Raw genomic sequence first — 72,089 nt, 5'->3', positions numbered from 1 at the left:
CCAACATACCTCTTCTCAACCAAAATTCAACAAAAAATCCGAACACACCGCACTTAATTCACAAAATTCTCCATGATGCTGCATATTTGTCTGTGAATATCTGAATAGGAATATAACGGGCCGGAAACTTTTTGACGAAGAGAGCCACAAACAATTCATGTTATTCCTTGTGAGCCATACTACGAATTTAAAAGTCCAAATACATACATGTAAACAAGTGTCTTTTCAATTTTTTTTGTAATTTCACCACTTTTAAGGTGGAAAAATATGTTTTTTTTTAATATTCTTATGCTGTTGCCAATCAATGAGGATGCATTCCAGAAGAGTCTAATACAAACAAAACATGACGATTAATGCAGTTCTAGATCTAATATCTCAGTTCTGTCACCAACGGTTTCCATATTTTAGCTCACAGGTTAGCAAAGAGCCAGATGCACTCATCAAAAGAGCCACGTGTGGCTCCCGAGCCATAGGTTCCCTACCCCTGGAATATAACATATACACCATTTGCTATGCCCATATAAATATTTACAGATAACTATTACTAATTGTTAGATTTTTACAGTACATGGTATATTCATGGACATTCATACCTATATAAACACACTAGGAAAGTCAAACCCCTTCTGCATTTTGTAAGAAAACAATAATTATCCACACACCACATGAATTCATATCCCTATGACAGCTCCAATCAATTATGCACTATTAAAGACTATCTGCCACAGAGACTTCCTGATGTCTTCTCCTCTTCTGTATGGTGCTAACAATATCCTTCTTTTTCTTCATCCAAGACTAATAACAGGTAGAATTCTGCATATGAAAAGCAAAGAGACATTTTAATGGATGGTGTGTAGTGACTGTAAAACAAAGCAAACAGGTAATTACCATGACAATGGAGATGAGGCCAGAGTCTCAAACAAAGGCATGCTGTAAGTGTATCTGGGACTGCAGAAGTGGAGGTTTAGTTTGGGGAGGTTTGGGGGGGTGGGGTGCTTTGCTGGCAGTTTGGCTGCTCCAGGGTTAAAGCCCGGGTGATCATGGGGAAGGGCTATGTGAATACAAAACAAAGTATTTTGTTTCTCTGGCCTGATTTCCGATATGTTGTCACACATAGGTAAAAATCATTTACTATATATAATATTTTGTTTCTCTTTTAGGCATCAAAGCACAGTGTAAATTGCATATATGATTAATTTCTGGGTTTTTTAAATGTATCAAGAGACAGTGTGAACTCCATCCAAAATTTGGATTGATTTATAATGTAAGATTCGGCTGGTCACTGATTCAGGGTGTCCTCTGCCTCTGGCGCAGAGACAGCTGGGATTGGCTCCAGCACCCCCGGCGACCCTAATGAGGATAAAGCAATTCATAAAATGAGATGAGATGAGATAATGTTATATAATTCATTCATTTAACAATAAGGTTGTTTTTTAAAGATTATTTTACTTGAAGCCTATTTGGATGTCTGTAGACCTAAAATTGTGTACATTTTGTTTCTAATTATTGCAATAAAAATGTGTTTTCAGAAATGTTGTTTCTTTTAGGGGACTGATGTACATAAGAAATGATAATTTCAATTGAAATCCATGCAAATATTGCCATCGATTTTATATCCGAGTGCCGCAACTCATCCAAACTGTTACATAATTAAACCTAAAGAGTTTAACATGTGATGAATGGAAAAAAAATATTAAAAAAAATCAATTAAAGCAGGATTTCTGGTTTGTAACATGAATTATACACTATGGTTCTCAAATTTAGTGTCATCATTTACACAAGGAACCAGCAGACTAAGATATATTCAACGTGTTCCTCTGCAAAGTGCTTTCTATTAAATTCTATTAAAACATTTTTTAAACCTATTTACCTATTTTTTTAATGTATTGCTCATGTCGTAGAGCGTGGTTAGTGCATGGGCCTCACAGTTCTGGGATCATGGGTTCAATCCCAGGTTGGTCCTTACTGTGTGGAGTTTGCATGTTCTTCCCAGGCTTGCGTGGGTTTTCTCTAGGTACTCAAGTTTTCTTCGCATCCCCAAAACATGCACGGTAGGCTGGTTGAATTCCCCCTAGGTATGAGTGTGAGCGTGAAGGGTTTGTCCATCCCCTTGTGCCCTGTGATTGGCTGGCTATGGATTCAGGATGTCCCCTGCTTGGTACCCATAGTTAGGCGGGACAGATTCCAGCACCCCCCATTACCCATGTATGAGTAAGTAGTTTGAAAAATAATTGAATTAATGCATATGTCTCATGTTGACAATGTGTATTTGAGATTCAGAATAAACATGTACCACCATGCCTGTTAGCCTATCACATGGTTCAAATAAACAGTAATTCCCAGTCAGTGGGAGAAATGTTACTATGTGATTAGTGTTTTAGACAAGAGTCTTTTGTTATGGCTTTCAGTCTAACAGCTTCACTGCTCTGAAATCACTTTCCAACCACAGAACTCCTTTCTTACCAGAAACACTGAATGTGATCAGCCACATTACAATGCAACAATTCCCCCCACTGAAACAGCTAACCCCATTCTTTAAGAAACAAATTGAGAAAACAAAGAGACACACATGTCACTGTTTCTTCATTAGGAATACAATTCATTTAAAAATTAAGGGTGCTGGCAAGTTAAGCAATTACAAATCTTCACCAAGATGTATGTCTACGTAGTTAAATAGAACAAATTCATACAATTTTAATAAATAGCAACAAAAATGTATAATATTGCCCTTGAATTGTTGAATAAGGTAAGATGATTGTAAAATATGTGCCCGCTATCACTTAATATTGAATTGGTACTATTTTATTATAATCAAATCTTTCAAAATAAGTTTTAAAAATACAATAGTCAAAACACTGGATTTGTATTCATTTAGTGAGATTTGGAAAGCTTTTTTCATAAAGTACATTTTAAATTTCATAATGCCTTTTGAATTTCATGTGGATTTTTAGCACAATTACTTGGTTTCTGTCAATCGAGTACATAAAATGAAGTAAGGTGAGTGATTGGCTGATCATATACCCTTATTTATTTATATATAAAGTATACTTTTATTTTAAAATTTAAAGTCCATGTTCCATATTGGTCTGCTATTCATGAAAATGTTATTTATTTCAGATTTAAGTTGTAATTATTTCATTATGATGTTTTTGGATTGAGTTAGTTGATGATTTTCTTTTCAACTAGTCGACATTTGGCATTCTTTGAGTGATTGGTACTCTCTCATCTTAACTAGCCAGCCATTTGACAAATAGGGGAATAATAATAATAATAAAATATAAATTTAAACAAACAGCGGGAGAAAAACGGGGGACGGTCAAACCCAAACCCCTCTCTATGCAGGCAGGAATTATAAAGCCTTGCCAATCAATCTATTGGTGCTTCACGAAAAATACTTAGTTTAAAATTGCAATAACAAGCCCAATATCTGCATATATAGACACAACACATGTAATGAAACTTTAATTTTGTTACTTGTGATTTACCATTGTTATAGTTGCCATAGTTTGTCTGGTTAAAGTTGCTGACATTATTTTTTCTTGAGGCAACAGGTTTCCTACGTGAGCTGGATGTGAGGAGTTAAGGACTCACAATTGCAACCACATTTGGTAGGTCTATTTGAAAAGACTCATTTTAACGTCAGCTGTTTTGAACATGCTTTCTTTATTTGGGCTATTGTTGATGTTCAATGTATGTGTGTGAAAAAAATGGTTGGGGGTGGGTAGACTGATTATGTTGGTAGTGCTGTTTGCCCCCATTGGTTAGGACAGATTGACTAATTACAGAGTGTGTTTGAGCGCTTAGGGTTTTACAAACAACAGCTGTCTTTGGCATGAGTATATGAAAGTCAAACACACACACACAGACAGACACACACGTTCACACACACACACCTTGGTTGTAACATATGCAATACGTTTCGTGTTTAATGTTCATTGTAAACTAGGAAACACATTTTAATGTTTTTTGCAACTTGAAAAACTTAAAAGAAGAGATTTTTTTTTTAAAGCGTTGGTGAACCAGGCCAACGTATAATATTAGCTACAAGCCAGAGAATTGAGACAAGTCTTAAAGTAGCTCCATAACCTTAGAACTACTTTACTGAATTTGATGGATTGGACTTCACTGAGCCAAAGCCTGTAGTTCTTTTGTATGATGGCCGAAAAGTGTCAGGCGGACTGCATAGTTAAAATTCTTTGCAAGAAGAAAAAATAATGAAGGCACTAGACGAACGCCAAATAAAGATGCTTTGTAAAAGAAAAGTAAACATTTCTTCAGAGTTAGAATCAGAAGAAAGAACATATTTGAGGTTTTCAAAATGTAACACAATCAGGAATTTAAAAAAATAATTTGTTCATTTTCCGTATCTAACTTTAGTTGAGAAAAATGGCACACTATAGGTCTGTTGCCATTCAATTCCATTTCATGCAAAGAACACTGCAACAGATAGACCTTTTCAGACTTATATACACAGTGAGAATGCAAGTATGAATTATGGGTGAATTTCAAACACTGGACAATTTAGAGCAGTGATTCTCAAAGAGTTGTCTCTGAAATTTTCAACCACGTTGTATACCAGAAGGTTTTTGGTGTCCATTTTAAGAATGAAGGATATTTGCTGAGTTGTAAAAACCTTAAAGAATACATTTTATAAGTCACAAAATAGAGTGGGAGGCTGGATATATATGGTAGACTTATTTGTGAGCAGCTGTATGGCTTCCTCTCACAGATGTATTATTTGCCCTAAGGGAATTCATGGTGAAATAAGGGAGAAGGTCAGAAGGGACTTCTTGTTGTCTTTCTATCCCTAGAGACTGTCTATATAAGGGCTTACCGTGAGCAGAACTTTAATGCTGCAATAGGAATTGTGGAGTTTAGAGATTTTAGACTTGCACAGAATGTGTACGTCAGCAGTAGAATTGTGGTAAAGTATGTGTTCCAGGTGTGCACGAGAAGTTTAAAGTGACGGTGGGAATGTATCATGGATATGTTCTGCGATCCTTCCTTTTTTCAAGAGGGATTCCTAGGCTTTTTAAAATGAGGTTAATGAGATTAAGAATCCTGACATGACATTGTTTAAAGAAAATATTCGTGACCAAGGAAGTTGGAGGATTGTGCTGGAAAGGATAGAAATGAAGATTAGCAGTAAGGGAGAATATGTGCAGTTCCTTCATATGCTCTCAAAATACATTAAATAAGAGCGGCCCGGTGGGTCAGTGGTTAGCGTGTCAGCCTCACAGCTCTGGGATCCTGGGTTCAAATCCAGATCGGACAAGCTGTGTGGAGTTTGCATGTTCTGTGTGGGTTTTCTCTGGGTACTCCAGTTTCCTCCCACATTCCCAAGACATCCATGGTAGGCTTATTGAACACTCTAAATTTCCCCGAGGTATGAGTGTGAGCATGAATAGTTGTTTGTCTCCTTGTGCCCTGTGATTGGCTGGCTACCAATTCAGGGTGTAACCTGCCTTTGGCCCAAAGTCACCTGGGATAGGCTCCACCGTGAGCCTAGTGAGGATAAAGTGGTTTTGTACTGTATTGTACTTAAAGTGTAGAATGGAATGCTCTTTTCAAATAAGGAAGAGGGTGATCTTTACCAGAGTTTGCCAGTATCACGAGATTGACACATGATTAAGGAGGGGAAAAAAGTTATGTGGAAAAATGACTTCGACCCTTGTTTAAGGAAGGTGACTGAATTTAATTATGACCTAGACTTTAGCGCAGTAGTCCAGAGTGTTAGTGTTTCTTTTACTACATTACTCCTGATGTGAATCTATTTATGAAATTTTAAATGCAAGCTATAAAGGATCATTATAATTTTGGCCATGAAACTCATTGTGAAAGACTCATCTTTGTTTTAGTAAAGCTCATTCAGTTTTAAATACTTGTTGTATAGCTAAAGTGGATGTCTTTGTGTGTTAGAAATTTGCACCATGTGATATAATCAAAAGGAAATGTTTTGCAGTCTTGCTTCATTATAATTAGGATTAGCAATTTGGAGTAAGAGGGCTTCATTCTGGACAATAATGTGAGTTAAGTCCTTCAGGGCAAGGAGTTGCAGCAATAGGCAAACAAAAGATAATCAATATCATATGGTACATGGCCTGGAGTCTAGACCAGCTTCCCCAGTATGCTCATCACATGCCTCTGAGCAGTCGTCTATCAGCACATTCAATGTCAGACACAATGTCAGACAGGCAACATAGTTTTAATTAAGACACCATCATAATAGAAAACTATTTGTAATTCTTTTAAATTATTTTTTCATAAATATATAAATGAGGGCTATACTAGAGAAAGACAAGCATACTGAATTCATTTTTTTCTTAAGCAAAGTTCAGTATTTATATTTAAAAAAAAAAAAATTTTAGGTTTCCAAAGCCTGTGAATTTGGCCTTATGTTTTAGCCAGTCAGTGTTTACAATTTGACAATAGCTGATGGTGCTTTTTTCTGCCCTCCATCATATGCACACATTCTTTGAAATGTGAGGACAGAGTCTTTCCTGTGTTTAATAAACCAGTCCTCAGCCAAGGTGGATATTTTGCTTGCCTTGCGACAGCTGCATGGGAGAGAGTCATTGCCACTCGTGAAATAAACCATGCGTAACAAGGTGAGAGATAATTTCCTCTTATTTTTTGTTAAAATTGTATAAAGATTTTTTTTTAGCTGAATGGTTGCATCATACCCTCAGAATGGCATGATTTGATAGTGTGATATACCCCGTATGTTACAATTGGTTGTTTCTGCCTTCTTCATACAACCTGTTTTTTTTCCACAGCTATGGTAGGTTTCTAAAGAAATCTGAAAGTCCATCTTTTCTTTTTATGTGTGCCTCTATGTTTGTGTGTGTGTGTGTTTTTTTAAACAAGTCAATCTTTAATTTTCTTAAATAACTATGTGAGCTTTTTTTTCTACATCATCTGTATTGAATGTGATTGTAGTAACACATTTAATCACCTTTACTTCTGCATCTCTGGTTAGAGGGTGTCTGCGAGTGCGTGTATGTGTGCGGTGGTGCATGTGTGTGGTGATAATTCTGCTGAGATGCAGACAGAGAGCAGGGGAGGGTGAAGGAGGAAGCGGAGGACTGAAGACAATGTCAGTGCTGCAGTATATTTCTGAATCTGCCTTTTGCAACCACCACTATTTAAAATGCACTGCCACCGATGGACACAAACTCACTCTCGTTCAAACACGCATGCACGTCCATGTGCACAGACACACACACACACACACACACACACACACACACACACACACACACACACACACACACACACACACACACACACACACAACATACACGCACACAGGAAATGGCCTCAATCATGGTAGAACACAGCCCCAGTTTCTCATTCCAGATGGGATTATGATGTTATTATTGCACGATTACGCCACATAACTACATTAACGGCAGAGCACAACCTGGGACATTTCAATCATTCACCTTCCCATTATACTTCAAAGACTTTTCATCAACTGCATCCTGTTCACAAACTGTATGCACCTTGGTATATTAAACAGAACAGAACAATTTCCCTTTGTGGTCTATGCTTCTGGCAGATTTGCTATTATAAGCACCAGGTAGTTAGGTTTGCACAGTTATGGATTGCTGTTATGTATAAATTTAACTTGATGAATATTGAGTGTAGCAACTTTTCATCAAATTTGACTTTTTTTTTTGCTGGTGGAGGCCATGCACATCTGAGAGGTTGGGATTGCTAAAACAGCAAGAATAGAATGATGAACGCTGATGTGGGTGGTTAAAACAAAAACCCAAACCCACACCCACCCTATGGAATTTGATAAGATGGGAAAGGAAAGGTGGACAAAGACTGGAGATGGAAGAGGCTAAAAATAAAAAGGATGTAAGCATTTCAAAAGCCCGGAAATTGATGAAATCCTAAAACTCTCTGAGAAAAAGAAGTCAACATGATGGACTAATAGAGAAACAGTAGAGCAAAGAACAATTTTAAGACATTTTGGAGTTACTCATTGGAAAAGCACAGCACAAATAAATTCATCTAATGTTAAGTCTGCAGTTCGACTGCATTTACACTGGTTATAAATGTAGTTGTTTATCGATTTAAAATGTTACATGTAAAATACACCCAGATACTTGATAACAGACCCCAAGCCAGGGGTAGGCAAACTTTTCGGCCCAGGAGCCACATTGACTTTAGAAATTTGACAGGTGGGCCGGGACTTTTCGGCCCAGGGGCCACATTGACTTTAGAAATTTGACAGGTGGGCCGGGTCAGCAAAAGATACGATACATATAAAAAAGTGCATCCGTTAACATTACATATGAAATATAAACAGAAAAAAAAGGACTAAAGTATTAACATACTCATCACTCATCATTAAAGTAAAAAGTATAAAGTAAAAAGGAACGTATTAAGAAATATTAAAGTGTTATTTAAAAAAAGATAGAGGGGATGTAAAACACGAAAAATAGGCCGTGGTTTGCCCATGTCTGGCCTAAAGGGAGGTGATATGATTTGCAATGTGTAAAGGTAACGTTCATTCATTCATTCATTCATTTTCAACACTGCCTATATTAGTCAGGGTCATGGGATGCTACAGCCTATCCCTGAGGACTTCTGGCAAAAGCTGGACTAAACTCTAAACTGGTAATGTGATATCCATAAATATTGAATGCAGTATACCAAGATCAGATGTGAGCTGGCTCACGCACTATAAGCAGTGTGCATGTTGCATGGATGCTCTTATAGTCTAGGTTAGCAGCAAGGTTAACCAGCACACACATTTTCCACAAACTAATCCTTTCCCTGGGGTATCAACATGAGGGCTTGTCTTGCACTCCTTTGCCAGATGACAATTAGCTTGCAATTTTTCTAATGCACTACAAGCTAATTGAACACAGGGGGCTGAAGGTGTCAGTCACCGTAAAATGCTAGCCACAGCAACATACCCCATAACTGAACACTCGAGTAGTAAAGATGACATTGGCGTAATCACTTGGAAACATATTGGCATGATTTGAAAGAGAAAATATGTATGATGTGAGTTTAACTTCTTCAGTATTTCTTTGTTATTGCAACATTTGCAAGAGCAGTACACACTTGCACAGATACATTTTCAAAGATTTGCCCTGGGGTGTATATTTGCAAAGCACAAGCACCTTTGATTATCAAGTACAAATGCATGGACTCTATAAATGTGCCACCATAGAGAAGTAATGGGGAAACATTTTCAAATATCCTTTTCATGAAGATAATGGTTCACCAGAATATGTTTTCTCGAACGCTATGGGTGAAAGTATAGCAGCAAAATAACAGGGCATGTGGTAACAATAGAGAAGCTTCTTCTCTGATTGATTTCAAAGCAAGCTGAGCAAGGACACCTTGGTGTATATGTTGTGCCTGACATTCACACAGACTGGCGAGGAGGGAAATATAGATACTTTGAGAGGGGGGGGGGGGGGGAAGAGAGAGAGAGAGAGGCAGAGAGAGAGAGAGAGAGAGAGATAAAGGAGTGAGTTTATGCACAAACTATATTCAGGATGTATCTGAATAGTGATTCACACTTTACGCTTAAGGAGAGTAAAAAGAGCTGCGGAACATTCGTTGCTATGATGCAATGATGTAACAAATATGTTTTATCTTGTTCACAGAAGTTGTTTCCTGCTGTCACTTAATATGATTTGTAACTAATGCAAATATATTTTAATTGGTAAACAATAATGTAGGATGTGTGGTGTAGATTTGTATTACCATATCATGATTCATTTCTCTCTATCTCTCACTCACACCTTCTCTCTCTCTCTCTCTCTCTCTCTCTCTCGCTCTCTCTCTCTCTCTCTCTCTCTCTCTCTCTCTCTCTCTCTCTCTCTCTCTCTCTCTCTCTCTCTCTCTCTCTCTCTCTCTCTCTCTCTCTCTCTCTCTCTCTCTCTCTCTCTCTCTCTCTCTCTCTCTCTCTCTCTCTCCTCTCCCCCCCCCCCCTCTCTCTCTCTTCCTCTCTCTCTTCCTCTCTCTCCCAACCCCCCCTTCTCTCTCAGGCTCTCGCTCTCATTGCACACATGCTGAGTAAACAAACCCTTTTGCAAAACACCCTTTACACTGTGGAGTGGCAGTTACTTCATATGACCACAGTACATCACACACTAAAGAACATAACAATACTTTTTTGAATGCCTAGGAATGTAGACGCCCATATTTCTTTTTTTAATCAGATGAGTTCATGTTTCCACATCATACTTTATCACAGTCATCTTCCTTGTTTCTCCAGAAATTCCAGTCTACTAAGAGAGCCAGTTTAACCCATTTCTGGCTGTTACCAATGAAACCTCAGGCAAACAGACATATTAATGGTCCCAGTTAGGTTATTTTAGGTCGATTTTTGCCTTTATCAGAATATATTTTCCAAGTTTAACCCCGGAGCAAAGTGCAGAAGACCTGCAACAAGAAAAACTCATACTTTAATTAGGTAAGGGATTATCTGTGTTATGAGGAGTGCCTTTTATATAAAACTGCATTCTTAAGCAAAGGGATTACAAAGTATTTGGAATATATTTAGATTTGGCATTTATTTATACCTTGTAGTTAATATATAAGGCAAATTTCATTTTCTACTCTATAGTTTCTCATTATATATCATTACAGTTTCTGTGGATCCTCTGGTTTCTTTCCACATCCCAAAATCATGCAGCATAGGTTCCTTGGTAAATTGCCCCTAGGTATGAGTGTGAGCATGAATGGTTGTCCATCTGCGATTGGCTGGCCCCCAATTCAAAATATCCCCTGCCTAATACCTGTAGTCAGCTGGGATAGGCTGAGAATAAGCGGTACAGAAAATGAATGCATAATCATTAATGGATAAAATATATATTTTCTTTTCTTTTATAGAATAATACTTATCATTATTATTGGCGACTGATTCAGGGTGCCTACTGCCCGCAGCCCAGAACCCCCTTGATCCTCATGAGGATAAGTGCCCCAGAAAAAAGAATGAATAAATGAACGAATGAATGAATATTGAAAAATGCAGAAAAAAATGAAAATGTCCAGCGATAGCAAATGCAAACAAAAAAAAAACACAATCAAGATAGCTAAAATGAACTTATTGATATATTTTTAAATGTTTTTTTTAAATGCAAAACATTAAACTATACTGTGATAGATTGATTTGAACATCCTGTCAGGTTTTGTTCTCTGAAAAAATAGAGAAGTGCCATGACTTAGTGTAGGCTAAACTCAAGCTTCTTGTGCGAGCCTTAGTATTTTATATATATATATATATATATATATATATATATATATATATATATATATATATATATATATATATATATATATATATATATATATATATATATATATATATATATATATATATATATATATATATATATATATATATATATATATATATATATATATATATATATATATATATATATATATATATATATATATATATATATATATATATATATATATATATATATATATATATATATATAACTGCCATATGCGTAATAATAGTTATGTTTTGTTCATTGTTGAATTGTTGATTATCTTGTATATGGTCCAGCTAAACAATAATAAATGACTGCAGGTCAAATAGAATATACAATGGGGACAAACTTTTTGTTGTTGCTCTTCATTGTGGAGTCAATTCTCACTGGGACTCCTTTCAACTTGTGACACATTCAATGGCATACTTAAAGCTCCGACATTCCCAAGGTAGGTCGTATAAATACATATCTACGGATTTGATCATCTGGCTAATTTTAGTCTTGGTTTACTGTCACAAACAATAAAAACACAGTTTGATGGATATTCGGTTAATTATAATTAAGACCTAATTGTTTGCCAAGGGGGGGGGGCAGAGAGAAGTTGTACTAGCAAACGATTCATAAAATATAAACATGAACTATTATGGTAAGCAAATTATAATCAAAGGACTAATGTTCATTGACGTGGAGAAATACCGTTCAGATGCAATAGTACTAATCCCAATTTTACTACTACTAATGCATTTTCAGTAAAGAGATTGAACTCTCCGCAGTGTCGATGAAGGCAGCACCGGTGAAACGACAGAGAAAAGACACACGCACACACAGACAGTGAGAGAGGAACCTGTACTCTTCACTACAGAAGTAAACAGTAATCCGCAACAGATAATAATTTCTTTACTCGAATCTTCAAAGAGAGTGTCAATTGTTTTAAGGAAAGGCACATAATACTGCGATCCATTTTTTTCCTTGATGTGGACTCTTCACATTTGTTCTTCGGAGTGGTGCACCGGTCTTTTTGTGCTTGCGTGTGTTGGGGCTTCAACACTGTTTTTACTGGTAAGGAAACGACTGCTTAGTATGCACTTATTATTTTTATGGTGTATTTCTGCCCTTGTTGCCTTTAGAGTATCCTAATCTTTCGGAAAGATCGCATGCTTCCTTTTAATAAGTCATTTCCTATAAGTGTGAGAAACAAAAGTGCATTTACTACAATAGAAATAAGGGGAATTTTGAGAAATATTTGACAAACTGGACCCTCTAGAAACAAAAGCAAACAATCCCTAATGTAGTTTTTTTTTAAATATGAATTATTCTAGCGGATAAGATGACGTTATTTTATCCGGGCAGCAATAGAACATACAAACAGAAGGTCGTACAAACATCACAAAAGGGCAAGTTATAATAAATGTCTTAACAGTTGTGTAATGATGAAATATTTTACATAGTCATTCTTGCTCGGGGAAAAGGGGATTATCGTTATAGATATTATGTAAAACATAGTTTTTGAGGAAAGTGAGAGAGAGAGAGAGAGAGAGAATATGAGAGAGAGAGAGTATGAGAGAGAGAGAGAGAGAGTATGAGAGAGAGAGAGAGAGAGAGAGAGAGAGAGAGAGAGAGAGAGAGAGAGAGAGAGAGAGAGAGAGAGAGAGAGAGAGAGAGAGAGAGAGAGAGAGAGAGAGAAAGAGCGCTTGTGCATAATCGCGCCTGTGCGCGTGCACGCGTGCCAAAGCAGTCGCACTGGATGTTGTTTTACAGTTTATCTAACAAGAATGATCAAGAATCTAGGCGTGTCTAATTTTCCTGTTGTCGGAATTTGGTTGAACAGTAGCCTTTATGACACAAGCGCGTGCACATTTACACGCAATCAAAACCAAAACGGTTGTCACCTAAGTGAGTGAGTATGTCTTCACAATAGGCTGCTGTTTAACAATTCAAGTACAAGTCTTATGTTCATGAAATGGTTTGTTTGTGATCTCAATTCCCTGAACTTGATATTGCAAAAATGTCTTGTTTTCTTCACTTTAATTGACAGCCAGCTCTTCTTAGTGTGTAGTTGTTTAACAAGCAAATCCACACACTAATAATTTCTGATTCATTGTAACCAAGGTGACTGCGTCAGTGACACTCATCTATTCTTTAGTCACTAAAGCTTTATGGAAAATATGAAGGCCAAACTGAGGATATTTTTGGTCCAGAAATAAAATATACAGTGTCTGTATGACACAATGATTACGAAGCAATGTGGAAACTCGAGCATAGTGCATACAACAAAGAATATCACCCATATCTGACTATAGATTTGTAAAGGGAAAAGTTGATTATGACAAATCATCAACCCCGCAGTGACTGTGTATTTATATTTAACTTTCTAAAGCATCCAAATCCATCTTTTAAGATTTCAAGTAGCCTGAATGACACTCATTGTTATCTTCTGCTTTTGTCTCATAAACACATATTCCGGTTTTGTCAGTAGAACTGTTTGTCTTTTGTAAGCAGCTTGTGCTTTACATCTCCTACGCTTATCATGACCTTTTAACTCTACCATGACTATCTTTTCTAAAGACTTGACTTTTTACCCCTACCCCCACTCTCGCTTATGTATATACACTTGCTCAGACACTATGTTGCCTATATTTGGTGTAATATAATAATACTTATAATATAATAATATCCTGCTAATAATCTCTTAAGTGTTATACTGATGTGTCAAGAAACAAAGAGCACAAGGCTAGGCTTTGTAATGGTGGAAATGCATGTTTAACTCATGTGAATGAATGGAGCCTCACATTCCACAGCAGCAGCCCCTTTGCTGTATGTCAGCACTAACTGTTATTGTCAATACTCATTACTACCTTGTGTCTTTTATCAGCCTGAGGACTTTTATTTATTTTTTATGATCTTGACTATCAAGACATGAAAAAGTTCTATGGTAATATTCATGTTTTTTTACCCTTCCAAATCTTGTGATTCTCCAGGAAATATAGAATGTTTACTCAAATCTCACACACCCATTAACTGTCCATTACCTCCCCTATTGACATGCATTCAGTCTTGTTTATGTAACTGATAATACAAATGTTTTAGCAGAAAAGTATGTTAAGTTATTCACTTTTGTAATTCAGTAATAAGAATGTATTTAAAATTTGCATTACTTCAATTTGTTATATTCATTATATTCAAGCACTCAAGGACTGACTAAGTGATTTAAAAAGCGAGTGATTAGAAATCTGATTGTTATTTTTTTTGACAATTTACCTCAACTGGGCATAGTTTCTACGATCTATGTGAGTACTGCTGAGGTCTGATGATTTGACGGGGAGACTCAGAGACGCACTAATGGTCTGAAAATGTGATTATCGTACCCTAATTTTCATTACCCCTTCTTCCAGTACCCATGCCACGTATATATTCTTTGTTTTGACACTTTTAATATGATGAACCTATTGTTGCAGGTCAGGTAAACGTCTTCATGTTGTATATGGTTTGTAACTGACACTTACATTTCAAGAGGTCAAGGGGTATTAAAGTTTGGTTTATGATGCCATCCTGATCTAATGCCTATTCTCATCTTTCTGTATTGATAGTTCGATTTGATTAACTTAATGACACATAAGAAAATTAGCATCAAAGAAAATATATACAGTAATCCCTCGAATATCGAGGTTAATGACATGGCCGCGATAATCGAAACATCGGAAAGTAGCATCACCTCTATCATAGCTACCTGACTGAACCACACAACTCATTTAACTCAATGTTTTTAGAAGGGCTGCTGTTTGTTCTGATCTGATGGCAGTGCTTCTCTCCTGCGTGGTGGGGGTTTCCACTTTTAAAGGGCAATCCCACTGTGTTAGCCTCGATACAGCAAGACCTTGGATTAAATTATAAACGAGCCCTCCGTGGGAAAGACTGCTTAATGGCATGGCATAAAAATTTCATGTAGGTACCACCTTACAACTTGTGATATACGTACTACACTGTGCTGTTTTTTGTTACTCATCACTAGTTGGCCAAATTTTAGAAACTGTAGTAACAGGTGGCAAGTTAATCCCTTTATTTGGGTCACATCTGTGCCCTCCCCTTCTATAAAAATCAATCGATTCAATGCCAAGCAAAATAGGCGATACAGTCAATGGCCACATAGTTGTCTAAATTGGGGTCTAAATTGATGTTTCAATGATAGGATTAATATACCCTTGGAGAAGGTTTGGAATTTTTTGTGACTGGTGGGGGTGTGGTACTGTGCGGATTCAAGCATAGGATCAGTTTAGAATCTTCACCCTTGCTTGTAGTGAGGGGAGAGGGGAATGTGTTGTGTTTTTCTCAACTGTTAATAATACTACTATTGTTTCGTCATTGTGGCCAAAAGTTGAACATTTGCATAGGAATCATCTTAAACAGTGGCATAATGAATCCATTAAAATGAACGTGTCACAAACAATGAGCTGACTCAATCTAATCATGCCACTGGCATGTGGGAGAAGGAAAGTATAATATTATCAGTATAATTTCTTTAATGGGACACTTTATTGGGAGAAATTAGAGTAGCATTTACATACTAAAACAGGAGACTTCCGAAAGAAGTTAATAACATGAACAGTTTTAAACAAGAGATGAATTCTATTCACCATTCAAACTCAAAATTAGCAAATAAATGATGATGTCATTCTTTTGGGGAGTGAATAATATTTAAAATACAAGTGGACTACAGTCTCTTTGCTGCAAAGCTATTTAAAATGGGTAATGTGAACACTAAAAGGAATGAAAATGAGAATAACTTCTGTTGTAGACTGAATTTGGGAGAAACTGTGGTTTCGGGTTAGGGGTTAGGGTTGTAGGGTCCTCTATGGAGGACAGTACAATAGAATTAAAGATGTTTCCGCTGCGTTTATTTAACTGGTAAAAATATGTTACTGACATTTACTTCATTTATTTGAGGCCTGTTTTACACGAGTGACTCAAAAACTGGGTAGGGAGGGGTGGAGAACAATAGGACAACATGATTTATTGTCTACCCAGAGTGTTTTTGTTGTTACAGTTCTGTCAAACGGATAAAGACTACATTATCTTGGTATCTTAATACACAATTTTCCAACAGTACTAAATAAATGCAAAACAATTAATCACATCAATTAAAAAAATAGGCATGCATTGTGCAAATGTGATTGTGGTTGTCATCATTAATTAACTATTTGCGACCATAAAATATCACATGCAATGTTTGAAGCAGTTACTGACTGCTCATTGTTGTTGCCAGAGAGCACCATTTAAGAAGTGTGACACATTAGTAATGAATGCTATTGACTGAAGCTAACTGCAATGTTTCATTTTTACTTGTATTCTTTAAAAGATTATTATACTACAGAACAGGAGTTTGCTTTTATTATACTTAATGGTGGAATTTTATGTCTCTCTAATACCTCTGATAATAAAGAAAAAAAATAATTGAGTGATGTTTATTTGATTCATGTTGATGTTTTCCACAGTTCTCTGCAATTCCGTTTAGGTGTGAATATGATGTTCTTGCTGTTCTAACACTTCTCCACTCTACTAATAACCCCAGTGGAATAACTTGCTCAGCTAAGACAGAATTTCCACTTCAATGACTATATCTTTAGTCAAGGTATTGAAACATGTATTTTGCTCATAGAGTCAGAGTCCCTTTACAAACAATAGTTGGCTCTGATTAACAGGTTAATAATGAGATTATAATGGCTAAGTAACATCCTGATATATCAGTGTTGTTTTTTTTAAAGTTTTGTGATGCAAGCAAATTTACAACTCAGTGTCAGCTTGGAGAGTCATGCTTTGTAATTGGATAATATCAAATTCCATTTAAATTAGTAACGCCAGTCATTATCACCAACACTCTTTCATTTCCTATCATACACACTATAAATGATCCATTGAATTAGCAATTGTGACAAAGCAGCCAATTGAATGTAAAGGAATAATTAACTGTGCTAATCGGTTTTGGCTGTGATTGTGATCATAGATATCTGCCCGCATCTATGTCCAGCACATGGCATTGATGCGATGATTGCTGTAGGATTAAAGAAGAGAAATAAGATTAGTGGGGGAGAACCACGTGGCTGTGATCAGGGCTGAAAGAGAGAGAGAGAGAGAGAGAGAGAGAGAGAGAGAGAGAGAGAGAGAGAGAGAGAGAGAGAGAGACAGAAAGGGAGAGAAGCTTTGAGAAAGAGCAGCACATACTCTGTCCAGATGTCACTGTCTATCCAAATAATTGAATATATTTCTAATTCTATTATTTTACCCTTTTTACCTTGAAATGGAATCTGAAAGCATTACATTAAATTTCAGTTACACTTCTGATCACAAAATAATAGTTTAAAGTTTTTACTAGAATGTGCTCACATAGTGTTTTTCAAGACAAGCTTTCTCATTAAATATAATTAGACTTATATTTGATATCATTGGAATGATGGGCCACTCCATGAAAATTAAAAATATTCATATTTTTGTAGCATCAGATACATGACATTACAGTTTGATAAATGATGCAATGTTTTTAATGAGCAGGGCTTATAGTTTAGTATGTGAGGGCATTTGAGTCCATATATTTAGAAGGAGTGACGTTGAGGCTTCTTAGGGAAGCGACATGGCACCTAAACTTAATCCAAACTCACAGCAGCCCAGAGGGCATTAAGGGTGAATGGGGGTTGGGGGAACAGATTCTTAAGCAAAGAGGCTCCCTCTTTTTTAGCATCTGCTTGCTTTGTTTCCAGTTGAACAACACACTTCACATTTTCAACATGATCAATAAATTTGCTTATTAATATAATATGTTTCTGACTGTTTTCTGCTATATAGAAGTCATATTTGTTAGACTGTAGATGTAATTTTTATCAGTGAGGCTGCTATAGAAACAAAAGCCCTTTTCATTGCAGTTTTACTCACAGTTTTACACTGCTTTCATGCCTCACAGTTTCCCTAAACCTCCCAGACACAGTAAGTCACAGAAGAACAGTAGCCAGCTAAGGAGTTTGTAATACTGTGATACTATCAACCAATGTTGAAACTACCTTACATTAGCTCCATATAGTTACTTCATAAATATTTGAGACAGAACAGAGACCTTGGATTATAATCCATTCCTGCTAAAGTAAATAGCAAGGAAGGATTTAATAAGACGTTTCTTTCATTTAAGTATAGAAGGATTTAAGATTTATGGGTTCGTTATGAGTGGTCACAGTTTTGAGATTGAGGGGTCAATCCCAGATGGGTTCCAACCTGCCGGTGTTGAATTTGAATGTTGTCCCCGTTCCTGAGAATAAGACATCAAATTGTCTTCATTAAAATTGAATGACTTATATGTTATTTCTGCATCATTGCATATGGTGTATACGGCTGCTTGTAACGTTACGGCCATTCTGAGCATTCTATGTGTTTCTCCAACATGAATCTTAACACAAGCTTGAATTTCGCATAGCTGTCTGTAGTGTCTGTTAATATGACCACGTCTGACACCATCTAGAAAGATCCATTTCAGACGAATGTATCATTCAAACTCGTTTATTACCAGTACGCACAGACTGTATATCACCATGACATGTACAATTCTCGGTTTTAGCGGGCATTCGCAAAGTATGCTTGGAGTGCAGCTTGAAAGCCAGTGATATTGCCTGTCTGACTAACTTAGGGAAACAAACTGGAAATATCTCCAGGCTACTGCAGCTAATCATTCAGTCAACAGAAGAACTAATCGTTAGCCCCCGATGTCAGCCTAACCTTGTCATGATGTTTTTTAGCGAATGTATGTGTGTATGTGTGCATGAGCGGATGTGTACGTGGGAGAGAGGCGTGGCACATGGAAAATTATTTGCACCCTGTCCAAGGATCTCATTGTGAGGTCAAAAAATGATAACAACAACAATAATGGATAATGTTGACTATGAAATAATTTTCAAATACTTAACTGTCTCATTCTTTGAATAAGAAAACATGATTCCTTCAATAGATGGACTTTACATTTTACTGGCCGATTTGATATAGTGTGAACCGGACATGTTTGCTCATGTCTCGTATTTCACCTTTTTCTTGTCAATGATCTCTTCCAGTCAGCTCTCTTGTGTTTGTTGCAAGGTTCTCTCAATGATTCACTGTGTGCATTATTTACTTTTCATTATTTTTTTTGTGAAGAACCAACAGCTGCTGGTCTATCATTTTGGATAATGATTGATGATATAGAAAAATCTTTTGATTTGTTTCCAATTTTCCATAATCCTCTTCTAATTTCTTCATGCATTTATACACACTGTTATAAGTAATTGTCAAATCACTTTTTTTATTGTTAGCAAACATTTGCTCATACAGTGTATCTTGTGAGATATTCATTTTGTGTTCCCACATACTAAAGCTGTATTTTAGATCGTAGACTGTGTTTTGGGGCGGCTGTTTGCTGCTCACCGAAGTTCCCAGCTGCCTGTCTGTCTGTAGCTTGGGGGCCTTGCAGTCAACTACACAGGAAAGAAGAGACCAAAGACAGGGGGCCTTTTACTAGAACCCCTCCTTCCTACTGCCTTCTCAATACACACAACCCCACATCCACCATCAGCATCACAACCTTTTTCACTGACTCTTAAATCTTTTCTAAAGAATTCCCCAGCACACTTATACCCTCCCTTCAGCTATCCCCTTGGCCTCAATGCCCTGTTCCCACATTGCATCCAGATGTGAGGATGATCACTAGGGAAAGAAACCCCTATTGGCATGTTCCACTGGTAATGTCCAGCACTTTTTTTTAATGTCAATACTTTATGATATTTTCCCCGGAGCATTTTGCTGACCACTAACATCAAAATTAATTCATTTACAAAAAGTAAGTCCATTTTTTATCTAACTGTTGTAATCACTTTGCTCAACAGTATTGTCTTTGTTGATGCAGCATGGGCTACAGAAATTGAATTCTATCTACAGTTTGGACTTGGACTAAAAGGATATTTGAGGCATATATTTAGTGACAGATGCAATATTTGTAGGATTCACATTAAGAAGCACCATGATTTAGCTAAGGTAATAGAAATAAAAAAAGATTAAATAAATAAACTACAGAGGTAATTATGTAAAAATTCATCCAACCTCTCATTTATATCATACCATCTGACTTCAGGCAAATGGCAGACCATACTCTAAAACTGGTCACCCATATGTCAGAGGGCACAAAAAAAAAATATATATATATATTTATATATATGTATATATATATATATATATATATATATATATGTATATATATATATATATATATATATATATATATATATATATATATATATATATATATATATATATATATATATATATATATATATATATATATATATATATATATATATATATATATATATATATATATATATATGTATATGTATACATACATACATACATACACATTTATAGGTGACTTAATCTAAATTTAAAACAAAGTATTTTTTAGCATGCTGTAAATAACAAAACTGTCATTAAACTATTGTTAAACTAAAACCTGTAATGCAAATATATTACTGGCTGATCTTCTAATCCCTGCCCCTTGAATTCTATTTAAAAAGATAATCAAAAAATCCCATCAGATTATAATGGACAATCCCAACAAAATGATTCAATTAGTCATTTAGATAAGTACTATAAAAGATAATCATCCCCCAAACACCTCTTTTAAATGCAATATGATTCACTCAGCCATTTATACTGTCCAGATTGCAGATTTTCTTTTTCATGTATGATACATGAAAGCCTATATTTTAAAGCATATACTGATAGAAAACTATCAAATAAAATATAATAGAAAGTAGAACCCATCTTTATACAGTAGATGATATTGAATTAATATTTAAGTATGAATACAATCATTCATTCATCTTCCAAACAACGCATCCCTGTAAGGCCTGCGGGGGTTGCTGGAGCCTATCCCAGCTGACTTCTGATGAAAGGCAGACTACACTCTAGACTGGTCGCCAGTCAGTCGTAGGGCACACAAGAAAGACAGACGACCATATGCACACACTCATACCTCCACACCACAGGGAATGGTGAGAATAATGTGAATACTACATATATCAGAAAAAGACAATCAACTCATTAGGCACATCCTAGCTACATATTAACCTCAATATTGAAACTGAGACCGAAATCCCACAAACAGCTCGTTGGCCAGAATTTAAATATCTGGGCAATTTGTCCACAGGCATCATTGTCCCAGATACATTTTAGCTTGGCATTATTAGTATGCTGTATTTGCGACCAAGGTTTCAATCCCCAGTAATGAATAGGGTTTACTTGAGCCGAAAGTATTATTTTCTAATATGGCAAATTATTTTCTTTTCAAATTTAGAATGGTTGTCATCAGCCCACGTTTTAAGTTCAGCAACTGACTCCGATTGAATGATTTCTCCAGAGGTGAGTAGTTTCCATTTTTAGTAACTGTATCATACAGTCATTGAGTCTGTGTGTGTAAAGCTGCCCACCGGTGCGATTTGGAGAGAATGACAGTGTGCATAATTCCCAAGCACTTATATCTAGTGTGAAAGGGCCTGTCGTCTTTATGGCGGATGATTGGCTGCTTGAGTGAGTTAATGACTATTTTGCTGCTTGGATGTTGTACAGTAGGTAACTCCCATTGGAAGTATGTAATCTCCCCAGGGAAAGCTACATAAACATGACTGATGCAATGTTTGTCTAGTTAGATAGTCGAACCTTCTGAATTTTCCAGTAACTGAAAATGTTGGCGTTTTACAGAGGTTTACAATAGTCCTTCAAAAGATTGTTAAGACTACTAACTGCAAAATACCACTATAGCACACAATTGTTTCTCGTGTATTCTTTTAATAAAACAATAACATCTAATAATGGGCAACAGGCGCACGAAGGACACATTAAATCGGTGGCCAGCCAATCGCAGGGCACAAGGAGACGAACAACCATTAACGTGCACCCTCATGCCTAGGGGTAATTTTGTGTGTTCAACCAGCCTACCCTGCATGTTTTTGGGATGTGGGAGGGAACCAGAGTACCCCGAGAAACCCTACTCAAGCTCAGAGAGAACTTGCAAACTTTTCAGAATGGGGATTGACCTGGGATCGAACTCTAAACCCTCAGACCTGCGAGGGCGACATAATAACCACTCGGCCCCCAGGCCAACTTATATCTCATTTCACACTTTTATCGGTTAGTATTTTGTAAAATTCCATTTAATTTATGGCCATGTATAGAACATTAGAAAATGTGTAATATGTGTAGTCCAAAATGGTACTGTAGTTGCCTCATGTTTCAGACATTGTCCTCTTTATTATTCATCAAACTAGACACCACAATTAAACTAACAAATATTAGTTCACTGGAAAACTGAAGAGGTGTAATAGCCTCTATCCATTCTATCATGATGAAACTAGGACTAACGGAGTGCACACTCTTCCACTAAAAGACACTTAGGGGCAACCAAATTGTTTCCTGATGACGTGAAGGACATGGATATGTACGGGTGTGCGCGGGATTGAGGGTGTGTATGCGTGTGCATGTGATGGTATGTCCTCATTGATGGCTAGGATGTCCGCCTTAGTGTAATTACGAGCAAAATAAAATGGTTACATCAGTGTGAGAGTGTGAAAACTGGTGGGTAGAGTTGAGGTCACCGGTTTAATTACACTTCACAAAGACTGATTTAGGTCCTGCAGAGGTGGTTTGGGGCTGCAGAGGGATGGAGGACAGCAGAGCAAAGTAGGGACAGGAGAGACACTAACAAAAGCTCTGAGAGAAGAGGACATTCATTCATTGAGTTAAAGAAAGGAAGTTTAGATTTTAATTAGATGCCCATAGTTGGTTAGGATATGCTCCAGGACCTTCTGCGAACCTTGTGAGGATAAGTGGGTCAGAAATTGAATCAATGAATGAATAAATTGAACATTGTTATGTGAGGTACTCATCCAGTTTAATATACATTTCATTATTTATTTGCTCTCAATTTGCGTCCCAAATGCTTTTCGTTTAAAAGAAAGTCGGAGGTAAATAGAAATTAATCAGACGTTGGAGACAGTGTTTTCATCGTAGTACGTTAATTGATAACAGGTGGCCCGGCGGACGAGTGGTTTGCGTGCCCGCTGCACAGAACTACGGTCGTAGGTTCAAATCCACTGACCGAGTGTCCCCAAAAGTTGATTGATGTCTGCGGACCTTAAACAACTTCCTGTCCGAGGGATTCAATGATAAGTAATGTAATGTTTCTAATTGCATAGTTTTATTACTTTTCTCACAATATTACTTAAATCTTCTAATATTTAGAAAAAAAATGTTGTGCTCACACAGACTTTACGTCAGCAAATGTTAATGCCCTAGAAACCAAACAACTTCCGTTTCATGTGAGAGAATAATAAGCAACAAAATGACTGTTTCACAATTTGAATCTTGTAATAGTATAATCGATAATTTAACATTCACCATATTCAGATTTTAACCTTGAAATAGTTCAATTTTAATCTTGTTATATTCATATTATTTTTTCTCTCAGAATTTTACATTGTTAGACTGTATGTTGCAATTTTGCACGGCATATCTGCCCACTGCATGGCAATGTGCCGTAGTACAATGGTTGGCAAACACTGCTTTAATCTATGTCCATACCAGGAAATTACAAAATATGCACAGTCATGCTGATGAATGCAGAAAAGTTGCCAGATATAAGAGTATATTCAATTGTGGGGAAAAATGTTTTAATTTTAATTTAATTTTTATCATTATTTTTTTATCCGCATAAAATGGTGCTGGAACACATCCTTCCACAGCTGTGAAAGGTTCTGGGATATGTTTTCTCTACAGGGTTTGTGACTATAATACAGATTATCTGTAAAGGAATCTGAGAGGTGAGAATTTCCTTTAGATTTGAGGGACATATCTCTGAAAGGAGCGAATGAGGAAGGAGACCTTGCACTAAATGAGGGATCCAGAGCAACTGCAGGGATTTCAGGATGGTGGAGATATGATCATGCTTCCGCACCCTCATTAAGATCTTGGTGGTGCTGTTTAAATATACTGCAGTCTCTGAACGGTCTTGTCAGGAATCCCGAAGAAGAGTGCAATGCAGTAATCCGAAGGAGACAAAGGTGTGACAAGCTTCTTTGATTCTGTCAGAGTGAGGGTTGGATAGTGTTAACACCAACATCGGTGACAGTTATTCGAAAGTGGATTTTTCAGAGGGATGGTGGAATAAGACTGCATGAGCATATTCAAATGGTTTTGGTTTTTGAACTGTTTTCCTAAAGGAAATTTAGCTCTATCCACACCTTAACCTCATCTAGACAATTTGCAAACCAATAATGGCCTTAGTTTTTGTCTACAAGCCTATGTAATCTTCAGAGCTCACCCACTGTATAGTATTTAAATGTATGCCACTTCTTAATAATTGCAATCAAGAGGGAGTGCTGGTGGACTATCTGCCCACCTCTTATGTGTGCCTGTGAGAAAAAAGATGATTGTTTTCATGTAGCTCCTTGTGCTTCAGCACAGTGGTAACCTGTATCTGCTTTTGGATACATTTAAACATCAGTGGATGGACTACTTATTTGCAGAGCATTTCAGTCCTAAATCAATGCTGTTTGTATGTTTGTATAGTGGTGGTGCTGGTGCGGGGTGGGCTTAGTTAATTGTGACAAGTGAAACAAATTGATAGAAAACATGATGGGCACTAATTTTTTCATGCATGTACACACTGTTAAAAGCACAGTGGTTTGATGAGTCCAACACACAATACAATGAACATTACAACGTTTTCACCTGTAGAAAGAGCACTTCGACAATATTCCCTCTATACTTTAAATTAGTAGTTTGTAATTAATTAATCATTGAACATTCTTCTGTAAAATAACCCATAAAAAAATTGTATTGGTTTATATGTAACGCAATATTGTCTTTTCTATTTTAAATGACAAATAGTCAAAGTCATAAAAATGAATGACTGACTTTGGGTCAGTGTATTATTCCTGATTATAGAACAGAACACCCAGCCAGCCCCCCAAAAAACAACCACCCCTCCTTCCCAACTCATCTTTGCTCTAAAGAAGTTAAATATTGTATTTTCCAGACCAAGCAAATATAATCTTATCGTGGTCATCAGCCATTGTTTTTGTTACTGTTTGACAGTTTGCCCAACGCCAGACCTGTAAGTTCTCACTTTTGACTCATGTAACAAGCCAGAATTGAGTTGTTTTCATTCAATTCAACCCAACTGTCTAAAGCAGCTGTCAAATTATATTAAACATTTAGAAACCAGTATTATCAGTCTACTGCATATCCAGCCAGTCATAATGATCCATCATAAACTATATTTTCCGGATGACATCACACGTGCAGGGGTTATTTTAGAAAAAATGAATTAGCCATTTCAGATTTATTCAATATGAACATTCTTGATCATGTAGTACACATTAAAGATAGAGTTTGGACTTTGTTTTCCTGTTTTTGAAATGAGGAAATGAAGTGTACACATTGTTATTATTTGTGTGCAAGTGTGTGGGTGAGTGAGAGAGCATGAGAGAAGAGAGCGGTAGAGGGTGAGAGAGAGAGAAGCTTGGGGTGGAAGGGTAGGAGGAATGCTGCTATGTGTGTGTGTGTGTGTGTGTGGGGTGGAGGGGGTGCTTTACAGACTAGAACACCCAGGGGTTAACGAGTAGTGTGAGAAAAACAGGCATAATATAGTAGTTTGAGACAGATGGGGGGGGGGGGGGGGTCTTCCATATACAGTACACATTCAGAAAACATATAGATATATAGTACAAGTAGGAGCAGAAGATGGCCAGTAAAGCAACTGTACTGTATTCTAATCATTAGATTTAATGGAAATGAATTATTAATCAATTGAACATTACACAATTTGTTTTTCTTTTTTTGTGGACGCTCCATGTATCAATTGTGTATTGTTGACAAAATGACCTTATATTGAGAATCCATTCCTTTCCCATGAGGCCCGTTTAGTAATCCCAATAGCATGGAGCAGTCACCACAATGTAAAATGACAGTATTGACCTAAACACCTGCCACTTCCTGCACAAACATACATATGGACCCAGTGGACTTTATCTAATGGCCCTTCTCACACAAATAGGGGTGGGTGTTGAGAAGAGACAGGCAGAGCAAGCCCCCATTGTCCTGATCAGGGTACTGTGTGGGGGTTTACTGATAGAACTGGGGATACTATGGGAATTGGGGAGACCAACAATGCTACAAAACCCCCCACTGCTCTTCCTGCCTATGAGCATGGACTGCTGTAACAGTCTGAGGAAAGAAGCTGATTAAATTGCTCTAAATCACAAGTAATATAGCATCATACGCACAAACTTAGTACTGGAACATCCATATCCAATTAATAAATACATGACTTTGCGAATATTTTAACAGCACATTTAAATTTAAAGTTGTAATACTTACAAAGCAACAGGTGGAATTATACTGGCATTCCATTAGAAATACCTACGGTATTTTTTTGTAATCTAGACCCTGGTATGTAATTAAGTAAACAAAAAGTCAGAATATTTTGCAACTGTAAAATTGCAAACACAATAACAAGACTGTAAAATGACTATTTACCTGAATGTGTAAATTAATAATGAACATTCATTTCTTTGTAAAGTTTATTCATTTACAATATAGACTCACAGATGGAAAGCAAACAATCCTCCAACCTTAAACCACCATCATGTAAATCTCCTCGCCATCCTACATGTAACTTCCAATGTATTTCATAACATCCATGCAGTGACATGAATACAAGTCCTACATTTTACCAGAGTAAAGAAAGACTTTACTTTCAGCCATAAATAACTTCCCATGACCTTTTTTCTTTCTTCCTTCTTTTTTTTTTGCATTCCACAGCTGACCTGGAAACTGTCCATCTTCTGTGTGTACATTTTAGATGGACTGCTGGTGTGTGTGTGTGTGTGTGTGTGTGTGTGTGTGTGTGTGTGTGTGTGTGTAAGTGGGGGTGTGCATTTGTATGTGCTTGCATAAATCCAGCTTAGCTCTACCCATCTTGCTCTTCATAACAGAAGACCTACTTGTCCAGTAGTTTAGAGCTGGGCTGGGGCGGGGTTTGAGGTGCAATTTGTCCATAATGGATTATTGATTGGGTTGAGAATACACTCTGTGCATGTGTGTTTGTGTGTCACTGCGTTTTAGGCACAGCACCACGTTCTTTGTCCCACTCTGAGCAGCTAGTGTCTCCACTTCATGAGCCACTATGTGGAGGCTAACAAGATTTTTTTTCTCCCTTTTGCAAAGCCCCCAGTGTATGGAAAAGCAGTGTGTATGAGCATGTGAGCAACCCTCTGTACAAACTTTCAATGCTGGCTTTAGGGAACACTGTTAAAAACTCAGTGTGCTTATAGGCTTCCAAAAGATGTGTGGGTACATTTAAAAGCCCCTCTGTTTTGCTCCTTCATTTCACAGTTGCACTGCTTGTGTGCATAGTGTGTGTTTGTCAGAATTAAAACAGAAGGTTCACTCTTGATTCTCCGTGGCTTCAAAAAACAAGTCTTGTCATTGCTGCAGAACGTGTTGGTCAACTTCAATAATATTCAGCTCCAGTTTTAGAATAGAAGGTAAAAAGCATGGAGTACTTGTGTACTTAAGAACCATGTCATGTGAGTGGAGGCAGGTTTGTGAGGCCAGTATAGGGAGGGAATATGGTGGCGCTGCTGATCTTGCTGATGTGATCACGGAACCTCCTACTCCTCCCTCTTCCCCCACAATGATTGTGTAAAGTGTCAACTCAGCTGTTGTAGCTTCAGAGGTACCAAACCCTGCGCAAACCATTGCAGAATCAGGCAGATGGTTACAGAGAATAAATGCTTTTAAAGGGGATGGATACAGCCTCATGTAATTTCAGTGGCTGCAAAGTTCACTTGTACGATTTTTGAGATCTGACTTGTATTGTAGTTTGAAAATAAAGCATGTATGTTCACAGTCAGCACGGCTCCCTCATTGATGAGTGGTTTGGGTTAGAATCTTTGCCCTCTTGTGTGGAGTTTGGATGTCTGCCAAAAAGCTGTGACAATTAACTGATCAATGAATTGATTAGAAATTAAAATTTGTCCAAAACCTTTTTTTTACTGACCCTCTTATTATCAAATATTTTCTTCTATTTTTTAGGAAAAAAAATATATATATTGCCATTTTTATCTGTTAATCTTTTCTTATTATTCAATTAATTAAATAATAACTTAAAAGGAAAACAAGTAACTTTTTTATTTACATTAAAAAGTAAAAGGAGAAAACAGTAAACATGTCTGTTTATTCGTTATTTTTCTAAATGTTACATTTTAAATTATATATTTTTGGATTAAAAAATCTAAATATTGTTTGTTTTTTAGATTAAAACATGCTTATTTGAACTTTTTTTTCTTCAAAAGGGGAGACAATCTTTTTTCATTTAAAAAAGGTAGCAGTTATCAATGATCAACATTTTTGCTTCTGTTATGATTCATCAAAATGGGTCCTTCTGGAACCATTAATTTTATCAATAGTACCACATATTGAAACAACTCGTTATCCAATCCAATTGCACTTCTGTCCTTCCCTAGTATGCGAAAGTATTCCAATTGTACGTGAACCTAGTCAATCGGGCAAATGTGTCCATGCGACAAGTCATAGACAATGAATGAGCAGGCATACACTGATCTTTGTTGAATATAAATTTTTGCGATACTTCCAACTTGTTTTTAACCTCTACTCTCCCCTTTCTTTTTTTCATTCCCAGGTAGATGATGGTGATGCCTGCTGATAATGTGTTAAATATGAAGCTATGGAAATGATGCCAATGAAATGAAGAAAGGAAGTGTGGTCCAATAATTATATCCAACCAAGACTTTTTGAGATGCTTCCGGCAGACAGAAAGAACTAAAAATCCCCTTTTTTCCAAAATAGTCAATGACCTTTTTTATATATTAATGATGCGTTCATTTTAAGATAAACACCATGTCTTATGGTACTGATAGCTCATAGTAACTCAGTTAGATTAACTGAAATTTCTGACAGGGATTGATGAAGATGGTCAGATGGCATTGTTTCCCGTAACTGGGCAGTGTTAAGTGAGTTGCTGTGATAGTAGGTAGCTTCATCTCTGGAGGACTACAGGCAGATGGGATTTTGATTAACTAACAAAGGCCTACTTGACATCTCTAAATGTGTGACGACAGATAGCACTAGATTGATTTGATTTTTTGCTAGAAAGAGGCCAAGTAAATAGGGGAGATCAAATCCCCTGATGAATCCTAGTGTGGGGGAGATGGATGCCCAGACGAGAAGTCAGAGGGAAAAGTTGACACCCATCAAGGCCAAACATCATCTTGAGGGTGAGGATGACAAAGTACCTGAGTCTTTCGACTGCAACGTTTGTGGCCGCAGCTTCCCTTTTCTGAGCTCTCTGTCACAGCATATGAGACGCCATACTGGTGCACGCCCTTATAAATGCCCCTACTGTGACCACAGGGCCTCTCAGAAGGGTAACCTCAAAGTTCACATACGCAGTCACAAACTAGGCACACTTTCTAGCCACCATTCCAATGAGGATGAAGAAGGTGGTGCAGAGGAAGAAGAATTAAGTGTGTCGGAGGGACTTGATGGTGGCACAAGTCCAACCAAGAGCAGCTCAGCTTGTAATCGGATGATTGGTGGGGATCATGCAGATGATAGTCGCAGGAAAGTGCCTGTAAGGAACTTGAAAAGAGAGAAACCCCAAAGTGAACACCGGCCTTTCTGCTGCCGCCTTTGTGGCTATGAGGCACAGCGGGAGGATCAGCTCCTCAGTCATATTGAGAAGGTCCACATCACTGTAGACACAGGTGAGCAGACAAGTGTCAAGCAAGAAGCTGTAACTGAACCGGTTGAACCACCTCAGTGTGATGGGACCTTTCCCTGTGAAACCTGTGGACAAGTGTTTACGCAAGCCTGGTTCTTAAAGTCACATATGAAGAAACATGCGGGAATCCTGGACCACTGCTGTCGTATATGTGGCCGACGCTTCCGTGAAGCATGGTTTCTTAAATCTCACATGAAAACACACAACACCAGATCACGGTCTCGTGCAAAATCCGATTCTACTGAGCATCCTGCCACGATCAATGATGTTGCACAGGATCCTGAACTGATTGGCTCTGTAGTGTCTGTCTACCAAATGTGTTCTAAGTGTGGGAACCTATTTCATAGCAAAGAGAGCCTTAGAGATCATGACAAAATCCACAATGCTAGTTATGGAAAGAAATCTCAGAAACAATCACAACCCAGGAATGATGATGATTCTCCGGCTACAAAAAGACGTTTGCTCGACTATTTAGGTCTTCAGACAGTTGAGGCAAGGGCTAAGGAAGAAGAAAGTGATGAGATATTAGGACAAAGAATCCCAGAGCTTGATCCAGTCTGCAGCTACCAAGCATGGCATTTAGCAACAAAAGGAAAGGTTGTAGAACCCGTAGAAAACAACAAGGTATTCAGTGAAGGAGGAAGCATTGGCGAAGAAGACGTTCCGATTGCCGCGGAAGATTTTGAGAAAGAGAATAATACTTGCAACCTTCAAGGTCAAGAAAAACGCAGTGCAGGTCGTCGCAGCAGCTCCAGTTTAGGAAATCAACCTTCATCTGGAGATCAGACACCAGAGAGTCTCAGTGATTCTGAATACCGACCATCATCTCGCCAGGAACGGAAACGACCATCCCAGTCTCAGGGTCCCTCTAAATCCTTCGAATGTTTTGAATGTGGTAAAGTTTTCCGGAGTCGTCACCAGATGATTGTCCACCAGCGAGGGCATAGAAAGGATGGGGGAAGGACATCAGTGGGCGACAAGGAAAAAAGCGCAAATAAAGACCAGTGGAGCTCCACCAGTGACCCAGAATCAGGCTCCCCAAACCGACCGTTTACCCCAGGGTATGGAGATTCTCCGCCAGCTTCTACTTTCAGAGACCAGGCATCTGAGATGGGCACTGCTAACTCAGGAGAGATTCCAGGTTAGTTACTACTCATTTTGCCAAAATGCAAATGTTTTACATTTAATGTATATAAACTTTATTATGATAAAGGGAATTGTTTCTTTCCATTTTGATTTTAGTTCTTTTAGATTTAAGTGGTAGCCTTAAACATTCTTACTTAAATCGCGACACTTTTATATTGTGGGCATTGTCTGTGAAGCTGTCTAAGAATCAAATCATCTGTTCTGAGAGATAGAGGGAAGGATAGTAGGATCGATGGGTTGGTTACTAGAAATTGCATCCTAAGGGCAAAAACTACACACATAACAACAAGCTCTTCCAATATTTCCATTTATTCAGACATTATAATGAAGATTATTTTTCACCCTCCACACACTTCATGTTACAAGGAGTAGTACACCTGCAGGGGATCAGCTATGGAGGAAACTGTTGTCTATCAATTCAGAACAGCATTTATGAAGTCAGACTTCTGGTATACTTGACCGAGGGCCCGGCCACAACATTCAAGGCTTCAAACTCGTCTCCATAAAAATTCAGAGCAGAACAGGGTCCAGTTTTTTTGCAGTTGTTTTTAGGTGTGTTATGCTTAGTTTGACCATTGTTGCCTATATACGTGACAGGGTAAACAGCCCTTTTTTCTTACAAGATACTGACTAATTGAATTTTTGGCTTCATTAGAGTGCACTGCAATGAAATGGCTGTAATCTAATTCAATTTACCCACTTACTCTCATGACTCAACAACAGTAAATGTGTTTATAAAATGGGCCTGAGCTACTTAATCCCTGGCTCTATTGTTTGTGTCTAATAAAAACGGGGGAACAGATGCCGCCATGTGGCCGAAAAACAACAGTATACAAAGTATTGTCGTTAATGCATTTGTGTTAGATACTGCACTATAAAAAAAAAAACATAATTGCTGCAAATGATCTTTACAGTTAAATTGTATGGTTGGCAGTTAAAAAATGTTTATGATAACTCATTTAATTTTATTGGCATGGGAATCATGGAAAATATTGTTACATGGTTTTTGTCACATTAGTATTCAGTAAAGCATACAGTGGCTTCTGTGAAGGGGAGAACAGTTCTTATGCAATTTTGTCATTATCATTATGTCCTTGCAAGGGCAGACACTTGAAAATATCTGGATAAAATGTGACAAAGAAAAGATTTCAGTGTATGCTACGTACATTATTTGTGGGGTAAACTTATTAAAGTTTTGGGCACATCAGAGCTTATAGCTGGATGTATTTATTATGAAGAGGTATTAATGTTAGCAGTGGTTGTTCGTCCTCTTCCCTGCTCACAGTGCAGTACTGATCAAAAATAGAAGAAACATTTCTTGAGGCATGGTTAGGCTGTGAGCTATTTCAGGTCTTCCTGTCCCAGGAAACCCCCCCAACCCTCCTATGTGAGAGTAAAAATTTTATTCGGCCGTTTCTTTTTTATCTCAAGACTTGTCCTTGTGCATTGTTTTACATGATGACCACAGATTTTCTAATCCCTAATTAACTTCATGAATTGAGCCATTACAACCAACTACTGGAGTTGTGGTCTTCTTGCATATAATTAAAATATTTCAATATATATAAGGTGAAATAGCTATTTCAGCACTCTATTGTTGTAAAAATTACATCTTATCTAAATGTTTAGTCTTTTTCAGTCATTAAGCAAGGACTATAGTCTAAATATACTAATTGCATGCACACAGGATTGTAGGAATACATGCCGTATTCTTTATGAAAGGTTTAAATATTTTAATAACCTTGTTTAAATATACAAGAGGGAAACATGCATCTTTTCAGGATATTGTTTACTATCATTGCGCATCATATAAATCCAGTCCATATAAAGCGTTTTTTTCTTAACAGTCCTTAATTTTTATGGTTATTCATGGTATATTTAGTTGGCTTTTTATAGACCAATTAGTGGTGTAAAATTGTGTTTATTATTACTATAACATATGCAACCTCTTATTGGCATAATCATACTTAACAATTGTAATATTTATTTCAACCTATATGTACGTGCAAACATTTGGTGTTACCGCCATCAAGTGGAAAATCATTGAAACTGCAAAAAGCAAGTAGAGAATATTGTATTTACTCCCAGTCACCAGGAAACTGCCTCCTTTTGGACCTTTTTAAAGCCAGATGCTTGCGTCATCTACATTTTAATTTTCTCTGTGGAAAACATCTGTACACTATTCATTTCATATTTTTTCCATTTTCATTTTCTAACGAGAAAATTGTGAGTATACCTATCCAGAGGACATGAGTAATTTATTGGCAATGGTACAGTTATATTTTGCTGTCTATACATTTTGTGTCATATTCATGTTTAACCTTAGATTTGTATTGATTTGTTCCAGATGAGAAGCCTTACATCTGCAGCCTGTGTGACTTTGACACCACTGAATCCCATACCTACCTGGCTCATGTCCGTGTCCATCATCCGGCTGCCTCTGAAGACAGAACCAGCCCCATTCCTAGAGTTACCTCCAATGGATATCCCAAGTTGAAGAAATCCCTTCTGCAGGGTCTGGAAAATTCCCCACCCCATCCTCCTCATCTTCCAATAGGCTGTTCTTCTCTTGAGCCTGTTTTCACCCCTGTGGATTTATGCGTGAGAGCTGATGGTCACAGGGGTCAAGACCCCCTAACCCTCGACAAGAATATCCTTCCAAATCATAAATGTTCCTTCTGCTCCCATTCTACACTCTATCCTGAGGTTTTGTGGATGCACCAGACTGTTGCTCACCGCATGACCAGTAGTAGCTCCAATCTGGTGCCTAAATGGGCTCTAAAAAACAACACCAAAGGGCTAAAAGACTTGTCCTCTAGGAGACGTACTGGCCCCCCACCAGTCTTGGAGGGTAAAGAATGCCCACCGCTGCCGATACCTTTCCGTGCCCAACGTACACGGCCTCCATCCCAGTCTAACAACGTACTTAAAAAAATCAAAAACAGTTGCCTTTCAGCTACACCATCACCACCATCCTCTCAATCTTCATCTATGTTGCCCAGATCCTCTAAATCCATTTCAAGATCACATGCTGCAAGCGTCCCTCAGAGTCAGCCACCACGCGCCAGAGCCAAAGTCGATATCGCCACATGGAGGAGCTCGCTGTCATCCTCCAGCCCTAAGGATAAGAGCGTCAATGCACTCTCCCGCTCCCCGGCTCCAAGCCTCAACTCTGCTACAGCAAACAAGAGGCCAGAATGTTACATGATGCCTCAGGAGGGACTCGGCTTCATGCTTTCTAACAAGTATAGCACCCAATCTGAGTACCAGCGAGCTAGAGGCTCTGCTCATCAACCGCTCAACAACTCCCATGCCCAGCGACAGTCTAATGCTACGAGGCCTAGTGGTGTCATCCACAGCTCCTTGGCGGGGCACTATGGAGCGACACAGGCATATGGAGGCATTCCCCAGACCTCTTCTTCTACATCATCATCATCCCTCGCATCAGATTCTCATGGGAATGTGAAGCACGAGAAAACAGCAGAGATCCCTGAAATGCCAAACAACATCCTCAATTTCCTAAAAAACTACAGCCCACATGATCTGGCTGCGCTGTATCACCGCTGGGGTGCCACCAATTCAGTTTTGGATCCTACTGGTAAGGAAGTATATTGTTGCTTTTGTTTATTCAAATCAAAGTGACAAAAAAAGTCAAATCGCATGCATCCAATACAACACGCACAGCAAATATAAGAATCTTCAACTATTGCACAGCAAATATAAGAATCTTCAACTATTGCACAGCAAATATAAGAATCTTCAACTATTGCACAGCAAATATAAGAATCTTCAACTATTTTTCAATGAGTGGCCACTTGCGTAATTTGGTTTATTTAGATTTGACATTATTTCTATGAGGGCTGATCCTAGCGCCTACCTTCTCATCATTAGTATCTCAATATACACTAACCAGCTATGAAAGTATGAACACCAGACAAATGAGATCATATAGTGAGAGGGTTGCTAAATATTTAATCTAACATCTAGACTTTAACCGCAACTAATATATCAATGGAGAGCATTAACTAGTTATTTTCCACAATATTGTGTGTTAAAATACTGCAAACAAAAGCGTACTTACATGTTTAAGAGGTTTGCTGCAAGTTTGTATGTGGGGCAGCATCTATTCTGTGTTTTTCATTCCAAAAATAAATGTGTGCGTCTGTATTTGTCTTTTGGTATTTTCGTATTTATCTTCAAAAGATGTGAGGGAACCTCTGGTGCGCGCAGGTCTGTGAGGCATGCCTCGTGTCCAGCTCCACTCTCCCAGAAAGCTGTCATAAACAGTTTAGGTCACGGCTCTGCCTGATGAGACTCACACAGATGCGAATGGGGAGGCAAAACAGGGCGAGAGGAAACCTAAGAGGAAAAGAGAGAGCAATGAGACAGAATAATTACCCCAGCAGCTGCTTTGGAAATGGTCATTACCGAACATCAACATTTTTTCCGTTTTTTCAGTTATGTCTCTCAGGTCAAGTGGGGCTGTGAGGAGCTAGGGGTCAAATAAAACAGCCCTAGAGCAGACGCATGACATCACTGTCACCCGTCCAGGCGCATATCGTCACTATCCGCCTTAGCCCTTTGAGTCACATGCTATAAAGTGACCTTTTTTGAGCAGCAAAGTCTTTCTCCTTTTTCCTATGTAATGTGTGTGTGTGTACCCGCGTGTGTGTGTGCTTGAATGGCCCGTGTTTTCCATCCAGTTCTGTCTTGTCTTTCATTAGTGCATCAGTGAGAAGGGCTGGCACCGCAGAGTAGAAGTAAAGTAACCAGAGGCAGGCCAGTAGTCGGGGTGCCAGAGACAGTCTCTGTCACCCCTCTTCCCATGCCTTGATTTTCCTTGTCTTGCATCCTTCCGCTTTCTACATGCAAATGTTTGCAAATGTGCATGACAAATGGATATAGAGCAGGTTTTCTCCAGCTCTCTCTCTCTCTTTGTGGCTTCGTACGACTGCAACAGCATACTTCCCAAAAGTAGAATTTCAGTTACATAAACATGATCTAGTTACGTGACATGGATTCAGCATTGATAGCGTGACACTTCATCTCCTGCCGTGTCCCTGTAGCTTATCCTTTCTTAACATTATTTACATGCACACTGGTGACATGAGCAATAAATAATGATTCTGATTGGGCGGATAGGTCATCATCTAGTTTTAAGGCGCGAGGATTTTAAATAAATGGGATATATCTCCTTTCCATTTAATAATAACGGTGGCAGTACAAGGCAGGTCATGTCGGCAAATATATCATCTCTATCTCCCCACAAGTCTACTCATGTTCAGAATTGATGGTTTGGGAAGCAATTGATATTCAACAAGTGACAGTTGTTATCCCCCATGTTTTATGTATATATGTTTCATTGTGTTTGACTGAGTGTGTATTGGTGGTCAGTACTCACCTCGGCCTATATCTTTGCTGTCCTCAACCAGGGCAACGACGCACATTGCACAATATATATACAACTCTTTAAACATATACACATGGAGGCACACACACCTGACATGTGACACACGGGCAGCGGAGCGGGCACATCACAGCCGGGGCGTTTTAATTGCCTGTAATTTATGCGGTGTGTGTGTCTGGCTGTCAGCCTGTGAGATGATGCTGTGTGACAGTAGCACTCCAGCCCCTGGAGCTAGCCGCTCATAATGACACATTAGACATACTAATGATGCCTGCACTTGTCCACTACTCATGCCGCCTACCTCCACTGCTGCTGCCATGCTTCTGTGCGAATGTGCCCGGGCTTAGTGTGTGCACACTACTGACCTCTATGACTTTATTTAGCCTCAAACAAAACAAATGGACTAATGATGATGCCCATGTGTTTTCTTCGCATAAAGAATCATTGGTGAAATCATAGTTTTCAAATACGTAATAGCAAAGCATGAGTTCTATTGTCCTCAAATGTGATGTGATAGTATAGGTTAAAGTTGTTCCTGGGCTAGTTCAAACTTATTGGTAGATGTAGCTATGATGTTTGGGTCTTCTAATTTTCTTTTTATTTTCAAGACAACTCCCAAGATAATGTAGTGCAGTTTTAGTACGGATGGATATCAATAAACGTTATTCGTTTAAAGCACCAGTGTCAAAGTGGTGACCCGGGGGCCAAATCTGGCCCGCCGCATCATTTTGTGCGGCCCGAGAAAGTAAATCATGAGTGCCGACTTTGTTTTAGAATCAAATTAAAATGAAGAGTATAGATTTATATTAAATTTCCCGAGTTTCCACCTTTTAAATCAATAATTTTTTTTAATCCATTTTTTTCTGTTTTTAGTTCAAAAACCATTTTGTAAAATCTAAAAAAATATTTAAAAAAGCTAAAATAAATATTGTTTTAGATCTATAAAAAAAATGGAATAATCAGGGCATTTGATCTCGTTCTTTTAATCCATTTATAAAAAATAGATATAATTATTATATCTGGCCCACATTAAACCGAGTTGACGTTAATGCGGCCCGCAAACCAACCCGAGTCTGACACCCTTGGTTTAAAGTCTCATGACATGAAAAATTGAGTACCATTATTCTCTTGGGGGGTATAAAAATAAATTATTGGTATAAAACTTTTGATTTTTCCTAGCAACACAAAAGTTTGTGTTTGTCACCAGGTGTCCTGAGTTCTCTCATGCGACAGGGACAGCATTGCTGCCACGAGTGTGGGAAGAGTTTTGGTCAGCCCAGTCACCTGCGCACTCATATGAGGTCTCATACAGGTAAATAGTTTGTTATACTTCTACCATTCTCATTAGCTTACAATGATTCACTTTCGTTACATTGGGTTTACATATTAACATAACACCCCTCACCCAAATGCTGAATTGTAACTGCGTAACTGCTTTTGCAAGGACAAATCGCTTGTGCTCAAGATATGGCTGAAACACTTTTGGGCAGTCTTTTGAACTTTTGTAAAACTACACTTCATCATACATGTTGCCTAATATAAGATGTGACATAATATTCATCTTAAATGTCAATTACATAGTATAATATGCTAATCGTTAGACACGGGCACGGATTATTGAGGTTTATAATATACATGTAGTTGGGAAGGAAACAATAGCAACTTACACATGAAGCAAGACGACGACCAAATAAAGTTTAGTCATCCTGTAAGAAACGGCCAATATTCTTCTCAAGTTCATGAAATAATTCTCCAACTTCTAATCATTCATTTTGTAGCACATTTTCAGTCATTTGCATGACACCTGCAAACACACACACACACTCAACATTCTCAGCTATTAATCCATTTAGATACACTTACTGTATGTGAGTTATAGAGAATATATGCATGGAGGCATTCACACTCTAAACAATATTTCATTGTCGGACATTCCTGCATGTACCCAAATAAATCAAAACAGATCTTTTTGTTCAGCTGAGTGTGACAGCCAGTCTGTGAGTTTCTTCCTCGCCCTGGGCTGGGCAGCTGCCGCTATTTTTTAAACTGAAACATGTTTTCTCTGGATACTGACCTGTGACAAATTGTATACATTATTAATCGCACGTCAATTAGAGAGACGCATTTGTGCATTTAAATGAAGCAAACCATTATTTATTCACACCAGTCTCATGAGGCCATTTACAAGTGCTACATTGCCATTTATTAAACAGCATAGCAAAAGCTATATCCACACGTACATGTTTTCCCACCTTTGTAATGTTATGTTCTTAACTTTGTAGTTGAAAAAAATATCTTGTCCACTTGTGTCAAAGAATTTTTAATGACAAACCTTTTTCCAAATTCGAAGGCTGTCAAGTTTATGCAAAGCAACAGGTGACACCATAAGCAAAAACGGAGAGGTCTTGTTTTTTTTTTGGGGGGAAATATAAGCTTAAAGCAATCCGGAATCATTTAAATCTAGAATATACAGCCAACATAAAAATAATGAATATGTTTCGTAGTTTTTATTAGGCCTACATAGTTAAACCTTTCCTAGAAGCCTATAACATAACATTTGTGAATGTGAAAAGCCACACAACAGAATTGAGACAATTATTTACATAATTAATTAGTCAATTTTACAATTCCCCATATTCTGAGAATGAAGTAACAGCTCTTTCGCGACTAGAATTGTAAAATGCCATTTTTTGTTGATAAAGCAATTTTCAATAAGTTACATTCTTTTCAAATACATATTCGTGTGGATATTGCTTTTCTATTATTCCCCCACTTTCTATACTTTGTTTCCGTTCTTTTCTTCACCATTCATCTTTCACCCCATGAACCTCCTTTCCACCATCATTTTCTTGTCTCCCAATAGCATCAATTTCTAAAATCCCTCTCTCTTTTGACATCTAAATCTTCCTCCACTCCTGCTGGATTCCTACACTTACATTCTTCCCTCCCTCTGCCTCCCACCTAACTTGTCTCTGGCTCCTCTACTCCCTCTCCTGTCACGTCCATCATGTGAGCGTGCAGTGATCACAGCAGACAGTGAGATAAGTAGCTTCTTTATAGAGAGTGTGAATGATATGTGGCATCGCCAGTGATTCTAAGTGACAGAGGCCAAATGGTAAGTGATGCAAAGCGCAGCTTCCCCTAAGCATTATTGTACTGCACCCCCTCTTCACCTTCTCCACCACCACCACCACCACACTTAGACACACAGCACATTAACAGACTCACGCCCAAACGCAGGCTCCATAAACACCAGCCAAGACTGTAATTAATGTTGTCAGCGACGATTGTCCTCAGCACGGACGTACGCACAAAGAAAAGAGAAAAGGCCATCCACCTCGAGGCCTCTATTAACATGTGTCGTATTAAATCACTGACTTGGCTTCACCAAGTTCCATCACCATCATCATCACCATCATCAGTGCCATTACCGTTACTGCTAGGGCGCCTCTCCATGAGCATGGGCATGGGTGGCGTATGCCGCACTGCGTTGTGTGGCTGGCGGCACAAGGAGAAAACCAAATGCTTACGTGGGTCTTGATAGATAGAGCTTTTAACCGGATGCCTCCCTTCCCATTCCTCCTCCCCCACCCTCGTCCCCCTTTTCACCCCACAGCTGGGTTTGATTTTAATGGACTCCACAGAAGTACTGACGCTCACAGCACCGCTTCTGAAGCTCCCAAACAAGTATGTGGCACAATGGCTAATCACACGGCTCCACCACTGCTTTTGCATGTATCGTCCGTCTGTGTATCGCATCTATCCGCATGTTGTGTAATATTGTCAACTTCTATCTCCAGTCCTGTTCCCCTGTGTTTGTTTACTTATTTGATGTGCTACCTGCTGTGCACCTGGCATCCTTACAAAACATATGAGTCTTGAAGATTAATTTTCAAGGAAATTGTACATTTGCACAACTGTCATCAAATGGAGCAAATGCTGTATAGTAATTCCCAATATTTGCAGACCAAATTTAGAATTAAGTGTTTTTAATGGATTAATGATAATATGTCATTAAATGTCAAGGACATAAGAGAGTGGCAAAAGGCCTAAGGATGTTGCATCGAGAAATATTAATTAGGTTGACACACACAGAAAAAAACTTTGAACAAATCAATAGAAATCAAGAATGATGGAGGAAAAATATATTATTCATAGTAATTGAAACCTTAAAACATGGTTTCATCCAGGACGAATGCATTCGTGAAAACCTTCATTTGAGATTCCTAATTGATGCGGAAACATCTCAGCAGGTCTACTTTCATTTCATTCGGAATTCACCATATTTGCTCGTTTCTGCTAATATGGACTGTGCAGAATTTCTCTTTTTTTTTTTTACGTTTCACTACATATTTAAAATTCCAATCGCTTGCATTTTGAAACATTCCTTTTTGTAAGCTAAAGCACAATCCAATCTTTTTAAATCAAATGTATCGTCCTTAAATGTGGCAAGGATAGTAGTTTTTTCATACATTGTGCAAGTTATTGATTCTTTTTTTTTGCAAGACTGCATGAAATTATATTTATATTCTACCAAATAAGCAGCATACCTTGCAGAAAATGTATATAAAAAAAACATAACATATCTTTTGTACCACTATGGCAGATCATGAAAAAATATAGTAAATCTGTCTGCTAGCATAGGCTCCAGCACCTCCCACAACCCGCGTGAGGATAAGCGGTAGAGAAAATGAGTGAAAACAATCAATTAAGTTTTCATGTTCATTCAGGGTAAAGTTTATACTTGATGTTACTTCTATGGACATAGTTTCCCCAAAATATTAAAATAATTAATAAAATTGTTCATTGATCTGTTAAATACAGCGAGATTGAGCCATGGTCAAAAAAAGTTGATACAGTTATATATAGAGAAGCTACTTGAGTTGCCAGCTCCACAAGTTTGTAAATAAGCAGGTTAACCTTTACTGTCAACGGTAGTCCAAAGTAGCAACAATAAATGATTTTTTTCCCTTTTTTAAAGAGTTTTACCAGCGCAGTACTGCCTGTCAGTCACAGAGACAACAATTGAGGCCGAGAGCAAAACAGAAGTAAATCTGCTTGCCTTTGACATTCACTTGTACACGCTGCACCCTCACATTTATTAATCATACACGTCACACATACACACACAGCGCCCATGACTGAGATTTACCGCACACAATATGAGTGATGGGCAAAGGCGTCTGGCGGAGGGGTCCAATTAGATGCAGTGTTGACGCTGCTTTACGGTGACGATAACCTTTAGTATAATGTAATGCAGTGGTCCCGTCAGCCATGTTTTCTTACAGGACGATGTCGTCCAGGTTCTTGCTTTCCTCTCACGTCTAACCGTTACCTTCTTTCCAGCTGTTTTATTATTTTCTTTTATGATTAATTATACCTATTTTGTTGTTATCGCTCTCTTCCTTAAATACTCCTTTTCCTTCCTTCTGTTGCGCTTCTGATGATGTATGATAACTCTTATATTTTCCTATATCTTCTTATGGGAAAATACTGGGGGAGGGGTACAGAGAGTCATTAGTTTTCCTGCTGTGATATTCCTCCATTTATCAAAATGATAATTAGGTGCAATTAAATGGCAATCTCATTTGTTTTGTTCAGGTGGTAGTTGCATATTTTTTTTATTGTTCTTTCTATTTTTTGCTGAGATATGATGTCTGTCCCATTGTAGGTCAGTCTAATTAGACGGCATTGCGGGTGTGTGTTTGTGTGCGTACACCTTTGTTGATGGAGTGAAATACACAGAGATAAAATTAGGACATTTCAGAAAATGATTGTGATGGCTTGCCTCTTAAGAAGGATTTCTCTGGCATTTTCTAATGAATACAATTTTTTTCCATATATAAGGCGCATAGATTATAAAACTCAGTAGCAGTAGTGGTGTAGTTGTGCATTATAGTGCGGAAAATACAGTAGTGACATCTCTAAATGGACTTATTTATTAGTGTAAGTTAAACTATCAGTATAGTTGTCTCAAATCTTTGGGATAGCCTTTAAAATATCAGTTTCAGCCTCCTGTGGTCCTTTTTGTTGTTGGCCCTTCCACACATTTCTATTTTTTTTTCGGAGAATACAACGGTTTTCTCGCACACAATATGCATGCTCTGTAAAATTAAGACAAATGTCCATTAGGGATGTCAAACTTATTTTGGTTTGCAGACCACATTCACAAGCAAGTCCATCTCAACTGGGCCATACCAGTATATTTTTATCAAATGAGTTGTACACAGTAATCAACATTTTCCCACACATTTTGCAAATAAAAAATTTCACACAACATAAATCCAAGATTCACATACTCACAGACACACAGACTTCCAATTTCAAAAGTACTCAGTCAAAACTCTCCCAATTTTATGGTGCTTGTCTCAAAATAAAATAGCATATGTATGAATGAACTAAACTGCCAGACCTTCAGTTCCGTCTCACGGGCCTTACGTTGGACAGTCTGTACTAGACGAATGGAAGTGTGAATGCTCGTTTTTATGTGCTGTTCAAATAACTGGCGAGTAGCCCAGGTTGTACCCTGCCTCTGGCCATGTCAGTTGAGCTATGTTGCAGCCCACCAGTGATCCATACGAAAAAGATGGCTGTATTGGGTCAAATCTTAGAAAAAGTCGGCCTAATTCTGTATTTTATTACATTTTTGGTTGTTGTAAATTCAATTGCCAGGTGTGCCAATATTTAAATCCATATTGGATTCACGGTCTCCCTTTTTTCCTTTTAAATGTGGCTATGTGTGCTTTTTCTTTCCCATTCTATTTCCACTTGCTCATTTGTGGTGATGGTTGATGTCATGCCATGAAATCCCTTGTTGTCACCACATGATCTCATGAAATGTTGTTGTGTTGTTGTTGTTCAGGAGAGAGGCCTTTCTGCTGCCAGCTCTGCCCATACAGAGCATCTCAGAAAGGGAACCTGAAGACACATGTCCAGAGTGTCCACCACATGCCTTTTGACAACAGCCAATACCCAGACTCGAGGAATTTATTGCTGAACTTGGAGGAGCAAGGACAGTTTAGACCGCCACCCACCTCGCAAAATCATCAATAGGTTCTCTCTTGGACACTTGAAGTTCAATCCAGGCTAATCATAGACTCAACATCAACTAAAAAACGGCATCATCACAGATTTTTCGATTTTATTGGGGGAAAATTTAAAATATTTCTTTCAATTATCCCACAACCTTTAATAGGGCTTTTCTATATATATTCTTGTCGTTTGAGGGAGGGATTTTTAATGTATTAACACAAATGGCTTCTCTAAATTCACAAATCTTTTTATGCTCGACTGCTGGAAATAGTTTTAAAATAATAATCTTGTTTTGAATGATGCCATCTGAAATGGATTTTTTTTTTTTCAATATCACTTATATGGCATCCTACTTCCGTGCCCAACATTTTCCCCGTTTCCTACAGCTTTATTATAGTTGAGACATTCTTTTCATAAATCTATTGTCTACAATCTGCTGCAATCATATTTTCTCCTTAATTAGCCCTCTCATGATTTCCATGATAATAAACCAATTATCAAATTTAATGACATTCTTTTCAAATGTTTGAGCAGACAAAATACGGATCTAAATCGGAGTAGCAAAGCAGATTCAAAATGACTCAAGTGATTATTTGATTATCAACATAGTGGCCGATAAATGTTAGCTGCATTGTATAACTGATTAATTGACCAATCATCAAAGTCATTAAGACTTCCACTACTGGGCTAAAAGCCATTAAAATGTCTTGTATGTGTCAGCATGTGCAAATGTGGTAAAGTCACTTGGCTCCACTCTTTAGTGAAATCTTAAGAGTGACCACTATGAGGGGGATGATTAGAGGCAGGGAGGCGAGATTAGTGAGAAAGAGAGAGTGTGCTCTAATGCTCATTAAAAAGAGTTGCTTTTTAATAGCCATTATAAATGAGTGTACCGTTTTTATGGCCATACAATTATTGTCAATTGAAGGGGAAGGGGCTGAGTGCCAGCAGTTTCCATCTATATAACTCCTTTATATTACTGAGCCTTTCTAACACTGACACTTTGACTTTGATTTACAATGGAAACTTGCAGTGGGAGCGATGTGAAGACTCATATCGAAATCACACAAAGTAAAAGCCAGCTGGTGCACTTTTAGAGGTAAATGTGGCTCTGCTAATGTAAGCCTGTGTGATGGCTTTGGTTGAGAAATAGAAGGTTGTGGGGGTTGTCAGTCTTTTTATAAATAATGTTTATTTTCACTTAAAATGTGCTGCAAGCTTCTGACACCAAAACACTGATAAAAAAAATTGCCCAAGTGAGTCTTGTTGCCACAATCTATGACTCACATGTTTATACTGATATATAAATATGTTATTTTACTGATATATAATCACTGCAATATACAAGCAACTTAATGATGCACTGTTCTGGGTTGATCAACTGCCTTGTGGTAATCACCATTTGCACTGCATATATTATTATTAGCACTGGAAAATACTGATCACAGATTCAGTCGTCATTTTATTACTGAAAAAGACTCAAACGAATCATCTGAATAGAATGTTGAAGGATTTTTGAGCTGTTGATTGACTAACCAGAAAATCTTTCATAGACTCCTTCATGGTTCTTTGTCTTATATGATAGACATCTATTCTAACAGCAATGCGACCAAATACTATTTGGGAAAGAGTGATGCAGAACCCACCTGAATTATAAAGTAGTGATGGTCCTAACTCAGACGTGGTTGCATGTCTTTGTACATTGTTTTTTAATCTACTGAAAAGGATGATTGATAACCGCTCTCTACCGCCGCCATCATCCATGTGTTGTGCCTACCTTCTCTGCAATGGCATGTTAATCTGAAAGAGGCGAGTCTTTACATAGAAGGATATTTTGTATCTTCTTGGGTTTGTCTGTTTAGCAACTCTCAAGGTGAGGAAGCCATGCCTTGTTTTATTGGATATATAAGAAAATCACTTGTCAGGGAATATAAGTGTTGGGTACAGACCGTTTTCAGAATAGATTATTCTAAAAAGTTAACAAAACGAGTATGTGACACTTCCATCTATTTTAAAACCTCTGTAGTTTTTACAAAAACAAACAATGGATGTAATACCAGCGGGTTGTTGAGATATGCATACTATGTTGTGTACTTTAAAATGTCTAACGATACACAAAACTATCGAAGGTTTTGGGTAGTTAAAATACTTGAAAATGGATATTCTAGCCTTGTAGCGTAGAATCGTACTAATAATAACCGTATTGTACAAAATTCCCTTTAAAATTAACTCCTCAGTTAGAAATTTTTACTCCTAAGTGTGACTTAGCAAAAGTGTGAAGCTGGAGTGACTGTAAAATAAACTGTTTATCTGTAACTCATTCTTACCAAACTATATATACAGCAGTAGAAACCAAATGGCATTATTAGTTCACTTAGACTAGAATGATGCTTTAAATTTTCACTCTGTTCAATTCTAGCCAATTAAGGTTACTTTAAGAATGTTACTATAGCAGTTACAGCTGATATGTTTGTAATTTTTCTTTTGTTTAGGATTTTTTTGCATAGCTTTTAATGACATAGATGTTTTTATTGCAAAGGCCGTGTGTCACACATTTTTCTTTATTTTTCCTCATGGAAGATTTGACAAGTCGAGGTGCAGGAGTGTTTATTTTTTAATGAAGATCTAAGAGCTTGTTTTGAGACTTTCTCTGCTAAATTGTAGGAGTTTCGTCATTAGCTGGCCTCCCGCAGGGATTGTATTTTGTTTATTTGTTTTGGGGTTTATCACATTTTAAGTTGTTTCTTTTTTTTTGTCTTTGAGCTTTTCATTGATATTGAACCTCATGATTAATGTACCTAACAAGACCTTATTATTCCAAGTGTTTTGGTTGAAATCTGTATTTATTATCACTTCAAAAAGGACAGAAAGACAGAGGCAGGACAGTTGTGTTTGGTTATTTTGATTTTATAGGTCATTATTTCATTTGGTTGTTGTTTTGTTGCTCTTAGGTTATTTCTTTTTTAGTTTTCTTTTGTCATTTTCAAGCCAGCTAGCCGATGTGAAAGCTCTACCTCGTCTGAGCCATTCTCAGTTCTGTTACACTTTTGTAAATTGCAAAACATGTAATGTCATGTCCAAAATAAAGACACAAAAAATGCAACTTTTGCCACGTGTCATCTGGTTGTTTATAACGGATTCTTCTTAGCCATTGTGATGGAATACATCTACATTGAGATAAAACAAGCTTCAGATTTAGTTTTTTTTTTTTTTCCCTAATCATCTTTCTAGTGTCAACCAAACTTTGACTCAATGGTGACATTAGCACTCACTGTCAGTAGTTGAGTGCACATTATCAAACACGCCAGCGTATTTCAAGGAAAGTTAGAATCCTCAGTTAAAAGCATAAAGTTTAAACCAGTTAACAGTCAAGTTTGTTATGAAGACTTTGGTAGGCTCCTTCACATTTTGGAGTGTCTTTTATACATCTACTACTACTCTAACTTACTGTTCGATGAATACCCAGTCTTTCAACCCTGAAAAATAAGACATTCAATTCAGAAACAAAAAACATTCAGTGCAATATGTATAATAATGTACACAAGGAAATGTTAACTGGTAGATAAAATGGGGGAAAAATAAAGTTAGTCCTAAAGGCAGCAGGCTATGTCTGGTGACTGTGCTCAAACTATGCACAGTTCATGAGCCAAATGTCTATCAACTTTACAGCCATTTGTTACAATGTAAAAAAAAGGATGAGCTGAAAAATCATGTTCTCTGTCAGAAGCATCTCTTTAATCCACATTTTCACCTCTGAGACTGTCCTTGGTCATATTTTAACCAGTAACGCAAGGATTATGGGCATAGTGTGCAGCCTAATTGCATGATACAGTGGTGGATAAACCCAGGCAGAGGCTGCCTCTTGTAAATTCAGGTGACCCTTGTTGGAATTATTGCTGAGTGTGGCAAACTAGAGTCGGTCACTGCTGAACACTGCATGAAAAAAAAAAATCTCAACCCAGTGTTTCCTTACAGCCATAGAGACAAGACTGAATGATTTTCAACTGTCCGATTTTTACAACTCAAATTTAAATTTGAGAGGACATTAATTATAATTTACTGATCTGATCAAAACATTCACATATTACCATTTACCCTTGAGTCAACCTTCAAAAGGGAATATATGAGGTTCTGATTGAATGTGATGGAAAGACGCGAGGCCAAAACTGTACTGCAAGCTGTTCTCTTTCGCAGCATTTGACACATGATGGATGTGAACATTGATGACTCGTGGACTGTTGGCACCTTGATGTTCAAGAGTGGCAGTGTGCTTGAAGGGGACCTGCCATCCAGCAGCTACAAGAAACCCATAGCCTTCAACTTTGAAGGACCAGATCGGGATTTGTTGCTACTTTGCCAGTCCGTTTCATGTACACTGTCAATGTGCACCATTTGTCTGTCAGCCTGAGTGATGGCGGAGTGACAGGTTCCCTCTGAGAACATGGTACATAACGTTAATGCCAGGCAGGCCCGTAGGCTGAGCAAAGACTGCAGCTGCCCGTCACTCTTTCCTTCCTCATCAGTCAGTGTGACAGCAGTGAGTTGCCTGAAACCTGTTCGGTGACATCTCCTTTATTTGTCACACAGCATGGTGAAATAGTGATTGAGTGACATGAAAAATATGCCCAATGTCGCTCTGATATGAATGGGACAAGTAGATGTGTTGGAGAAAACAATTCTTTCCAATGTTCAATTTATTTAATAATGGATATGCCACAAAGATACATCTGAATGACATTTTTCACCAATTGATTTAATAATGGATATGACACAAAGATACATCTGAATGACATTTTTCACCATTCAGACTGACACTTTATAAAATGACACCTCTACATTTGCGATTGAGTGCACCCATAATTGCATCTTTCAAAAGTCCAAAATATTTCTGCATTATATTTGACATGTTTCTAGGAGGAATCTATGCAAATAAATTAATTTATCACACCTAAGATTTTTGTCCAACCGAGGGCGTTTGCGGGCGAGCAGGTGAGAAACGGGGGATGGTCTCAAATGTGGGGAAACGGAGGCCACGAAGGATGGTGGTAACTCAAAATGTTTGAATGAAGTGACCCAAAAACTAAGAGCAAATAAAGGTATGAGTCCGAAAATACAAAAGTAAATCAAAAGTTAGACTACTAGGCAAACTTACTAACTCACCAGAAGCAAGGCAATGAATGGCATAAGTATCAAACCATCAATGAGGATGCAACATGAAATAAATAAACACAGAAACTTAAATACACAGACATGGGTTAATGAGACAGGAGAAACAGGTGCGTGACACAAGAGGCAGACAATTGGCTGAGACGAGTGAAGGAGACAACAACAGGTGAAAGCAATGGACAATCACAAAGGCGAGACAGAATAAGGTGGACATGTAAAACATGTAAAAAAAAGCAACTAAACATGACTGGTGGCCAATATTACATCTTTTATGTAGTGTGTTAACATCAGGTTATTTTTTCACTCCATTCCCTTATTGTCATTTTTTGTATAAATTAGAGTCTTACCTTGATTATCGCAAATTCACTTTTTTTTCAGTTTAAAGTTCATAAAAATGTGAAAATCCTCACTGAAATTCATTAGCAGAGGCGACTCTTCTTACTAAGACTCAGCACTGAAGAAAAGTAGTTATAATAGGGGTGACCCTACTTTGCGTATTCCGATTATCGCGGCCATGTCTGCTCTACATTAACCGCAATATTCAAGGGATTACTGTATACATTTTTAAGTTTTAGTTTTTATAATGGAAACTCTCAGGTGTTGGTTCAGTGCATTACGTCTGGAAGGGCATCCAGCATAAAAACCAGTGTGCCAAATCTATCATGTGAATTGTCAGTTTCACTGTGGTGGTCTCTGAGGGCAAATGCTCAAGGGTATGGCTGGTGACATTAACAGATTCTTTTCTGTTTCTCATATTTTATCGATGAAAGGGTATTTATATTAATTACCGGTACATAGTTTCCTGAATGAATTTTGTCCTTGCTCCCAGAGATGAAAAACTAACGTGTGCTAAGTTATACGTCCCCATTACAGTATTTAGTTTCCTTTTAAGTTAAGAATATTGTAGTATCGATTACCTTTTGTAAAAAAAATAATAATATTAATAGTCTTTTCAAGGTTGTGTCGAAACTTGGGCGTGAGTAAACACTCATGATCTGCCACCAGGGAGCACTATGTGTCTCTTTAGAGTTTAGAGCCTGCAGAATGGCTTTCCCCAGGAGAACAAGGGCAATGTTAGAGACCAAATGGCACTTGTACATGTACAATTGCTACAGTGCTATGGCTTCCAGAGGGGCAAATATATTTAAAAACTCTACAGCGTATAACAGCGCCACAGCCTTGACAGCGTAGCTCACACCCGAGAGTCGGGCTCCTCTACATTTCCCAGGCAAAAGGCCAAACACATTTACAACACTTCAAATATGCGCGACACAAAAATGCACTCTCTGCAGTGAAATATGTAAATATTGCACTAATCAAAGGGTTGTGGTATCGCAAAATGCCACAGAAAGGTTATGACCCGGAGCCTGTGCTAATAGAGGAGCAGTGGAAGGGAGGGAGAGGACAGAGGCAGGGCTGGCGGGTTGCGTTGTTGTGGTGGTTGGTTGGCGGAAGAGGAGGAAGAGGAGGAGGGGATGTGTGTTGGGAGGTGCAGAGGAGTGACAGCTACCACAGGCATTTCTCCTGCCTGAGGAGGACCTTCACTTACTGACCTCCGCCGCCTGCACTCCAACGCTCTGACAGTAATGAACAGGAAGGGGCTGTTTATGCATATCAAATGTTATTTACTCTCCCACAGTCAAGTGTAGCCACAGAGGAAAGAACGAGGACGGCACAAAAAAAAAAGCAGGATTTTCCCAAAGACCGTGGGCTGCCATTAGAACAATATGTACCAGAATGCAAAGGCCTCGCCAGAGCGTTGAGGTTAATTTCTCGATCGCAATGAATTAGGTGTACTAGTTTTTAGGGCTTTTTTGAAGCATGGATCTTTCGTTAAATGTTTACGCCTGCAAGTTTTGTTAAACAAAAAAAAAAAGTGAGTTTGACAATGAATTGCGTTTGCTATCTATTTACTTCAACTATCTAACACGCTGCCAAACAAAGGCTTATATCCAGAGACAGAATCAAGAGGATGCTAACACACACTCTCGTCATGTAATATATTTTAAGCAGGATTAATTCTTCTCCACATTGACATGATTGGTCTTAAATAGCACAAACCTCAAAGCCAGAGGGAGGAAAAGCCTGAGTGGAATTATTCAAGGGAATGACGTTGGACGACAAGCTCAAGAACATAACCTTGAGCGGGAACAATGAAGAATCAGCCGCCAGAAAACGTTTGTGTTTTCACAAGCCTGCGTGTCATCGTCATTGCTTTACGGCTCAGCTTCATTTCCCATCAGCCCTTGTGAGAATTAAGTTGGATCTTAAGTATGTAAATGAGAACCTATTCCGTTGGCCCCCACCCTGTCTTTATATGAATCCCAGGACAGACCATGACATTTAACATCGCCTTCACTAATTTGCGCTTAATAGCCAAAAAGTGATTAGAATTAACATTAATGACATTTCGTATGTCTCTTCTTCTCTATTCATTAGCCCTCACTGTTGATAGTTGGAAGTTAATGCTGCTTCCTAAATCTGACTGTATTTCTACCCTTTTTTTATCTCCTTTTCAAGAACACAACAAGCAAGGAGACATCAAAAAGATGGGGGTGCTTTAGGGATGACAACATAAAGCTTTTAAATTGGGAATTTAATCTATCGGTCACACCCTGTTTATCAATTGACATAGGCTTCACTAAAGATTAAGAAAGAAAGGAATGTGGGCCACCTCCCTTTTCTTTTTCCCCCCTCAATCTTTTTTTGCTTAAACAAATGCTGTCTGAAACTTTCCATCTCTTCTTCTCCCCCAGGAAGTACTATAGAATCTCTCGAAGGCATATCATGGTGGATAACGCGAGCTGAAGAAGTGTTACATCCTATTATCATTTCCCTGCTTGGATCATTGCATAGAAGACTCTGACTGTGTGAAATGTGAGCATTGTGTTGCAAACAGAGGACATGTCCTCTCTCCAGTAATTGCTATGATCTCTAACCTTGGTCAAGGGCATGTGGCTTTGTGTTATGTTAATTTTGTCACATGACCCTTTTACCAATAGCTCAGGCCACCAGTCTTACACTTCATTTTTTGTTGTTCTTCCAATTTGGAGAGAATTAGTAAAGCACAGTAATGCATTAACAAGTTACTCCCAAACTTCCTGCTTCATTGAAATAATGAGTAATTTAAATGACTAATATCTTACATTTGCAAAAATCATATCTGAGATGCAAACTGACTGGCGAAGGTGTTGGCAATCTTTTGCCGTGCAATCATGGTCACTCACAGTGAATGTACTCCTTTCTTGTTTCTAGTACTATAACTATATCATTATCTATACCGTCAAATGATGTGCGTTTCCACAGGTTTACCAATTAGCAAATCTGTGTCGGTGGGGATAATGTATCAACTCGATATCATAGTAGGCGCGATTTAAATTTCAAACAAAGTAAACATGATGGAAAATGGTGTTTCTTTCCTCCCTCATTCTTGGCGTTTTGTCACAAAAACAAGCTGGTAAGAAGGAATACTGCAAGCAGCAAGGAGGGACTGGAACAATGACAAGGATAACAACGAGAATAACTGTTTGATTTAAAAATGGATGGTGTTTTGCTAAGCATTGAGAGTCATCCATCCATCTTCAACAGCGCCTACATAGTTGCAAGAGATTCAAAACATTCATTCATCTTCAATATTCCACATCCTCGAAATGGTTGTGGGGTTGCTGGAGCCTAACCCAGTTGACTTTGGGCAAAAGGCAGACTAGACTGGTCACCAGTTAGACAGATACCATGCAGAGAGACAAACAAGTATTCACAATCATACTGCCACTAGAGGGAATCAAGCCCATGTCTGTCCGCACTTACTTGATGAGATCCGTTAAAATGCAAAGAAATACTTAATTATGGTGTAGACAACGGTCACAGCCGGTTACAACGGTGGATTAGTGGTTAGCATCTCGACCTCACTGTTCTGAGATTGAGGGTTCAATGCCAGGTTCAAACATTTGTTTGTTAGATGTTGCATGGTTTTCTCCAGGTACCTTGGTTGTCTTCTACATCCCACAAAAAGCCTTGGTAGGCTTGTTGAACACTCTAAATTGCTCCTAGATATGAATGTGAGCATGAATGTTTGTCTGACTCCTTGTGTCCTGTGATTGGCTTGTCACCAATCCAGGGTGTCCACTGCCTGGTGCTCATACTTGGCTGGTAAAGGCTCCAGCATTCCCACTTACCTTGTAAGGAAAAGCAGTATGAAAATGAGTACAATGGTTATAGAAATGTACAGTAACAAAAAGGAAGCAAGACATAATCGAATTCCACCGGGACAATTCTGGAAAAATGAAGCGGTCTAAAGGAGAAGCAAGTGTTTCGGGGTTGGAGTGTGTGTCTGGGGTACCATTGTGAAGATCTAAGGTGATCATGGGAAATGGCAAGAACCTGTCTTTTGAGAGACAGTCTAATCTCCCACCGAGACAGACTCAAGAGAGACGTGTCAGTCTTCACCAGCACCTCAGGCCCGCTGCACAACCACTGTGCTAAATGTGTATTGGCAAAATGTCTTGCCAATGCCATTAGACAGCAGACCTAAATTCCCCTTGTAATTTTCTGTGGCACTTTGTTATTGGCACCCTTGATGAGTGCAGTATTTGAATCCAGGTTCAGGTTAAATAGATGACTAGTGGTAGGTACACTGGACTGATTTCTTATCAGTAACACAAGACACCATTTACACACTGAAGACAAACAATTCGCTTCAAAATATTTCTCTTCAACACACAGTGTCTCTCAATAACTGGCTCTATCCATTGCTTAATGTTGCCTTAGTTAACACCAAAGCAAATATTCAAACAATATATCTAAATTCTAATAAATATATCTACTTTATCTATTCTTGTATCTTCTTCTTTACAGTTTGTTATGCTATTGCTACCTGATGGTGTAGTGATTCACTATTGATTCCTGCTGGTGGCGGTATGATTGTGAGTGCGAATGGTCGTCTGTCACTGTGTGCCCTAGGGCTGACTGCGACCAGTCTTGGGTCAAATCCAGGTCACGTCCACCTGTGTGGAATTTGCATGTTAACCCTGGGCCTGCGTGGGTTTCCTACGGGTACTCTGGTTTCCTCCCATATTCCAAAAACATGCTTGGTAGGCTGATGGGACGCTCTAAATTGCCCCGAGGTATGGGTGTGAGGGTGCATGGTTATCCGTGTCCTTGTGCCCTGTGATCGGCTGGCCACCGGTACATGGTGTCCCCTGCCTCTGACCCGAAGTCAGCTGGGATAGGCTCCAGCACCCCTAACCCCCGCAACCCCAATGAGGATAAAGCAGTTCAGAAAAGGAGATGAAATTCTTACATTTCCGGACTACTCCATGATTTAAGTTACCAGTTCTTCTCAAGGGCAAAAAGGATAGATTTACAGATGTTTTCCTGTTTCTGATCGGCATGTAAATGTGTCACAAAAATATCTCTGGATTGTAATACAATGAGCTCTGAATTTATGAGGCTTGGATCACTTTCCCTTATCACCCGTGACCTACAAACACATGAAAACAGATTGTATTTTCACCTCTTGAGGGATTTGTGGCTTTGATCGTTCCTTTCACAATTTTACAAATCTTTCTCGCTGCTCTCCCCCTCCTAAGGGAATACTCCACTTGATCAGGCCAGGACAAACAGGCTTTTTTAAAAAAAAAATACTACTAATAGCTTCCCAAAAAAGTAAAATAACCATACACGAAAGCAATTTAGCACCAATGTGATTAGTAGATAGTGTTTGACAACCTTGCTGAAGAAGTTTTTACATCCCAAATGCTAAGTAGTCCCTGCAGGAGTCAGTCAGGAAGAGGAGAGCAGCTCTTAGCTGTTTAATGTATTCTTCAACAGCCCAGAGGCCTTCAAAACGCTGTATGTCTTTTGCATCCAATGTCCACACATACACACGCGCACACATGTCTGTCGGCAGTCAAGCTCTGAAGGAACACTGCTAATGGGGGTGTTTTTAATGAGGCAGGAAAAGGAGAGTGACCCTTGGAAGGTGAATATCTCTATCGTGCTGTTTTCCAGTTCAGAAAGAAAATGTGCATGCAATCCTTTCCTTTCTGGCGAGCACACAAGTGCTTTTGTGAAAAAAAGTGTATTTACGTCTGATTTGTACTTCTACTTCTCTCGTCAGAAATGTGAGTTTCTATGTGTGTGAGATCTAAACCGTTTGGGAAACAGACGAGAAATACCGACATATTTGATGAGAGAGCTGCAAGAGTTTCACTGATTAATTCCAGTTCCACTTTACATTAACAGGGGCATACTTAAGGGGGAGACCAACAAATTATACTTGATTTCACAGGTTTTTAAGGTCTTAGAAGGACATAAGGAGGCAAACAAGGTGAGGTAGTTCTTCCAGCATCCAAAAGATGGCACACTATGTATGGCAGGAGGAAGAATACAATGGTTTGGGAGGCTTTTAGCAGCTTGGCGTTGTCTGTATTTAACCTGGAACCCAGAGAGCGTCTGTGTTTCCTCTTCTGGGAATCTTCTGCTTGTAGAATTCAAAGAGGAGGAGGGAGAAGAAGGAGCTAGGTTGGCGCATGGATCATAAGGATGTCATGCTTGTGCTTATGCTGCTCAACAAGGCAGAATGTGGCTGCTTTTTTTTTTTACAATAAAATGAGCCCGTGGATATATGACATTTCATCTGCGAGCACTAGGTTTATACTGTCTGGACATGTTAAGGGCAAATATTGTGTAATTGTTTTTTTTTAAGGTCTATAATATGGGGAATATCCTGGAGAAATTACTACTATAGAAATAAATATATAGTTTAAAGCAACAACAAAGAAAGTAATTTTAGATTGCTATGCAAATGTCAGTGCATATAATAATGCACCTCATATTAAAAAGAAATCAGGTGATTAAAGAAAAGAAACCTTTTAGATCTCAATGCGACTTTTGTAAGGTTAGGAGAGCAAATACGTTTTGCACCATTTTAAATATTGTTTATCAAAATTTTGAATTTTACTTACATTACATGGCAACAAGTTCTAAATTCATTCATGCATTTCCCTTAAACTTCATAAACAGATTTATAGTTACATATTGAAATAAATGTTCATAAACAAAAGTAACATTTACTTGTTTTTTTTCTATGCAAACTTTCAGGTGTAAACAAGTGTTACTGACTCTCACAGCCTGTTCGCCCACTTAACAACATTGCCTTGAACATGCTCCCACGTGAAAACAAGCACACACACATACACGCGCACACCCCCATGCACACCCACACAAATACACACAAACTAGAAGACCATTGAAAATCAGTGTGACAGGCTTCAGTCGTCCCTTAGTATCCACATCCCCTCTCAGACTCTCCTGACATCTGCTCGATTACCTCCTACGGCCTCACGTGCGTGCACACACCTACACACAGACGCGTGCACAAATATAAAAAAAAAACACACACGCACACACAAAGACGCGCTCCCCATGGCCGCTCTAAGCCCCTCTGAGCCATATGAAATGTAGTGCAGGAGAAACCAGATACTACCGACTTTGTCACATTGCATTTGCCGCCACCCGTCAGGAATGGGGCTGTTTGACTGCCAGACGTTATGACAACGTCAGTCATAATCTACCCCAACAGCATGTTACAGGACACAGAAGATGAGATAGACCTCAATCACAAAGTGACTAGGTGACTTTTTTTTTTAATACTGTAATACATTACTAGGGATGTCCATGGTCCGATCACGTGATCATAAATCGGAACCGATCACGCTGTGAAAAGATTTATATATATATATATTTAAATATATATTACAAGTATTAAGTCATTGGCTGCTATTGACGGTGATAGACCGTTCGATCGGCTTAGTCAATGCAGACATTTTTTATACAGTCTTTGACATGTAGAAGATGCCAGGTCTGGTTTTCGCAGGACATCCGACAGCACCGACAGCCCTGTGCATGGGCTCCCATGTGGCATAAAGAGTTTCTAGACAGCAGGACAGAAAACACTGACATCGGCATTGCCACCCTCCACTCACCTCCGCCTTTAAGCCTCACACCTTTCAGGACAGCAACCCCCGAAAGAGCCAGTAGAATGAAAGGTGATGGACAAGATGGAATCCGATGTGAGCAACTCATCCTCTCAGGCTTGTGAACAAGCTTTATAGATAGACAGATCCCTGTGATATGAGCAAATAAAAAGGGAAATACTGTTAAAGTGGCATTCCTCAAGATGTTTTGATTTTTACACATTTTTTGTGTGTGCAATATTGTCATTTCTCCCCTTTGTTGGTTCTATTCAAATTAATTTTGTCCTGGAAATCTTGTTCAAAATGTTTACAGTTTTTTTTTTTATGCAGTAGGCCATACAGACACTTTTAATTAATTTTTAAATCTATTAAAGCTAAAGAAACACTTTAATATAAAAGCACATAGATTCAAAGGAAATAGTAAGGAAGAAGTTCACTCCCATCAATAATGTAAAATATACATTACATCCGGATAACCAAATGCATTGTATTTTTTTAAATAAATGTTTACTTGAAAGAACCAGATTAAGCCTCATGGTTTGTGCCTTTTTGTTTCTACTACAGCGGATGTTGATATATTGAAAACGTCGTAACCCGGTCAACTTTCATCTGGTGGCACTACTTAATATTGTGCGATGGAAATGATATTGTCGCCCATCACATTAGTGTGTCTATTTTGTCCATCTTCCTCAGAAATGTAGGCTTCTTGTGAATAATTAATAAACCCCACTATTTAGAATGCAGCCGACATGTTACCCTTAAGGTTCATTTCTCAAATACAATCTCCCTTTTGTTAATAAAGCCCATTAATCATGCAAGGACGTCACTAAACGCGGGGTTAATGAAACACTACTAATGCCTGGCTAATCTATTTTCAGTCAGAAAGCTAATTCCTATCCTTTTAAACTATTTACCCCACGTTCCCATGTGTTGTTGTTGGTTGCCAAGCAAGCAATTACCATTACATCAATTGAAAGATAGAATGCGGGTTCAACTCAAGAAGCTTTACCTACCCAAAAAGGCTAATGAACCACTGACAAGATGTATGGCAACACTTCAGCTATGACGTAAAGTGTAACATAATGACTTGATAATGGATTTAATGCGGCCCACTGATACCTGATGTTGAGAATCCACATACTCGTCACATACTCCTCTTGTGCTTGTTGTGTGTGGAGTGTTCTCACTTCCTTTTCCAGCTGTCAACTCGACCTATTAAAGAGTGTATTATTTTTTCATGTTCTAAGTGTATTGGGGCTGTGTATGCATGGTGTGGTGTAAGCACAACATTAGTGGAGATGTTTATTGTAATGTTGTGCCAGCTGAGCTGAGTTGCGAGGCTTCTTGGAGAAGCGGATGACTATTTGATTGTTTGATGACAAGGCGAGGCTCACATCTTGCTTCCTTTTGTCGGAGTCTCTGAAGAATGCTGACATTAAATGTTTGATGTTGGCATGCACAACTGATGTACAAATAAATACCTTACCAGTGAGACATGGGGGGCTTTTTTTCTTTCTGTATTATGACACTATATTGTTATGTTTATATTTCCTTTCCTCATTCAATTAAACTTTACCGTTCCCCTCGTCTTTTAAAAGTTTCAGTTGATTTTTCTCTTTTCACTTCTTTTTGAACTAGAAAGTCCTCACGAAGGAGTTTTGAAAAAAAAGCTAGAATAACACTCAAACTACTATTTTAATCGCACACTTTCAGATATACAAAGTGGAATGCTAAAACAGAAGGCAAGTATAAAAAGTCAGTACAAATACTTGGATCCCCCACGGAAAAACAACTAGAATACTCTTTTGTGTTCTTCATTAACCATTCATTCATTGATCTTCCATACCGCCCATCCTCGAAAGTGTTGCAGGGGTTGTCGGAGCCTAACATAGCTGACTTCAGGTGAAAGACAGACTACACCTTAGACTGGTTGCCAGTCAGTCGTAGGGCGAACATAGAGACAAATGACCATACGCACTCCCAATCATACCACCACCAACAGGAATTGAGCCTACGCCTGCCCACACCAAAGTCAGGCGAGTAAACCTCTACACCAGGGGTAGGGAACCTATGACTCAGGAGTCATATATGGCTCTTTTGATGTGTGTATATGGCTCTCTGCTAACCCGTCTGGTAAATTCTTAGTATGACTCTCAAGGAATAATGTGTGAAAATATGAATTGTTTATGGCTCTCTTCATCAAAACGGTTCCAGACCTCTGCTCTACACAATGAGGCGGCCTCTTCATTAACCAGTCATATAGTTTTTTAAGAATATTTTTTGATTTGCTTTACCAAAATTAAAAGACAACAGTATAAGAACTTAATCAACGGTCCTGAACATGATACTCTGAGAGGTTTGACGGAAACATTTAAATGCTGGGGGATATTGCTCTACCTTTTTTCAAAACTGTCTTAACATTTCCTTGAGCCTAAAAGTACAAGTTAATGGGTTTGTCTGTGGCACATTGGCTCCACTTCACAGTTTCGTTTGGTGAAGCATAGACCATGCAGAGGAGCGCTGGTAACTAACTTTATAAGTAAACCTAAGTAAAATGCAATGCAGCGTGACAGCTTGATGCCAGTATGAGGAGTTGATGCAAGAGATGCTGGTCAATATGACTCCTAATAAAGCATGAGTTCATTTCCCCGCTCCACTACCCCTGGCAGCTCCATATACAAGTCAAATCGGCTTTTTGCCTCCCAAAGCCCAGTGATTTATGACCTGGCTCCATTGACCACAGCAGCTAGTTTTCATTTTTGTTAAATCATGCGGCCCCCTAAATGAAACTATTGATTTAAAGTCAGTTTACTGAGCATTTAATTTGTATTTGGAAAATTAAAGCAGGTAACGCTTTATAATTCCACACTACACTGGTGTGGAACCAGTTATCCCTCGACTCGCTGTATCCATAGAAGAGCCACTAAGCCCACACCCTCAGCCAATCACACAAACACATAAGTGCACGCTCACACACACATGCACACACACCCTTCCTCATTTCTCTTTCCATCTGGTTTCAGCGGCCAGTTTGTGTGGCCATTAATGAGTTTTGGACAGTGAGAAAAGGGATTTATAATCCTGGGACTCCAGCCCGGACTGTCCCATACTTAGTGCCCCTTTGCTCAGGGTTGCTGCCACAGCACATCACCACTTAGTGGCTGTCTTTCTCTCGATTTCCTACGACCTTGACTGGTACACAGTTTCTCAATTTGACTCTCCTGCCGAAGTCATAAATTGGTTTAAAAGTAAAGCATACCTTTGTTTAAAAATAAATAAAAAATAAAAAAGCACACAAAACAAGATCTCTAAAGGAATGTTTGAATGAAATACATAATTTTAGGGCTGTAATCCTCACATTCATCAAACTTTGATTTAATCTCAATACTTATTAGAGGATAGTGTTTATTATTTACGCTAATACTTTTGATCTGCAGGGTATCTCAGGTCGATCCATTTTTCAGGGCGTTTTGCTAGCATGGGAAACTTCTTATTTACCAGAAACTTTGTAAAATGATGAGTTGATGACAAGTCAAAATTTGAAGAAGAAAAAAAATCCAAAAAGCTTCTACGTGTGACGTATCATCACATTTCGCCTGCATTCCGATGTCTCCAAAATGGCACAGCGGGGACAAAAAAAAAGTATTTTGTTAGTGTTTCCATCACAAGATGTCTTAGACACACCGCTTCTCCTTTTGACAAGAAGCTGAGAAATGATGCATCTCACCATTTCAAAAATATTTCCTGGTCCAAAAAGCAAGATACAATTACAGCTCATAACAGGTTGACATGTTTGTGCGTGATTGTACCTTATTTGTGAAGGAAACCACGTCGAATGTCGCCTCGTCTTAGCTATATCTTGAACCCCTCTCGGCCTGCTTTCCTATCCTCCACTGAGGCAGCCAGGGATCCCGCCTCTCAACCCAACTCCCGACCCCTTCATTCTGCCATGGGATCCTTCATCAAGCCCTTCATTAACCTCTTATCTTCCTCCTGGCATTAAACAGGCACTGTCTTTAAACCTTCCCTCCTTCATCACAGTTTTCAATAGTGAACATATAGTTGAATGGGTGGATCACTTTCTTAGTGCCCCTCTTCACACCCACTGACTGGTTTATATTATATTTAGTAAAAATAATCACAGTTATCACATCTACTCCTCCTACTTCCTTTTTGTCTGAACCTGCCGCCCGCCAAGTGGTGGGATGGCATGGCTGTCTCTCTGGCCTTAGCACCTATGAAAGGGCTGTGCATGTCTCTCCCCTTCCATAAAAGAGAAGGAGGATCGGCGGGTGGGGGTGGGAAGCTCTAGGGTGTCATTAATGCCCTTCTTCTAACCAGGAGGAAACAGCAATTTGACTACCGTGATCCTGACCCTTCCCCCACATTGCCACGAATCCTTTTCAGTGACATCTTTGGCTCCAGTCACCCCTCTCGTTTCTTTCTATCCTTCATGATTTTCACCACCCAGGATGGCAATAACTGTTTATTAACATGTCTTTGACTTCTCTAGGCTCTTTAAACGGTACTAACCCCTCCACCCACCACCTTCACTCAGACGTCACAAGGAACCTGTGCTTTCATGTTGGTTAGTAGAGAACCTTTAAAGCTTTAGGCGCTTAGCAGGTTAATTCCCCACACCATGTTTGTCTTTGGTGTTTCGTGATTATTTTATGTTACTATGTGCCAATGCTAAAGTTCCAAATTGTCCATAAGGTTTTTTATTAGCTAATCCATAATATTCTTTGCATTTTTCCCAGAGTAGTAATTTGCAGGGTGAAAAAAGGAACAGCATTAATAGTAAACAGTAATGAACTTCATGACCAAATGTCCAATCGACGAAACGTGCGGGGACCAAGTGTCCATCGACCAAACGTCCATCAATGAAACGTCCGGGTACCAGTCAGCTGATGTAACATCTAATGAAAGTCACCAACAGAAATGGGTTAAAAGGAAGCGTAAACAAGACATTGAAAGAAAAACAATAAATAATAAGGAAAAATGGAAAAAAGCAAAATACAAATCAAAACATTCTACATTTTAAGTTTTTAACATGCACTTTATACATAAATATTCATCATATAAAGTGGTCAATCATATAATTGCCAAAGCCCATTTCCCATTTTTTAATAAAGTCACGCTATGATGTAAGTAAGTAGGTAACTCTTTTTACTGATATTTTGGTTGAGGAAATAATATCTCAAGGGATTGCAATTTCTTGCTGTGGGTATACAGACCTTGTGAGTGGCCTGAATGAGCGTAAAAATGCTCAGAATCATCGCAGGAGGTAGATCTCACTCCCTGAGAGACGATAAAAAGTCCAGAACACTAGAAAGGATATATGTAGAACTGCTCTTTAAAATATTTTTAAGACATCATCAATCTTGAGTGCGGCTGTCAGTCAGATGCAGCTTTGATTGTCTCAGTCCCCAGGGAATGGGCCGCAACTGTTTTTAGGGTGATCCAGGACAGTAGTGCGTTGCCTGACTGTATGAGTGTCCCCGGGGGAGCTTGCATGAGGGTCTTCAGGCTTGGCTGCCAAGCTCATATCTTTCTTCTCCCATAAACATCACAGAGCGCTGATGTCTTTAAAAAGGTCCTGAATGACATCTGGGAGTGGAGGGACACTGTGATTAATCACCACGTTGATTCTCATGGAAATCACCCTGGGTCGATGCAGAGGGAGCAGAGGAGGAGGAGTTGAATACCGTGTGAAACCGACTCTGGCCAAACACACAAAGATGATTGCTCACAAGGGATTTTTTTTATGTTATCAAAAAAGGGATTGTATTTGTATTATGGCCTCTTCGGGTGGAGCGTATTTCAAAATTCATATCTCGTAAAACACAATTTCCAAACATTTAAGCCTGCTCTGGTAGTATAGTTGTATAGTTGATTTGTCATGTGCTGGTCACATCTTAAGCATTACAACTTGTAATGGGAAGAGTGGAAAATATTCATTAAAGTGCATGTATTTCCACTGCAAAGTGGTAAGCATTTTGTTGTGGCAAAATATCTGCTTGTACAATATTTTCGGTTAAAGGTACAGTTATTGCATCAATATTAACACTTGTGCTAATACTAAGGGTTAAGTGCACAGTGGTAAGTGCTGGATTATATATGATTTAAATGGTTCTGAGTCACAGACTTTAATTTCCCTTAGGATGAAAAAACATCCATCTATTCTAAACGCTATGCATGGACTGGCCTGGGTAATTCATCCAGGGGATCATTCAAATACAAAGCTCTCAGTGATAAATGTAAGCTTAGAAAGGCAGAGATAGATGTGCGTGTGTTCAAAAGGTGAGTACTATATCTGAGGAATGTTAGAATTCACACCACTACCTCTTCATAACAAAGCCCCAAAAAGTTGAGGCTGGCACCCAAAAAAATGAATAAAAGTTCAATTCCTAATGTTTTTCTGGAGGTGTAGTTTATACTGTTTGGCATACCTGTCTTCCCCAACCTATATGTCTATGCCAGCATTAAAAACAAATAGCTGGACAGAGGAAAGCTGGGGAGGAGGAAATTTACTCGAGTGACACATTGATTTTGTCTGGCTCAAGAGAGCACTTCATTCTCAGTCATGGCACAAGCATCCCAATCCCCTACCTCACCGACACATGTTTTATAAACAAGAGAGAAAAAGAACCCATGTAAAACTATTTGTTATCAAAGCAAGTTTAATTTGTTGTTGTTTTACATTACTATATTTTTGTTGGATTACGTAAGAACATTTAACCAATTTCCACTACTGTCATGTAAATTGGAGCATGGCAAGGACCCAAAAATATTTAGAATTTTTGCGAAATCTGAATAAAGGTAGTGTTTTCATTTCATCCAAAACAGTAAACGACTTCCAATTTCTTGTAAGCCTTTCCCTTGGTATATTGTCGTAAACACACAAGTACGTAAGAATACGATTGTTAATTTTAAAAAAATCCTCAAAATGAAATGACCAAAAAAACAAACAAAAACAAAACAAATCAACCAACATCCTATTTAGAAGTCAGAATAATCCTATTTCAACACTGCACATGAAATTGGCAGATTGTTTTTAACAACGCATCTGTCGACTGCTATTCAATTTAACACATATGTCTGGATGAGTTAAGAATCAATCTAATGGGAGTAGATACATTTGGTTTATTTCATGTACTCATATCTCTCATTTATATCCTCGCTGTCGAAATACAACCAAACAAAGCTTCATAGTAAGCAAATTAAAGTTTGGCCAATTGTGAGGTTTCAATTAAACAAAAGGTGGCAGCCACTAGGCAGTTGTGCAGTGTAAAACCAAAAACTAGTTAAAATGCAGCAAAACTCTTGGCAACATTATGGAGGAGTCACAGGACATGAAGTGAACTGCAAATTAAATGCATGACGATGACAACTGGGATGAAGACAGGGGCGATAAACAAGATAGCGTAAACCTGACTGGCGTGGAACAAGGTTTATTATATACCAATAGTTTATAAAAATTAATCTAACGTTTCATAAAAGAATCAAAATATATAGTATTAACATGCTGAAATTATTAAATAAGAATAATTTATTATATTTTTACCACCTTTCCATGACACACTCAAAATGAGAGTCCACAAATTGATAACCGAATTTCTTACATAACAAAGTTAGAAGGTAAAGTGTCTCAACATTTGTGGATAAAAGTGGTTACTTTTCAAAGCTTGCAAAGTGCAAAAAAACTGTGAGCTTGTAATTTGGAAAGCCTTGTGCTCCTCTGTCGGGCTAATTTAGCACAAGAGCTAAGTGCCTTATTTATATGTTAAAGCCATTGTGTTCCTAACCGTGGAGAAAACAACAATGTGAACAATGAAGAAAAAAGAGGCCTTTTTTACTATTTTTTCTGCATTCTTCTAAGACAAGAATGTAACACTCGAAAAAATAATGTTGGATTTTTTTTAATCAGGTATTGTATGGAAAAACAATGCTTTGCATAAAATGGTTTCAGATGCCCACCCCAACTCACAAGCACACACATGTACACACACACACATACACAGGCAAAACATAACCAGTTGTGGCGCCTAATGTCATGTGTGTTCCTGTGTAGGTTGACAGGGAACAGTGATGGGTGTTAAAACATTTCTGGGCCTTGCACTCCCCACAGCCATTGCATTGACAGTGTGAGATCTGCCAGTGAGCAGCCTAACCTGACACTATTTATCACTGAGAGCATGCAGGAGTTAATGGTACACTGCACACAGCGACACACAATCTCCCTCACTGTCGACTGCACTCTGTCTCACTTCCGCTGCTTGCCGATTTCGTTCGCCATCTCTGTAATACGTCTCTTTGTCCCCTCTTTTCCACCCCAAAAGAATCTCGAATAAAACCTGGAAGTCTTGCATGCATTCATGCACATGATAAATCAAAGTGATCTTATCAGTCTCCACTGTAGATTCATTTACTGCATGTAGTGACAATACAATAGACTTCATCCTCTCGGTATCATGGTACGTTATCCATTGAGGATTAAAACTTCAATATGTGCAGAGTTCTTTCTCAATCACACTCACTAAAAACTATGTCCAAGTAGACACCCCAGGATGCTTTGTAGGCCTACATCTGTTTGTGATATACTACAATGTAATACAACACTCACCCACACTCCTCAGTGTCACAGATTCACAGTACGACAAGGGATTGACGCTGTGTAGTTTCGCAAAAGGTCTTGGTCTTTACGACTATGCCCCCTCACCCTACCCCTTTTCAAATTCTCACCCTGGTAACATGGACAGCCCATAATAGCAGACATGAATCTGTGTCTCCCTCAGCTCCAAACAGATGCTGGCTGTCCATAAATCACATGCCTCCATTTTGTTGGGGAAAACAAAAAGCGTTGTTTCCGTAGGCCTGGTAATAATCCCCGTGCCCCATGTTGTGTTTTGTCTCTGGGCCGCCTCTCGTCTCCCCTCTCCTCTGTCACACTCCGACTTCTCCACATGCATTACAATAGGGGCAGCCAGGTGATGAATATTTGTGTCTGGCCTGCTGTTAAGATTTCATTAATCAACCCATGACTTGAGAGGAAAGTGGCCATACCTGGTCGGCCAGCAGGCACTAGGCCCAGCCTACAACCTCCTGGGGATGTCCCACAGCCACGTTGTTTTAATGGACGAAGGCTTATTTGTTGTTCGTCTCAATTTTTCCCTACCTTACTCTTTCTCTCTTTCACTAAAGATAATGAATTCGCTTGACGCAGCGAAAATAATACATTTTATCAGTACTACATACAATACAATGGAATGCGGCGGCTTTGTTTGTGTACGTGTAAGCAGGATGCATCAATCCATGCCAAACTAAGGGGGAGGTGGATCACGGTAGCGGACTTCCATTAAATTTTGGTGTTGATGTGTGTGCATGACAATAATAGGTAAAAATGGTTTGGGGGTGGTGTTATGAAATAATGAGAGTATGCAATGTTTTAACATTTGTCACCTGTAAAATCAAGAAACAGAAATAGCTGAAAGCTAATACTTCTCTTTTCAGTTTCTGAATATCTGAAAAACAGATGAAAACTGTTTCACTCAACTCCATTCTGTTCAACCTGTGACCTTTGAAAACATTTCTTCCTTTCAGAGGTTAACAGGAAGACTGCAGAGTCAACACTTAAACAGTAGTAATAGAAGAAACATTTACATATACATACATACATTTGATCGTGAAGATGAAATAAACCTGGAAAAACTACTTTGCAATTCCTTCATCACAGCACTGACAATCCTGTAATATGATTTATCTTAGTTCCTGTGCAAGTGTGCTGTCTCAAACACACTTACTTGTACATTCTTCATACTGTCTATGACAAAAATGACCAATAGCCCAAAATAGCCCTTTTCTGACTTTCTCTATGTACAGCATTACCATACTGAAATTCCAATTGAAATCACAGAAGACCAGACTGGCTAATCATGTATCTCTCCGAAGGTCAGGCAGCTTTTCCAGGTTAGCTCTTTTCCCCTTACGCCTTTTCATTTTGTGGGGTTGGTGAGGGAGTAACAGATGGAGAGACAGAGCGTGGGGATGATGAGAGCGTAAAATGTGCAACGTTTACCCATTCACTTCTTTATTGTCTTTTACTGCAGGAGTGGAGTGAGGGAGCAGGGAGGAAAACAAACGGGTGGCTACAAGGACACGGGCCTCCAGAGTCTCATTCGCCAACCAATCGGCCTTGATAGGATCCAGAACCAGCTGCCAAGGCACACTCACTTCACTCTGTTCCCTCTCACTCCATCTCTATCTTTCCATCCTAGCCTTCCCACCCACTTCCTCACTGTCAATCAATTTGTTCTCTTTTTCCTTTATATTTGCACCCTTCCCCTTCAGTGGCCTCGCTCCCTCCCTTTCTTTCTTGAAAATCTGAGCAATGATGGATAGACATGTGTTGGCGTAAAGAGGAACCTATTTGGACTTGTGTGTCAGCCCATCTTTATCAAATGTTGCAGAGGTATATTCTCTTGCTATGCTTCATTACTCTGGAATGGAGGGCCCTGAAATGTTTGACTGCTCTGTCTTCTCTCCTCAGAACCCCACCACCCCGACCCCCTTTTCCTCTCACTTTGATTCATCAGCTGTGAGCCATAGCATTGGAGCTGTTGAGTGACTGTGAGCACCAATGTCTTCCTATCGTCAGACTAGCCAAGGGTACTCGCACGCCTTGCGGGGTAGTTATCGATTCTGTTTCTCAGAGTGAAGTGCTAACGAAGGCCCTTCCCCTGCCTGTCTGCTCTTCATGACAACCAGCTGGTACTCTGGGTCGCCATTGGTTGAGCCTCAATGAGGTTCCTGCCAATCAAAACACCACTTGACAGGGACCGTTTTTGAAGATGACCTCAGCATGACATCACTGGAAATGCATTAATGTAATAAAGAGCTCGGTAGTACAATACTGTAAAGGGCAGTGCAACATAAAGACACATCGATCAGAGCACAAGGAGTCTAAACTGGGGCGTTTCACTCGTGGTTGAATGAGGGGTCAAACTCTTACTGAACAGCCTTTTAGAAAGGAAATAAAAGCTTTCCTTGATAATATGTCATTAATAGTCATGCACAACTTGTGATGTGAAAAATGGGTGAACACCCTATGGACAAATAGAGTAATAGAATGTGACCATTACACCTACAAAAACTGGATAGAAAGGGGAGAAATATCACCTTTTTGCAACTTCAACTTGTACAAGATTTTAGGAATGTGTGAACATGTGTGAGTTCATGGGTCATTTATATAGATGAAGGTGGTCTGGGTCAGAATGTCGGGTTTTGTTCATTCCAAAGCTGTTAGATGGGAATAATGGCAGGACTCTCCAGTCCTTTCAAATAAAACTTATCCAACCATGCTTTTATAAGTCGTTCTTTGGACTCTGGGGCAAAGCCATGCAGTATTTTGGCCTTGTCCGAACTCTTCCCACAAAGTTTGAAGCTGAGAAAAATATTAAAAATCTCTTGGGGGACAAAAAGATCCAGTGATTGTTCCACCACAAATTTAACCAAAGCCTTTTTTTATATTCAGTTGAATGTTATTTATGCTTTGTATTATTATTATTGTTATTATTATTGTTATTATTAGTAGTAGTAGTAGTATTATTATTGCTATTATTATTATTATTATTAGTAGTAGTAGTAGTAGTATTGTCATTATTATCATTAGTAGTAGTAGTAGTATTCTTATTATTATTAGTAGTATTAATATAGTGTTATTATTATTATTATTGCTATTATTATTATTATTGTTATCGTTGTTGTCATCATCATTATCATCATTATCATTGTCATCATGTTATCATCATCATCATTCACATCATCATTATTACTATCATCATTGTCGGTATCCTGATCCTCATCCTCAGCATCAGCATCAGCTTCAGCATCAGCATCAGCATCATTATCATCATCAGCATCAAGGTAGGAAAAGGTAGGATTAGGTAGTTCTTACAGTGTCCAACTGATCATTTTGGCCAGGGGTCACAGTATTTTTTTTCAGCAGTCCTAACCCTTTTTTACAGTCTAATTGTTCACTTCTTTAGAACCGTACCACACCTGACGAGAACAGATTAATCGGAGGCTTGGTACGATTGTTTTAGTAGCGTAGTGTGTAGTTGTATGCTTTCTTACTTGCCGTAGAATGTATACTCGCTACTAGGCCTTTTTGCATAAACCCTGAGAGATTTTAGTTCCCAGGAACTGAAATATTTAAGTTGCATGATACATGCGGTTTATAAGGAGCCATGGCAAAGCCTGCCTCATGATGTCCGTTGAATTTTTTGCCTTGATAGAATTAAGATTATGAATCGTGTTGGCTGCACAAGAGGACCAGTTGTTTTACCTTCCATTGATAACTATATTTGTTTATTTTGGCTCTTAAGTTTGGGGCCATCTGCAAACTTCAGGAGATTTACATTCTACTCAATTGAGACACAGCTGTTTGTGGCATGAGGAAAACATCGCTTTTAGAGGAGCAAACCTTGAGCAGAACAAATGCCGTTTTGCTCACTTGCTTGAAGAAAACTGGGGAAAGAGAGACACAGATTTAATTTGAAGGTGAAATTTCAGTTTGTCCCAGGGGCAATAGGATTATTAATAAAAAAACAACATATTGGTGAGGATTCTCACACATAAGGAAATTACAATATCCTGCAACCTCTGTCGAGGGATGAAAAAAAAAACTTAGTATAGAAAAGACAAAACAATATTAACACTAAATTCACTTTTCCCTAAATATAATTCTTTTGTCATGAGATCTGTGAGGTCTTCTCTATTATAAAAATTACACTAATTTGATGGTACCGAATCAAAGAGTAGCCAAATATGACTGTTAAAAATTGCTGTACATTTTGAAATTGTATTCAAGAATAGAGGAGCCAGTGTTCTTTCACCATCCTCATTTGGACCTAACTGGTCCTTCCCCAAATAGCCTTAAGTTCCAGAAAGAATTAAGAAAAGGGCTACTTTTGGATCAAAGAAAAAAAACGGTATGACCCAAAAGAAAACATGACTCTAGAGTTTAATCGCATTTCATTCTCAAATAAATGCCAGACAGAACCAAGACGCCTGGTCATCTTCATCCTTTTATAGCCAGTCACTGTCATTCGCCCAAACAAAATCTAATTTGGACCAAAAATACCGGCCAAATTAAGATGTGGGAGATTTACTCACAACAATGCACTAACTGAAATAAGCGATGTAAATTGGGATCTTTTCATGGCACATATTTCAGTAAATATGCTGAAATGTTTTTTGGAAACACGCTCTGGTTTTTAATGGCATGGTTTATGCTAAAATTGCTTTGCAGCCAGCGCAAGACACAGCGGTTCAAGTGTCTCTGATCATTTGAAACATAATCATAGAGATTGATGAAAAACACAGTGTTAGGAGGAAATATCAAAATAGTGATGAATGTAAGAGTTGGTATGAATATTTTTTTCCACACTGGATTCATTCATTCATATCTTGACAACCTATTTGGCATATTTAACATTCAGTGTCTGTTTCTTAAAATAAATTAGAACTTTTAATTTAGGAGGGAGGACTCAAATTACTGTGAAAAAAGATGCATTTTCTTTGATACAATAAGCGGTCCTTGAACTCCACGTCATTAAAATGAATGCTATCATTTCCTTTCATTAAGATGACTGTGTGCAGACGCATATTGCAGTTGGAAGGCAAAGCTGCAGGAAGAGACTCATTTAAAATCTGGAAAATGATTTCAGAGTTTCTCAAACGTTATAGCCCCCAAACCTTGCATGTGAAATGCTTAGAAGAGCTGTAACATTTTTGAGGAACTCAAATGAATCCCCCCTAAAAATTGCACCCAGAGAACTTCTGGTTCTGGTATGTATATATATGTATATATATGTATGTATATATATGTATATATGTCTGTATATATATATATGTATATATGTCTGTATATATATATATGTATATATGTCTGTATATATATATATGTATATATGTCTGTATATATATGTATATATGTCTGTATATATATATATGTATATATGTCTGTTTATATATGTATATATGTCTGTATATATATGTATATATGTCTGTATATATATGTATATATGTATGTATATATATATATATGTATATATATATATATATATATATATATATATATATATATATATATATATATATATATATATATATATATATATATATATATATATATATATATATATATATATATATATATATATATATATATATATATATATACATACATACATACATACATATATATATATATATATATATATATATATATATATATATATATATATATATATATATATATATATATATATATATATATATATATATATATATATATATATATATATATATATATATATATATATATATATATATATGTATATATATAGTCAGAGATTGCAATGCAAAAAGCCTCTCAACAATGGAGTTATTGCTATTTTAAGTTCATGTTAAACATCATGTCATCTTCTGTTTTGCACATTTGATGAGTCCATGATAGTGTATCCTTGTTTGGCCTAAAAGATGGAATGACTCTAAAATGGCACTTTTGCCAGAGGCGGTCTGCCTGAAAGGCTATTTCAAGTAAAATGGACATAGACATAAATATCCTCAAGGGTGCTTTATAATAAAATAAATAAATAAATAAATAACAGCCCTGCTATGTTATGAAACACACCGGAACATAGAAAAGGAAAAGGAGGCGGGCGACGTTTATAAAAGAGGAAAAGAAATAACTATCAAATTAACACATCAGTGGGTTTGATTGTAATCTCTCTACCCTCACTCGTGCTCTGCCACACTAGACAAGCGGCCAAATGTGATTTATCAATGCAAAGCTAATGGCATCAATATGAATCTAACTAAAAATCAATATTTCATTACCAAATTGTTAGCGAGAATGAAGAAAAATGGCTGCGGCTGTAGCATTCTCCAGGGTAGGAGCATCTGGAGTTCAATGTGACAAGATGAGCGATGCATGACTGGGGGCCCGAGGAAGGACACGGCGAGGACAGGACTCAGTCTGGGCACACTTTGAACTCTCTTTCTCCCTCCCTTCATCTTTCTGCCGTTGCAACAATGTTCCCTTCACTTTATTATTTTTTGTGCCGTTCATGTCCTCTCTTTTCCTTCTTTCATATCTTTATCACACCGTTTCCTCTATCAATCTCTTCTTGTGTGTCAGCACAGGACCACACAGTGTTTCACATTCCTCCTCAATT

At 38.3% G+C, this 72,089-nt stretch overlaps 1 protein-coding gene across 3 annotated transcripts; it reads left to right on the top strand.

The window, feature by feature from the left end:
* The first annotated feature begins 12,050 nt into the window (after nt 1-12,050).
* znf516 (zinc finger protein 516) lies at nt 12,051-46,813 on the top strand. 3 transcript variants are annotated; one of them, XM_077720589.1, is made up of 6 exons: nt 12,052-12,317; nt 29,020-31,261; nt 33,614-34,864; nt 37,881-37,985; nt 40,290-40,360; nt 43,536-46,813. In XM_077720589.1, exons 2-6 carry the CDS (start codon nt 29,527-29,529, stop codon nt 43,593-43,595), a joined length of 3,222 nt encoding a protein of 1,073 aa, XP_077576715.1. In that variant the 5' UTR covers nt 12,052-12,317; nt 29,020-29,526; the 3' UTR covers nt 43,596-46,813. The 3 variants fall into 3 exon arrangements, with proteins under 3 accessions (XP_077576716.1, XP_077576715.1, XP_077576714.1); XM_077720588.1 differs by lacking the exon at nt 40,290-40,360; XM_077720590.1 differs by lacking the exons at nt 37,881-37,985; nt 40,290-40,360 and having other exon boundaries at nt 12,051-12,317.
* The last annotated feature ends 25,276 nt before the right edge of the window (nt 46,814-72,089 follow it).

The sequence above is a fragment of the Stigmatopora nigra genome, chromosome 7 (genome assembly GCF_051989575.1).
Source record: "Stigmatopora nigra isolate UIUO_SnigA chromosome 7, RoL_Snig_1.1, whole genome shotgun sequence".
NCBI lineage: Eukaryota > Metazoa > Chordata > Actinopteri > Syngnathiformes > Syngnathidae > Stigmatopora > Stigmatopora nigra.
This window is presented reverse-complemented; position numbering and strand designations above follow the sequence as displayed.

Bases quoted from the DNA above. Each gene is read 5' to 3' on its own strand.
- znf516 (XM_077720588.1), top strand. From the start codon at position 29,527: ATGAATCCTAGTGTGGGGGAGATGGATGCCCAGACGAGAAGTCAGAGG. The intron at 31,262-33,613 runs GTTAGTTACTAC...GATTTGTTCCAG, and splicing joins TAACTCAGGAGAGATTCCAG to ATGAGAAGCCTTACATCTGC. The intron at 34,865-37,880 runs GTAAGGAAGTAT...GTTTGTCACCAG, and splicing joins TTCAGTTTTGGATCCTACTG to GTGTCCTGAGTTCTCTCATG.